Genomic DNA, 72089 nt, shown 5'->3' with positions numbered 1-72089 from the left:
AAGATTAGTCAACAAATACCTTAGTTTACCACAAAATAAAATAATATTACTAGTTTCTCACTCTGTAAAAAGTGACGGTGAAAAACAAATTACCATGAATGCATCACCAGCCAAGACAGCAAACATGGAGGGTGAGGCATCAACCTTGAACCACTCTCCATCCTTCAATTGAATTTCTAAGCCATTTAATCTTTGATTCAATATAGTTAGGAAGCCTGAATCTGTATGAGGACGCACTCCTAAGTTGGTCTCATCCACCTTTGGTGTTCTGTATTTGTAGCATCTGAGAATATAATCGGTTGATTCAAGCAAAGACTCACATTTCTGATTCTCCAATCCATAGCTCTCAAACACCATTTTCTTAACAACATAATCCAGTTCTGCCACTTTCTTTGCATAGGAATTCACACTTTCACTAAAAAGGTAAACACAACACATACATAAACATGAAAAGTGTGATAAACAGCTTAATTAAGCATTTTTTTAATAACCATAAAGTTTATTCATTAATAAAAACTAACTTATACATAAATTAAAAATAATATTTTGAAAAAATTAATAAAATAAAGCTTTTACAAATTAGTTTATGTATAAGTTAAATGAAAAAAATTTATCTTTTCATACTTTTCTTTTATTTTAGAAGTATTTTTGGAGAAATTAATCATGACACACTCTATTAATTACCTGAAACGGTCATTCCCTTGTGGCCACATGGTAGTTGTGTAGTTGTGACAATCTTTAGCATTCAATGGATTGTCTATGGCCATGGATTCATACAAAGGAATATCAGGGCGTTGCCCTGCATAGCTATAGATAGGTTTATCAGTGGTGTGTTGCATTTTTGTTTCCAATGGAAGATCAAAGAGTTGTTCCATTGCAGAGAAGACAGAGTCATAGAGCAATGGATCAACCTTATCATAGAGTGCTAGGAATCCACCATGATCCTCTAATGCACCCCTCACAACATCACAAGTGGAAACCCATGTGTCAGTGCCAGGTTTAAGGTTTTCATCACTGAAATCAATGACAGGTAGAGAAAGATGAGACTCTCTTTCTGATCCCATGATTGATTCTTCACAACTTTTGGAACACTTGTGTGTTATTTATATTTGATTTGAATCCTATCTTAAATTAAAACCTGAACGATTTGGCTGGTATTGGTGACAATGGACAAGGCTTATTATTGAATTATAACTACAATTCCTTTTTCTATTTGCCGTACAACCAATATATAAAATTTTCATACTGTTTTCCAATGTCACGGTTAAACATATATCTTCACAAAAGAAATTCGAATATTCTTGTTAATTTTATGGCAGTCATGACAATATTTTTCTTTTTTAACAAAGAGAAATTCGTAGCATTTCATTCATAATAAATAAGTCAATACAAGTGAAAATCAAATCGAAAACATGAAGACTAGCATGAGAAAATACTTAAGAATAAGAAAATTAATAAATTAATATATGAAATAATTCTTTTATGTACATACATGAAGGATCATAATATATATAGAGATAGACCCGCACATAATGAATGTTCGTATGCACGTATTCTGCTGGTAAATTAATAATAAATACAAATAATAATAAATTTTTTGACAAATTATGGGTAAGAACAAATATTTTGTTCTGGGCGTTTTTCGAAATACAAGTTTATTCATAGATGATTTTCTGTCTGGTTTGGTATGGTTGGATGCTGCTATGGATTGTGGTTTTGTTTGAGAAATGACAACAGACAATAGTTAAATACTTCAACTTGTAAACATCTTATCAACTTGTAAACATCTTATCAGGCTTAATTACTACTTAAATATAAGGCTTACATGTTTTTAATTAGTCACTTATGAGATAAATTTATTTTTATTTTTTAAATTTAAAATAAATATATTTAGTCTCTATAATTTAAAAAAAAAACCATTTTTTTAATCTAAATGTAGTTAATGAATCTATTAACCAAAATCTACATACTACAAAATTTGTCACACAAAACTCACTTTAGAGTACATTTATGAGTGAAAACATCAATTTAATTAATTCAATTTGTCTTTGTCGTGGTCTTAAAAGACTAAAATAATTTATTTTCAAATTAAAGAGATTAAGAATATTATTTTTAAAAGTATAAAAAAAATTATCTTAAATTTAAAAAAAAAATTAAACTTTGTAATAATGAATCTGTTTGTTTTTTTTTCTTAAAAATAATATTTTTGATAAAATAAGAAATTTTTGTTTTTTTATTGTGTTTATTTAAATTGATTATTTTAAAAATAAGCAATTTTAATTATTTTAAGAAGAAAATCTTAAAAAACATTTTTTATAAAAAAAATTTAAAGAAGCTGTCTGATATGTTGTGGTGGATTATAGTGTTGTTTTGGTTTTGGTGAACCAATGGACTGTATACAAAGTAATCCCTATGTTTTATATTTGGGAGATGATAAACACACCTCCACTCTCATATAAACACACCCTTTTTAAAAAAAATATATAAAAAATGTCTAAATTACCCTTAAAAAAATAAAATTTCTAAATTTGCACCCCGCACTCCCTTACTCGCACCCCACACCCCCTTCCCCACGATATTACTTCTCACCTAACCTTCTCTTCCTCCGCCCGCCATGACCTTCCACAAGATCACCGTCGCCAACCCCATCGTCGAGATGGACGGTCCGTTTCTTCCCTCTCCGATCTGATCTCTTCTCCTTCCATTTCTTCACTTTCTTATTACTTTTTTTCTTTCACATTTCATCTCTTATCATTTCTCTAATTTTTATCTTTCTGTTTGTTGTGTCTTGTCTCTTGATTTCCTCCAATCAGATATTTTTCTCATCATATTATTATTTGGTGGACCACTCTCTTTCCTTCATTATTCCAAACGTTACGCCGTAATAGATTTTTTTTTCTTCCACTCATTTATTTCTATTTTCATTCGTGTGCGTTTGTTGAGGTCTCAGTCTCGGGACTTCGAATTATTTTTAGTTGTTATTATTGCATGCATTTGATCTGTTTTCTTCTTGTGAAAAATAGTGCGTGGTGGAGTTTTGTTCATTTTTTTTCTTTTTGAAAACGTTGACATGAATTTTTGATGAAAGAAACAAAATCAAATTATGGAAAATAAAGAGTAGGCTTTATATTGTGCTGTTCCCAGGAAACGCATTATCATCGGATTTACCGAAGTAGTGAACATTGATGGGAAATGATTTTTGGAAAAGTAGATGCGATGACAGCTGTAGCTTGTTTGTATTGGAGTAATGATATTCATCCACTCAAAATTGGGAGTGGAAATAACAGACAGAGAGAAAGGAGAGAGGGTAGAGAGAGAAAGTAATAGAACCTGTGATTGATGTGATAGAAAAAGAAGAGATATTGGAAAAAAGGGGTAGAAGTGAGATCGAAGAGAGAAGAAAGTAGGGGTATGATGAGGATCTATTTTCCTTAACGAGGCTGCGGGGTGCGGGAAGGAGGTGCGGGGTGCGGGGATGGGAAAGGGGAAGGAAAAGGGGGTGTAAATTTAGAAATTTTATTTTTTTTTAAGAGTAATTTAGATATTTTATATATTTTTTTTTAAAAAGGAGGTGTGTTTATATGAGAGTGGAGGTGTGTTTATCATCTGCCTTTATATTTTTATTTCCGGAGCAGTAGAAATTTCAGCCCTGTTTCCTGTTTACCCAGAATTGGGTTTAAAACCGTACTTTCAAGCCCATGGGCCCAAGAGTATACCTCGGCCTATATAATGATTTTTTTAAAGGCCCAACTCATTGGTTTCCTCTCACACCCCGCCACCAAATTGGCTCGGCCTACATGCTAAATATTTATTTATAATAATAAATTATATATATAAACAAAATATTATATTTAAATATATAAATTAATTTATAAATTGAATAAGATAAGAAATTAAAAAATTCTTATAAACCATCACATTAAAAAAAATCTAAAAATATTCTTATATAAGATAAATATTCATGTTTAATATAAAATAATTGATATATAAATTATATTTAAAATTAATATAAATAAATATTTTTAAAAATATAAATAATATTTTATATTTATAATAAATAATTTTTATTATAAAAAAAATTATTTTTATTTATTGATAATTTAATTATAAATATTTTATTTCTCCGATTGTTTTACATTCATATATATATATAGAGATAGATATAGATATATAAACTAATATATATATCTAAGTGATGTAAATATATTAATATAATTGTAGTTATTTTTTTCTTACTAATTATTTAAATTTTTTAAGAATAAAGACTATTACGGATTATTATATATTATATTTATATTGAAATTGCATGTAATTAATAAAATTAATGTTGTAAAAAATAATATTTTATCATGTTGTTAAAATTTAAATTTTCTATAATTAATTTTTTTTCTTGAATTTATGCTATAATTTTTTATACTTGAAATGTTTTTTACGTGAGTTTTGTGAAAGAAAATTTAGCATAATTTTTTATTTTTATATTATATAAATATATATATATATATATATATACATATATATATATATATGTTAATTTGTTTACAATTTTTTATGCGTGAAATATTCTTTACGAAAATTTTGTGAATTGAAATTTTAGCATAATTTTATTATTTATACTCATTTTAAAATATTTACAATTAATAATTAATATTTTATTATGTCATTACAATTTTAATTTGCTGTAATTAATATTTTTTTGTGCAAAAAATCTTGAAAGGAAATAATATTAAGAAGAGGAATTATTGCATGTAAATGATATAGAAAAAAAATTTATTATATAAAGAATTTATGAAATTGTTCGCTTTATTACTAGTTAGATAAAATAAAGTAGATTGGTTGATGTTTTAACAATAAAAATAAATTGTATTAATTGATGTTTTGAATTTTTAATATTTTTTTTCATTTATGTCCCCCAAAAAAATGTTATTATTTTTTTGGTACTTAATAATACATTTATAAAAAAAATTAACAAAAGAGAACATGGCTATTTTAGTGAAAATGTTCCACTAATTATGTTATTTACTGGTTTCTTTACTTATGAGAAAAAAATCTTAAACATTAATCAATTCGAAATTGAGGGGTAGCAAACATTGGATAGGGCTCTATGCGTTGAATTTTCAACTGCATGAATCCCAACCATTAAAATTTTTATAAATTAAATTATAATGTTAGAAGAAAATTTGAATATACAAATTATGTATGATAACTTTGAAAGAAAAATTATAATTTATTAAGTATAGCTCTTTTATATATTAACTTTGGTCTTATATATAAGGAATTATTTAAATTAGGTTAAATTAACACAGATAAATAAACTAAATAATTAATTAAACTTATTATTTTCTATCTAATTGATTGATGCGTGTTTTAAGAAAGTAATTAATGCAGCAGATAGTTTAAATTAAAGTCTTATAAAAAATCAAGAACTATTCATACAAATATTCACAAACTTTTAACATCAAGTTTTATAAAATTTAAAATTAACTTATTTATATAATCAAATCTAAGTTTGACTAACCCCAAGCGTGTGGTTCAGCGGTAGGGGTTAATCTACGCTTAAGCAGGGCCAGCTGTCGGCGGTAGATACTCCAACGAACCTGGAAAAAAAAATCTAAGTTTGACTTTTATTTATTAAAACTATAAATTTAATCACGTTTTTAGCAAGTTGAGTTCCCAAATAACTCAAGTTAATTATGTTCTTAATTAAGATTAAAAAAATCAATCCAATACATCATCACATCAATATTTTCAAATCTGACGAGATTACTGTCATGATCACAAATACGTATTAAATTTTAGATTAATAAAAAATTTATAGGCATTTGATATAGTTAATATTTAAAATTTACATATACTTTTTTTTAAGTATTAGTCAACCTTAAGGGTAATATATATCCATAAGTTCGAATCTTAATAATGTGTTTAGATAAAATATTTTAGAATTTTAAAGATTTTAATTTTTGAAAAATTTAAATTATTTTAATTTTAATTTTTATTAGTATTTAAATATTTTATTTGAATAAATCAATTTAAATTTTTAATTTTTAAATTATTTGTTTGAATGTGATAATTTGATTTCTACTATGAGTAAAATTGATTTTATATATATATTGAGATTTTAAAATTAAAATTTATAAAAATAAATAGTTTTAATGGAGAAAATACAAAATAAAAAGAGAGGGATTAAAAGAAAAGTGAAATAGGAGGGAGAGAGAGGAGAAAGAAAAGAAATAAAAATTAGAGAGAGAAGAAAGAAAAGAAATTGGGAGAGAGAGAAAAGAGAAAATAAAACATGAGAGATGGAAAAAAAAATAGGTAAAAAGAAACATAAAATAAGAAAGATAAGATATGAGAGAGATAAAAAGATATATAGACAAATAAGAAAGAAAAAATATAAAAAAATAAATTCTTACTTTTTAAAAAGAATTTGAAATCCGCTATTTTAAAAAACTTTACAAATACTTAAAATTCAAATTTTTTGAAAAAAATTTATCTAAATAAGGTATTTTACTTCAAAATATTTAAAAATTTTCCAAAAAAAAAAAAAAAGAATTGTTCTATTTAAATTAATTTCTCATCCAAACACATCTAATAAAACTTATTTTTTTATTCATAAAAATTACAGTAACGACAACATAATTAGAACTGAAGACTCTAAACGTATTACTCCAATATCTCTATTACTATGCTGCCCTTCGGATATAATGAATATATAACTAAACAAAAAATCAATTAATTTAAAAATTTTATAAACTTAATATAGTGTTCCAATAATATATACTAGAGTCTTTGAGTGTATTTTGCAAATACATTGACATTTAACTAGAAGCCATTTAAAAGATCTATGAAAAGATTCCCATCATTTTCACATAAACATCATTGTTAACTATTATTAATATGTATAATAAAAAAAACTCAGTTATGTACCAATATTACATATGATCTTATTGGTTATTTCTCTTGTTTTCTATTTTAAGGATGTAAAGAAACAAACATATTAGAACATAGAAAGAGAAGCGTTTGTGTTAAAAAAGAATATAGGAATGATTAACTTGTGGTTTGAATCCTACCAATTGTCTACCTCTAAGCCACAATTTCGGGCATCCAAAAACCGTTGACATCAAAACAAAACCGGTTCTTGGCGGAATGAAAATAAAATAAAATAAAATAAAATAGGGTATATTCTATTCTGCAATCGAAATTTAAAATAGGGGCTGCTACTAAGGGACGGTTACACTTGTCTCAAATTGACCACAAATTTCGATTCTATCATTTTTTTTTAAATTTGTCTATTATATTTGAATAAATTTCATAATCAATTGTTCTGATACCAATAAATTGGTAGTTTGAATAATAATAGATTCGATCGTCCAAAATAAGACTTCATATTCAAATCTTATTTTCTCTATATAATAGTGTTTAGTTTCATACAATGGAAGTCTTGGTGTTATGTGGAGGGTTTCATTGTTGACATTAAAATCGACTTGTTTCTTGTTTCGGCTCAACAATTTTCTCATGTTATACTACACATAATCATTTATGTCAAAATTTGATGGTGGTGGTGATTGAAAATTTATCTAGCTGTTGAAGTTGGGTGCAAAGAACTACTGGGATACGATGCAATGCCAAACACAACACATGATACGTGCGCATGTCATGTTGGCTTGTGCACATGTCCATTGTGATTATAATTCTTATGTGAATCCATTGTATAAGCTCACAAAATTAATGAGTGTGTATAATGAATCATTCTATGTAAGGAGGAGTCAAACATATTAGCTAAAATATCATGGTAAATTGATCATCGTGACGAACATATGGAAAGATAAAAATCAAGTCATTTACAATTCATCCACATTCTTATAAAAAGGCATCAGAAAAAATAAAAGGTCAAACATAGAAATATGATCAAATTATAGGTTGCAAAGTCACATAAAATAAATATATATATTCTAACATGGTCAAAGTTCAAGACAACATAAGTAATTTTCTTTTAACTTCTTCTTTGAACATTTTTACATTAAACTTATTTTATTTATTAATGTTTGAAATTTAAAATTATTTAACATTAGTTAGCCCATAAGTTAATTTATATCATTGCACTAATTAACCATAAAATTAATCTATTTGTACATTTTATGTTTATTAATTTGTAGTTTTAATTAAATTAGTAATCTATCACTAATTAAGTCATTAAAAGTATAATTAACTAGTAGGAGAAAAAGACAATTAGTATCTTTGTATATTTATTTTTAAAGAGTTTTTGAGAGAAAATGATTGTTAAAATGTGTAGTATGAATTTAAGAATAAAAGTGTCTCATGAAAAAGTAAAAATTAAAAGGATAATTATCAAATTTTACTCCCTTTATAATAGATATAAATTCTAATTTACTTTTTAAAATTTTTAAATATTTTATACTTATTTATTCATAACTTAAGAAAAAAACTTGTTAAGAAGTCGGATTAACAAGACTTGACTTCTTAAGAAGTTGAGTAAATAATTGTGAAAAGTGTGGTGGGAAGTTAATTCGGGAGAGGGAGAACTCTGAAGAAGAAAAAATGATGCCATTTAGGCAAATATTTCAAGAGACAAGGGGAGTGATATTTTGAAAAATATTTATTTTTTCCGTACTATAGAAATAAAAAAAATATGACAACAATAGGCATAGATATTTTTATTTAAATATTATTAAAAAAACTTTATTTCCCCCAAATACCATCCCTTTACTTTAACATTATTTACCCAATTTTCACTCTCTTTTTTTTTAAAACTTGTTCGGGTTACCCAAACCTGACTTATCAATGATTTTTTTTTCTTTTTTCTTTTTTTTTTATTTCATATTTCAAATAATTAATTATATACTTATTTAGTTAATCTTTTAATTGAATAATTAATTATAAAATCAAATATTTAATAATAAAAAAATTCAAATTGATAACACACACGCATAATTCAAGATTCAAACTAAAGAAATAATAGAAGTGCATATTTGCATAATCACTATATCATGTAATTACAGATTCAAAGCAAGCACATAATTTTTTTTTCTAGTACGAAATTTATATCATCATATATAACTACATACTTTCACAAAGAAAAATGTGTCTAAAGATGTAGAGTTCACAATTTAAGGGAAAAAAGTAGGCTAGGATCATCACTAAATTGGATGAGTCCTACATGTGCATCAGTGGTGGTGTCCCAAAATCATAAAAAGTTTGACTCATCAATTATATGTGAAATCATCGTGCCAGTAATATATGGTAATTAAGACCCATCCAGGTAGTGTTATTTACACATGTGCAAAATATGTTTCATATTAGTAAGACTTTATTTCTATATTAAATGTTAATATCATTTCTATCATAATTATAAATAACATAAGATAAATCATAAAAAAAATTAATATATTTATTTTAATCAATTATACTATAAATTCAAGTTATTTCAAATATATCATTTACTTTAAGTAGGTGTTATATTTCATGTTAGTTACAATATAGAAAATATAGTTAACAATAAATAAAGGTATGAAAAAAATTAGACATAAATAACTTTAAAAAATAATTATTGTTGCTTATAATTAGACCCAAAGAAAAATTTAATTCATTAGTCATAATTAGGATTAGACGTAATAAAAGAAATAAATATTTTTAATTAAAACTTATAACATTGTATGATACTCTCTCCATTCCTCTTTATTTGTTGATATTTTAAGTGATTTTTTTATTATTTATTTTTCATTTTCAAATTTTAAATTTACATTAATTATTTTTTTTATCAATTATTACTCTACATCTCACCTAACTTTTAATTGACAAGTATTTTAGTATGTACTAGACCAAATATTTATTATATATAACTAAAATTTATAATACATTATATATATATAAATAATACTATATTTAAATATATAAATTTTATTTAAAATCATCTAGATACTTTTAAATATATAAATTATATTTTAGATTTAAGATAAATATATTATTTTTATCAACAAAAAATATTATTTTTAATTATTGATAACTATTTTAAAATATTGAAATATAATTAATAAATAAATATGATAAATAAAAAAATAGAATTAGATGGAAAATCAAAAGAATATCATAAAACATTCTCATTAAAAAACAATTCCTAAAAATATTATCATGCAAAATAATCATTCACATTTAATATATAAGGATTGATTTACACACAATAACTGATATGTATTTATTATAAAAAAAATGAAATAAGATATAATAAGAAAGTATTATTTTAACTTATGCAATGTCCAAACTAAATATTTAGTATATATAAGTAAAATTTATAATAAATTATATGTACAAATAAATACTATATTTAAAAATATAAAATATACTTAAAATTTGTATAAATAAATATTTAAAAATATATTTTATATTTTATATTTATAATAAATAATTTATATTATAGTAAAAAATTATTTTTATTTATTGACAATTTATTTTTAAGATATTAAAATTTAATTTAAAGAAATTGTTAAAAACTCACTCATTGAAAAGAAAAGGTCTATAAAATATTATTATATAAAATAATTATTCATATTTAACATATAAAAGTTTATATTAAAATCTTGCTATGAAAAATAAAATAGTTAATTATATTTCTGAGTTTGGTTTTGCTTCACGAAATCTCACCTCTCAATCTCAAAACAACCTCCTCCCACCCACCTTAGTTACTCTGTTTCAGTTTAAACATCCATTTTATTTCATTTTTTTAATTAGGGAACTATCACTCATAAACAAGGGTAGGCTGCAACTGTAATTGAAAACATCGCTAAATGGCAGGCAAGTAACAAAGAAATCAGGAAAAAGTACATTAACAGCTTCCCCTTCTCCAAGAAAACGTCCTTCATTCCCAAGTCACTAAACATAAATTAATTATAAATTATATGATAAGAATCACCTAATAATTTATAATTTCCATTTCCTTTTCCCTCTATAAATACCAAACCTAAGCCAACTACTTCCCCTAAACCAAACCTACTCTTCACCTTCTCTCTCTTTGGGATCAAAGCAAGATTCACTTCATGGCTGGCCTTCAACAATACAACTTCTTCCCCACCGATCTCTTGTACCCTCGTCCAACACCACAACAACCTTCTACTAAGCCCACTGTGCTTCCTCTTCAAACCCCAAATGTTCAGGATCACAATCAGCACCAACAACCACCTACGACCAATGCCACACCTTCTACTTCTTCTCTTCTTTTTACTCACAACACAAACTCTCTTACCGCCGTTGATACCAACAACAAGGCTTCCCAATTCTCATCCGACCCACTTTCTTGGATGCTTTCGATCTCTCAAGATGAAGACAATACCTCCCTCTCCTTTTGAATTCTCCTCCAAAGGAATTAAATAAATATCATCTTTTCATGTTTAGGAGTTAGGATCATGTAAATTATTATTCTCTTTACATGCTCTTTCTATACTCTTTAAGCCTTTCATCAATTCCCATCTTTTTTCACCCTTTTTTTTTTATTGGTTTTCATCAACATTTGAGTTACTTTACACTGTAAAACCTGAATGATCCTACTTACAGGAGATGAAAATCAATAAATTAAATTCAAGCTTGTACTATGTATAGTTCTTCATTTCTCTGCCTCCCAAGGATTTTAGTATTGGCGAATTGGGTTTTGCATAACGTGAAAAATAATAAATTTCCTATCGACAAAACCGAAGCTTGTGAAATTGTTCAATTCTGTGCTTGCTTGGAAGTCTCAATCATGTTTCATTATTCACAAAAAGAAAAAGAAAATCAAACGAGCTTTCCAGAAATTTGGGTACAACGAATGTGCTCAAAGTCAACATATTGTGTAGAATTAATTTTTAAAGGGTAAAGTCAATATTGGTTGCTTTAGCCATCTTCGTTCTGAAAATGTACATCACATCAAATTATTTTAATTCCAATTTCCAACAATTGAAGGGTCAAGGGTGACCTATGATATGACTATGAGAATAGAAAACACAGAGTGATGAGAAAATAAGGAATAAAACAAAACAAAAATCAACATGTGAGAACATGCCAACCTTTCGGCGTGCAACATACGCAGAGGGCCACTTCTGGAACAGAGTTTGAATATTCCACGAATATGCCTCTATCAATTTAATATTTTATGTTTACATAGTAACTAATTAGTTATGCACGTGTTAATCAAACCCCAAACCAACCAATATTGTTTTGGCTCTTTCTGAAACTAAACCAATTTGGAAAAGCCTTGGGAGAGTGAGATTCTTTACTTTTTTCAAATAAATAAATAAAACGAGAGAGAGGTTCCTCTCTAGCAACAGAAATTAGCATCTAATATAATATACCGCCAATATTCTTATAAAGAATATGCTTCTTTGCTAAATTAAAAATATGCTTTTCTAGAAGACATGTATATATAATCAAGTTGGCTTATCAAAATTTATTATATTATTTTTTCATTAATCAACTTATTGGCCAGAACTTGTTACATGAGAAACAAATTAATTTTTTTTAATCATGATATTGTTACAAAATTTTTATTGTCAAATTTTATTGAAAATTATGAGTTTATATAAAATAAATATTTCATTTCTCACATAATCTATTCTATTTATTTTATATATACAAGGTGACAAAGATGATTTCTAATAAAGTGATATTGTGTAAAAAAAATTAGTATATATTAAAATTAAACTCAAAGTATTACATTAATTTTATAATGTTTAGCGACCAATTGTATATAATACCTAATTATTATATATGTATTAATGCTTAGAGAAAACAATTATCTTGAGTGTGTAGGGCGTGTAAGAGTAGTAATTGATTATTATTTCTAAAGTAGGAAAAGGAATATTGTGGTTAATAATCATCTTAATCGACAAAGTCGGTCCAAAGTAATAAAATGTCGAAAGTGTGTGATTCAAGCATGGTTTGATCCTGAAACAAAAAGTAAAAAAAAAAACATAAAATGAATGAACGAGGACCATGAGTTATGCTAAAAGATCTTGCATGTGTTTAATGACATGATCATGCATGGGTTGTTGGCAATTAGCAACACTAAGCAGTAGAGTGGCACCTAACAAAACAAAGTTATGGAAAGGTGCACCTACCTTTCCAATTTCCATGGTGTCTGTCTACTTATCATGCATAAATTAACTGGTCAAGACAGTTTGCGTTCTAATGACGCAGGTTCTGGGACCTCACCTACCATTTCTGCTACAATATTCAAACAGGTAATAACTACGATTGATTGTGTGTTAAAAATTGTACATTTATATTCTGTTTTTTTATTGCATATTAAATTGTATAAGAAAAATATTTATTATAAACGCAGTTAGCATGTGATATCAACCTCAGCTTTAAAATGACAGTAGCGACTCTTTTTTGCGTTTGAGAGACTAAACCCTATAATTAAAACATATTTATCATACTACGTTAAATTTTTTTTATTTTATTTTATAAGTGTTAAATATTTTTTAAAATGAAAATATTAAATGATTTTTATGTGATAAGTTTATAAGATTTCTTAACCTCCACCGGTACCTTATTGCACAAAAACAAAGAAGTAATGTTATATCTACAATAAAAATTGTATAACATCAACTTTATATCTATATTTTTTTTATTATAGAAAGAAATATATATTATTAGTGATAGAGAGATAAAAGTGACGTTGTATAATAATTTTTTTTTTGTATATGTAGTATTACTGAAAAAAAAATGTACCCTTCGACTAGAGATGGCAAAAATACCCGCACCCGCGAGTATTTGCGGGTAAAACCCACTACGGATAATAAATGGATAAGCTAATTGGGTACCCGCGAATAATGGGGACGGATAATTTTTTACCCATTTATAAACGGGGCGGGGGCGGGTATGATGATATCCATACCCGTGAATACCCGTTGAATAATATTTCTTAAATATCCTAATTATCCTTGTACCACATAACCCTAAAACTACACTCTCTCGTCTTATTTTCTTACAAAAGTGAGGTTGATGAAGTTACCAACATGTGTTAAGCATGTTATAGAATTATGTTGGATGTAATTTGATTAATTTTCTATCTTTGATTGGGCCAATAAGATTTATGTATTTTTAGTTGTTTACTTTCATTTGGAATTATGAGATTGAATAATTGTAGCTATGTAACATGAGACTTTCACTTACTTATGAGATTGATGTATTTTAAGTTATTGATTATCTTGCATTTTTATTATTATTTTAATAAAATTAACGTTAAATACAAGTTCAAAATTAACATTGAATTTTTTTAAATATTTCAATGACATTAAATATAAACAAAATTATTTGTAATATAATTTTTTTAATTTTTTTAAAAATTTATAAATATCCATGGATATCCGTAGGTATTCAAGAAATTCATGGATACTCGCTTAATGGATAACCGCGCGGATATGGAGTGGGTATGGGGCCAATTTTTATCTAGCGGGGCAGGGACGGGTTTATTATTACCCGCTCCCATGGGGCCCCATTGCCATCCCTACCTTCGACACAGGTAAATAAAACTCCTTTTTTTTTAAGCATAAAAAATTCCTTATTTTAAACGTGTAGTTTTCAGAATTCTCTTAACTAAAGTGTTTATTTTTTCCTCTTTTGGCTACTTCAAAAACAAATTATCGTATTCTGGTGTAGACTGAAAGTGTCGAAAATCACAAATAGAGTTCTATGATTTACATAGTTGCAAGAGATGGATCATAGATGCGTAAGGCAGAATTAGTTGTTGGATTTTGGAGGTGTTTATGGTGAAATTAGTTTTACGGATTCTTTTTAGTCGAACTAGCACAACAGTGTTTCAATTTAGGTATTTCAAAGCGTTGGCGTTGTTAAGAATAGGAGTAGACGACAAAGATCACCAAAAGTTGGTTTCCAAATCTTCATGAACTATAATTAAACAATAATTTGCATGTATGTAAATACTTAAACGAACAGTATAACTAAAACATACATTGGCAATACAAATCATCGTTCAATTTGCATAATGATCACGTTTACGATTACAATGTTAAAGTTTAACCAATCTATAACTAGGAAAAGAGAAGAAGACTACACTAATCCTAATCTTAAAAGCAGAAAATAAAAGTGGCCGAGAAGTGGTCATACCCAGAAATAATTCCTTGCACGAAAGTCATATGCGCAGGCGGTGAGTGTTTGAGAGTTCAAGTATGAGTTTTCCGACCCCCGTAAATCAATACCTTCCTCATATTTATAGGGCCAATCGAGGGCGGTTAATATATGCATGTGCATTATCAGAGCATAACCGCTATCCACTAAGCTTGTTACGTGGGTTATAACTTCCGTAACCGTACATCCCACGTGTTTTTTTTATCTCTTTGATTCAAACTTTCGTAACTGCCTTGTGTAACTGCTTAACTGCTCCGATAAAAGGTAACTGCTCGAAGGACCTTCCCCCTCTTACGTCTTTCGGCTAATTCTCGAGTTCATATACCTAGGGCTTCTAATAATACCCTCTTGGTAGGTACCAATTTCTGTCTTTCCTTCGAGCAGATGGATGTAACTTCCGAGCGAGTGAGCTTTCAAGAGGTCTTAACAGGAGGAAATAGAAATTATTAACGAGTATTGTGCATAATTTTGTATTTTTTTCATAAAGTTCTATTTTATATAACACTCTCTTTGATGTTTGATATTTATTATAAGATACAATTTAAAGAAAATAGTGATACTTTTATAAAACACTTTACAGTTTTTATAAAGTATTAGTTTTATTTTTCATCTTTTATCTCTATTAAAAATTATGAGATTATGTTTTTCTTGTTGTTGGATAATAAAAAGAGAAATTGAGAAATACATTTTTTTTTCTCACCTCTTAAACTCTTCAGTTATTATTTATCAATTTTATTGATATCAGTACATATATTTTGATATGGAATAATATCTCTTCTCTCTTATGAAAATTCAATGATAGAAAAGAAGGGTAATAGATACATTATAATTTTGCTATATAAACTTAGAATTTGTTTGAATATAAGTTTAGAAATATTTTTGAAAGCTCTTCTATGAAAAATATTTTTTATTTTTAGTAGAGAAATTCTAAAAAATGTTTCTAATTTTTATCTTACAAATAACGTTTTATAGCATCAAAACTTATAACTTATACATGTCAAAATCATAATAATTTCAGGTTGATGGACTATTATAATATTAGTACAAGAAATATTATATATAATGACATAAAATATATATCACTATAGATAAAATATATGTAAATATAAATATATTTATCGTATACCTACCCACAATTTTAGTATTGATTAATATGAATGATATTCAACAACATATATTATGTATCACATAATATATATATATATATATATATATATATATATATATATATATATATATACTTTTTTAACAATTATTATGATTAGTACTTTGTTTTTACGTGACTAACGATATTCTCTAACCAATAGTCTTTTAAAGGAAGCCTTTCACATAAAAAGTTTCTTAGCATATACCAATGCTAACATATAACATAGTAATATTTAAATTTTCATAACCAGAAGACACTATTTGCATTGTGTGTCTTCCTTGTGCTTAGCATACCTTTTTCTAGGAAGGAATTTGACTACAAGTTCAATGCGAGAAGTGTTCTGTCTTTTTCGCTAAGGCAGAATATGAAAGCACACAGAGGCAAACATGATTAAATTAAGGTAATCTCGTACGTAAAATACATACATGAAGTGGTCAAAGGCATAGGAGACTTAAAGGGATTTATTTGAATAAATTTTTCGAGAAATACTTATATCAGAGAAAAATTGAAAAGAAAAATAAAATTATTTTTTCTATAAATTAAGATTGACTCATGTACAAACTAATTTGCACAAACTTTTTCTTATTAACTTCTCCAAAATTTCATTTTTAACTTATGCATAAGTTTCTTTTAATTTGTAAAAAAAATAAAATTACTCCGATATATCTAAAAGTTCTACATCCCTTAAGAATTAAGGTCAATGATATTTTATAAACATTTTTATCCCTTAACTCACTAACAACGTTTTTAAGAACAAAATTGTGACAATTCAACGAATGTCTAAGTGGACAATGTTTTGGATATTATGACTCTAACGATGTCAATAAACTTACAATCGGAACATTAACGTTAGAAGATGGACTCAGGCCACTTTACTTAGGAGTCGAGACCAATGATAATTTATAAATATTCTTCCCTTCTTATCTCAAATACGAATAAATATTAAAATAAACAATACCTCAAATACGGTAATCCTAACATACTTATAATAGAGACAAAATTTATTTTAATTTTTTTTTCTATTTTTTCTTTGTAGAAGTTCTTCTAAAAAACATTATCAAACAAACCCTTAACAGATTCCATCAAGATCGGCTTAATGATAAGACATGATAAGAGATTTAGGTAGTTTACATGATATCATAACTTAAAATCTTATGTTATTGTTGTTGTACAAAAAAAAAAAAAAGACTTAATAGGTAAAGTTAGAAGTTTTCAGGGGCACTTGGGTCCTCCCCTTTTGGTCTTCCAATTGTTGTAGCAAGGGCAAACTTGCTTGTTACCATAAGTACCAGGAGGCACACATAAGCACTTGGCACAACACTTTTTGCAGAAGAACAAGCACGGTTTCTTGTACTGTGTCTTTGAACATCTAGTTGTGCAACGTGGCCCGCATTCTACAATTAATTTTATGCATTCACCAACATGTACCAATATTAATTTCATTTACTTAAGAATAATGTTATAAATGACAACTAGTGAATTAACTAGCATAACCAATTAAGGCTGATTTCACTAACAATTTATCACTTGAGTTTCAGCATCTTTATATGGTTCGATTTGTAAGGATTTAAAATATAAACCTTTTTTTTGCTTATATTAGTTCTTTAGTTGTAAATTGTGATGAAAGCTATTTTGAACAGATAGCATGTCCTCTATTATTATTACCTTGTGGTTGAAGACTGCCTTCGGTGATGCCACGCTGAAACACAGGAAAACAAACCTCAATTTAGCATAAAAACAAGTTCACAAACTTGTTGGAATAACATTCAACATGGCTCACACATATAATATTCAAATGTGCAGTCATTTTCTTTATAATCATATTATTAGTATAAAATATTTAACAATTTCGTTTATAATTATTTTTTATTGAAAAATCTGGTAGGGTGTTTTCAAAGAAAAATTTCTTTTTAATCACATTTTTTCCATTCACGAAATTGACTATTCTTTATTCATCTATTTTAGAATTGAAGTTTTAAAATTTAAAGGTATAATTATAATGAAAATTAGTGCATGTGTTCTAGAAGACAGTGATTTTTAATTTGATGAGAGACTTAAATTACAAATTGTTGGATCCACTCGACATTATGGGACTCGAAACGTTGGATTGATAGCGCTGCCCGAAAAATAAAGGTCAAGTTAACACATGCGGAGAACCTGACAAACCCCACGTGGGTGTGCTCGAGATAGAGTCGAATAAGAAAGAAGGATTACTCGAGAATAATTGAAGTGTTGAAACTCTCCCAGAACCAGTAGGTAATTAAGCCAGAGCGGTTACCAAAAATTCAATCGAAGAAACAAAAGACACGTGGGAAGAGCGGTTAAAGGAAGTTACAATTCATGACCACGTAACAAGCATAATGGATAGCAGTTATGAGTTAGAGGCGTACATGCACAAAAGTAACCACTCTTGATTGGTCTATAAATACAAGGAGTACGGACCTTTACGAAGGTCGGAAAAACTCATACTTGAATTAACTTCTGAAGCACTCTCTGCCTACACACACATATGGCTTTCGTGCACAAGATCGTTTTTGGGTATGACTGACTCTCGGCCACTTTTCTTTTGCTTTTTAGGAGTAGAATTAGCATAGTTCTCTTAGTTATTTCTTTTAATCACGTAGTTATATTACTTTGATATTGTAACTCTGGAACATGATGCAAGTTGAACCATGATTTGTATTGCAAGTATCTTAATTATTCATTCTGTTCATCTTAGTATTTATATGTATGAAAATTATTGCTTGTTAATTATGGAAGAATCTTTGGAAACAAGTAATTACTAAAGTTGTTCACTCCTTTTCCTGTTCTTAAATCAAAAATCCTAAATTGAAACCATTTACGTGCTAGTTCGAGTAAAAAGAACCCTTAAACGTGTTTTCACCGTAAACACAAATATAAAAAAAAAAAATTAATTAGGTTTATAAATAAGGGACAATGTCCCAGATTGTATGTCATAAAGAAGTCTGTTTTCCTCCAGAACATTTAGAAAACTTCAATCATCGTCAATTTGGAAAACAAACATCTTAACTATATAATAATTCAACAATAACGGATTCATGTACGTTTCCATTTTTAATTATCGATAATTTAACAACATAATAGTACTCAATTGAGAAAAGAGTAATCAACCATTCTAATTTTTTTATTATTTATAAATAGATATCATAAACTTTTATTTTACCATAATCAACCCTTAATCTTTACCTGATTTATAAATAGGTATTATAAACTTTAATTTTATTTCAATTAATCCTTAAGTTTTACTCTTTTTATAAATAAATACCTTCAACTTTAATTTCATTCTAATTGATTTTAGTATTTAATAATTTATTATTTTTACAAGATTTTTATATTATTAATTTAGAGTTAAATTATTTATCTTAAAATATCAATCATTCATTAATATTTTTTTATGTTAAAATTATTTATTTTTCAAAACAAAATAAAAATACGTGTTTAGAAATTTTTTTAAAAATGATAAAAATAATTATAAAAAAAGCCTTTATTTGATTTTTTTCTTCTTCTAAATTATATTATATTTTAATATATATGAAAATAAAATTAATATATATGTACAAAAAAAATTAATAAATAAGTGTAACTTAAAATAAATAAATGATTAATATTTTTTTATCTTAGTAATTTAATCTCAATGTAATATAATAGACTTAAAAAAATTAATAAAGATAAAATTGCAATCAAGATATTTATTTGTAGAAATGGTAAAGTTTAAGGGTAAATTATAATAAAAATAAAATTTATAGTATCTATTTACTAACAAGACAAAGTTTAAACATCAATTAGAATAAACTTAAAATTTATGGTGTTTATTTATAAAAATGATAAAATTTAAGGACACTAAATACTTTTTTTCCTACTTTATTTGATAATGTTTATCATGTTTGATCCAGTCAAAAGAAAGCATGTTTAATATCTCCCAATTTCTAAAAACTTACAAAGTCGACATCTAAGAACAAATCAAATTGCAAAGTATGATATATATATTGCCGTAACGAAAAACAGAATTCTCAGAAATTCTCACGTTGTACCAAAAAAAAAAAAAAAACTCACACTGGGAAAATGAGTGGCGTTTTTGCTAGGCTGCGGAGCTGGAGCCTCAACGGTGGACACAACAATCTCAGCCTGAAAGCATAATTATCAATGTTACATAAACATAATGAACATTCTCTATAGTGTTAAATACAACGGTTACACCAACAACAACAACAACAAAATTGTTTAACTATATATACTAAAAAATGGCATTGGAAACAAGTCATTTATCAACTCTTTTAAACAATGTCTCAATTCAAATCTTGTAAATGGAAAAAATATATATATGTTTGGATGAAAAAACTCTACTAAAATTGATCATCATTTAGGTTCTCCTGGAAAAATCAATCATTGATAAAATAAAAAAAAATGAATACTTTACGAAAATAATACGGTTATCAGAATAATCACACTAACTTCAACTTGAAACCATGATGATATGAAGGGATCTCTTGTGACAAAAAGTATATATATAAGAGAATGAATTTCCAGTGGAAGCAACAATGCAGAGCTTAATTAGGTGTAAGAGAGTACGAATACTAAACTGAGCTTAAAGGTATCAGAAAATGAGAAAGAGAAGCGTATGATTTGTTTTGGCTTACATGGTTTTCAACGAGAAGAAGCAGCATTTGAACAAGGCAGAGTATAATGATGCTTAATTTTCTAGCCATTGCTCAAAATGGAGCTCGCACAAAGAAGCTAAGAAAAGCAGAAGTTGAGAGAAGTTATCTCAAGTGTGGTCTTCAACAACTAACTAGTGGCAGATGAGATTTCAGCCCATTTTATAGATGAAATGTGGCACTAGCTATTGTTTTAGATAGAAACAGTCCAACCTTGGTTTTGCCAAAAAGACAATTACAAACACATCCTTCCCTATGCTTTCCACTCCATTTGCTATAAGAATTATTTATCAGTGGCCATATAGGTGTTATGTTATGATTTCAAGCTTCTTAATGTGGATTATCAAGCCCATTTAACTTCTCAAATGAATGTACCACTAGGCAACATCATAGAGTTGAAACTTGAAAAAGCTAGCAAATCTATTACATTAAGGGAATGATCAGAACACATGCAAAAATTGGATTATTTTAATAATTAATTATATTTATAATTCATTATAATTGGAATCAATGTATTTAAATAAGTTTATTAAAAAGTAATTTTAAGATAATTAATTATATTTGGATACAGCCACAAAAAATCAGTTATTACATAGTAAATAATGAAATAAAGTATATATGTAAGCAAAACACCTCATTACCACTCTTAATTTCTTTATATATCTCTTTTTACATGTTATACATATTATCAATCATATCAATCATTTATATATTCTTTTCTTAACTTTATATGGGTGTAGATATCTCTTGTGTATTTAAAAATCTTTTTTCTTCTCGTCATTTCTAAGTTGAATAATTGTTATGAAATGTTAGCCGAAAATGGGGATGAACTCGTGACAAATGAGGAAAAGGGGAAAGACATCAACGGACTACCTTTATAATGCTGGTGACTCTAATAAATACAAAGTGAAGTCGAGCACTATAAAGCTTGTATGTATAGAAGAAATATTAATTAAGAGAGGTTAAAACAATTAAATGGATCATAAACTCAAAGATTAGTCTCTCCTCTCAAAAAAAAAAAAAGAGTGAAGACAAAGCAATGGTTATGACAAGGGAATTAAAAGACAAAAAAATGGCACATGATTGCTGAGTGTTACTACAAGTTAAAACTAGGGGCTGATGGAGTTGTTTTGTTTCATGTGAATTGTTGTTAGTGTGAAAAGGAAAGGTTGCCATCTAACATGTGCATTCCCATGTGACTTCCCGATACACCCTTAGGCCTCAGGGCTCAGACTAACTAACTCAGACCGTGACACAAGAAGAACTAGGAAACACCCTCCCTCCCTTGTCTTTTATATAGACCTGCACTATATATCAGAATCCTTTTCAGTAATCAATACCATTAGATTCCCGTGAACTAATTTTTGCACTTACTCATTTCTACTTTTTACCCTTTAATCTTGTAGTGTAACACCATTATTAGTGTTCTTTTTTTATATATATGTATAAATGCTTAGGTGACCTCTGCTTATTGGAATTAGGATAGCATCAAGACTACAGAAAAACACCGTTTAAAGAGATACTCATAAATTACTCAATGACATTATCATATAAACATTTAGAATTGTACTCACTTTTTATAATATGAATATGAAGCTTATTAACTTATTTTTAGTCGTGTATTTTCTAATTTATTAGGTTAAAGACTATTCTCATTTATAATATTATGATGATTGTTGTTGAACTAGCAAATTTTCACATGATAAAAATTAAACATAATTTTTCTACTAAAATAGATCTAGTCCCCATTACTTTAGCTATTTATATGAAAAGCGACCTTCACATTTTACAGCAATCCCTTTCAACTTTCAAGGGTGGGAATCACACATCAAACAAACCATGTGAAAATCAAACATTTTTTTTGTTTTAGGTAGATACTTTATTCTTAGTATGGCATGGACTGTGTAGGGCTTCTCAACTGAATTAGGTGAATTAACATATTGGTGAATTTGATTGTTTTATGAATTATCCCATTCCGTTTGCTGCCATATTCACCTTTCCTTTATTCTGTTTTAGAATGGAGTGCCTTTTTTTATGCATAGAAAAATATGGGAAAAGTTAACCGTCCATCTCAACCAGTGAGAGAATGAGCGAGGGTTAGGTATTCAGTTTATTTCTGTTGGATTGCTCTCGTGAAGTAACATTTGTCCCTATTCAGCACAATTTAAGAGGTTTTGACTCAAACCCACAATTTCTGCCTCTTATCAATCATCCCACTGAACCGCATCAAAATGTGTCAGACTTGTCAAAACCTAAAAGCATTCCATTGCTAAGATCACGAGATTATTATTATTGCTTAAAAATAATGCAATCAGAAGTAGAGAACGTAACCTAAATTAATCCTCCAATATTACGTGTTTACATTGAAAATGCTACACGTCCCATAAACTAACAAATTTAACTACGTTAATCAAATAATATATTAGTCTTTAATTTTCAACTTTGATACATAAACTGTGTCTATACGCTTTTTTTTTTTAAAACAAAACAAAAACAAAATTACACTGTAGTCATTGACACATTGCGCACAATGCATGCTTTGTTTAGTCACATTGTTGTTTGAGGGAGATAGTGACTGCACCTGTTTACAATGAGAAACAACACAGAACAATAGATATCGCTGAAGAGATAAACAGATATGAATTGATTGAAAAGAAACTATCAGTGATATACTGATGGCACCGACCCACCATCCTTCAAGAATCGAGCAATGTGGTTCACACATGTCGAATTTTGCGGATAGCCTCACATGTTGTACATCCAATAATTTTATCACGATCAGACAAACAGTTGCAACAACAGTCACAGGACGTTTACTGTTTATGCATGAACCAAACCTATCAAATTCAACCCAAATACTTCCATTCGCGATTTTAGATCGACCTAATCCTATGTATTTTTCTTCGTGTTGGGTAATGAATTTAAATGTTGAAAATTCATCCTAATCCATAGACAAATTTTAAATTTTTATTATATGAGGAAAACTGGTGACAGTCACAATACATTTGAGTTTAAATAATCAATCACACATTTGTTTCTTTTTCCTATCTAGGATACTTTTCTTCATTTCCTTTATTGATATAGCTCACGAATTGTTCACACAATTTTTTATTTGTTGATAGGCAATGTTGTCAAATGAAACTTAACATAAGTTCATTGCTCGTTACATCTATAATGTTAATTATATAGGTTGCTGAATTTTTTATTTTTTACTTTTACTTTTTATTAAAAAAAAATAGATTGAAACAAGATAGGACTCCATATAAAATCAAAACTAATCATCAACATTTTAAAAAATTTTCAATAAAATTATGAATCACTTATCCCATCTTCATCTTCAACACATTCATATGAAAAAATTCAAGGATCGTTGGTTGCTCAGTGCTTATTGTTTGAAAACAAAAGCTTCATAACGATATTCATAAAATGTGAAATTCTATTAGTTCTTGAAATATACGAAATTGATTTGTGAAATATCAACAAATATCAAAATGTATATGATCATATTTTAATAAAAAAAATAACTTGAAAAAAGAAAAGTCATGTACAACATAACAATTTGAAAGGGAAAAAAACTGCATATATAACACAGCTATATATATATATATATATATATATATATATATATATATATATATATATATATATATATATATATATATATATATATATATTAAAAAAAATTAAAATTACTTTTAATATTATATACCTAATGACCCAACCAAAACCAAAACCAATATATTGATCGTGATTTAATTCAAATTACACAAATTTAACTCAATTCAAACTACTTTAATCAGTTCAGAAAATTAGTTTGTCATAATTCAATCCATAAAGTTATCAGGTTATATATTATTAAGCTTACTCTTGAAATAACTAAATCTCTTCCTAGTTCCTATGCATATACCGGTCCCAAAATAATTTGGACAACAAAACATCACTTGGATGCAGGATCCAGACCAGCGACTTTTCTCCAGTTCACAGTAGCAGTAATAACACTGATTTTCAATTTTCCAACCCACAATAATAAAAACAAATAATGAAACATATATGCGCCCAAGAATAAGTTAAATAATATATTTACCAGATTAGTAATAAATGTTACTTTTATAGAGCACTCATCATTCTCAGCAAGAGAAAAGCGGGAAAGAAAAAAGCCCGCTGTACCATGCTTATAAGAGAAAGAACACTGAACTACGGAAGAACAATTGTAAAGCATTCTCGATGTTACCCATTGAAAAGAGAAAAAACCACGAACACGAGAGAAGAGCATGTTGGATGAAAACTGTGTCAATGAATCCGCGAGCAAATAATATGAATAATAAAACCTGAGCCAAAGCCGTTATCTTCTGAAGCATGCAATAAGCGAATCATGGCAAAGGCGCCAATACTCTTTGTAAGGCAGGGTCGTCCATGGCAATGGTGAAGGTAGAAGGGTGCCACGCGTATATGGCATTCTGGTCAAGGAGAGAGTAAAAAGCAAAAATATAAACAAACAAAATGGAAAAAAGTGTTATACTGAACAAAGAATCAGAGAAAGTCATCAAATCATAAAACCCATAAGAGCATTTAGCACCAGGATATCACACCTTTGCCCAATGAGGATTCCGTGAGCCACTGTGGAGATGGATGACCCAGAAACTCCCAAAAATACATTTTTATAGTGAGGCAATATAATTTTTCCTGAAATTTAATCCATTTAAGTTAGTACATAATGTTTGTCCATGCAAAAATATAACAGCGGCATATAATGCAAATTGTAACCGCTCCCAGGTCACAGCTATCAAAATCATGAATGGGGGAAAAGTCTGATATCACAAAAGAAATTTCAATCAAGTTTCCATAAACATTTCTTGAAAAATGTTCTATAATGTCTGGATCTATGTTATGTTGCTTTAATCAGGATAAGCTAACAGGACAAAAAGAACTTACCACAACAAAACTAAAGACAGATCATCATTGCTAGATTTACTATAATACACATCACAGACAATTCACAATATATATCCAATATCTTCGTGTAAAAGCCCCAGACATACATAGAGCAAGTCTACACATTTTTCACAAAGCAAAGCTACACATTGAACACATGACATATTCAATTTTCCTATTAATCCACGGAGACATATTTCGACAACCGAATAGAAGCATCAGTCTGAACCCACAAGTAATAGCTTCAGGCCTCACCTATGCTCAAGTAGTTGCTGTGGAGAACTGAAACTAGAATACTAGATTTTTCTCTATTGAAATCCTTTACATGTAATGACTCCTTGGATGAGGTCATTTCATCAGCAAAATCAGTACTTGGAGAAACAGTACTACTAATCTGACAACCAATGATTTCAAGCCATATTCCAGAAGGGAATCTTCCAGGTCTCACCAACCAAAGAAACATCTTGGTATAAGGGGTAGCATGAATTACCGAAATAGTGACTTCAATCAGTAGACAGACAAGGTTAATGGTTGTGTCCACGATACTAAAGAATATATAGAAAACGGAAGTAGTTGGTAAAAGAAGTAAAAGTGGTGTGAATAAAAGAGATCCAACAATATGTTGCTTCACGGTATAGTCAAAGCTATCCAACCTTTGCCGAAGAGGATTCCATTTCCGACCCCTGCCAAAATAGCCAGCAACTTCATGAAAATATACAAGAAAGAAGAGCACATATGTATGCAAAATATTTGTGTATCTATCAATGTTTTAAATCCTGGAAAGCCGTATGCAGCAGTCAGCCCCAAAAATGCTATAGGGAGATAGCAATAGCAGGATAGCCACTATTCTGAATTTTTTTTTTTACAGTTTATATATATGCACATAAAAATCCTAAAAGATGATGAAAATTACTCAAAATAAATGACATTCATAATTAACAATAAAAAGACATAGGAATCATCAATCATTATCATCTTCTAAATCCAAGTCTTCTTTATAAATTATAGATTTATTTTTTTGGAGATTAAAATACCAATATTAGACCGCCAAAAAGCCCTAATGTCTCTGCTTAGGACTTTTTTAGCATCAACACAACACCACTATAGTGCCCGGCACTATTCAGCCCGCTATGGCCACTATGCTGAACCGCTCCATTCCGCAACCACTGTAGCAGACAATGGCCACTCCGCACCATTACACCACTGTAGCGGCACTACAGCGTGCTATTTAAAACCCTGGTATCTATAACAATTATTCTTCTGAAGGATACTGAAGCACAAAGATGGGGAGCAAGTATGACGGCTTTCAGAAAATACAAGTGACTCTTGTGATCTCCACTTTTATGATATCATAAGTTATCGTCAAATTTACTAAAGCTTCAACTTCTAGACAGCTCACTATAATTGGCTCTTACTCCTTAAACTCATTGCCAATGTTTTCAGAGATATTATAGCTAACGTGTGAAGGATTATCTACATGTAAAAGTATAGTTCACCACAAGAAAAAGGAAAATTTTGACAGATGAGATCATCACACTAGCATCTATTTGGTGAGTCTATCTGTGTTATTGTTAAAAAAAATTGTCAATTTTCTTGCAGACAAAGACCTCATTTTGTGTGCGAATAACTAATTGAATTTTCAAAACCTAATTACAATGAAAGTTCCATTTATAAAACAAATACCAAATTAGATGTTCAATTCTCATGCAAATCACTTCCTTACTCATGCAATCATCTAAATGAAACCAGAATTTGCTACCTGAAAAGCCGCCATAAGGCTGCTAATGCCTGTATCTGTGATGAATATACAAGTGAAATGAACCAATGAAGAGTTGAAACGTGCAAAGTTGCCAGTGCAATCATGTCTATTACCAGAGCAGCAGGTACAGTGAATCCAAAAAGGATTCCTAAAACAGAAAGCCCTTGAATAATATAATTGAAGATGAAACCTACGGAGATCCAGAGTGTTGACCATATTTGGACTGCATTCAAAGAAACCATGCCAAGTACTCCAGCCAGCTCAGCATTTAATTTGAAGCCTGCAGGGTTTCCCATTAACCACACACACCCAGAGCGCAAAAATGTGGAAAAGCCATGCATTAAGCTCAAAACTGAGCAAATGGATTCTGCATGATATAATAATGCCCAGCCAACCAAGTTTCCTAAGAGAATATCAACAACCAAAGTTGACCACATAGAATGCCTATGCATTGCAGCTTTCTCTACATATTCAACACATGATTGTGACCTTGCACACAAAATATTGGTGTTAAACACGGAAAAAACATAAAATCAATATCAAAAGTTACATAAGATTAAGAATCGTAAATAATTGCCTCAAAAAGAAAAGGTAAAAATTTAATTTTAGAAAACAAATTTAAGTTACATTTACCAGAAAATATCACCAAGAGCAATGGGCAATATAATATAATCTATGAGAAAAAAATGAAGATATAAACACAATTCTGCCTATAATGTTTTCTATTTCAACCAAAGAAAATTTGATTCAGACTAAACCTTATACTGCATTAAAAATCAGGGTGTTACCGATCATGTTCAGTTTGATACATCATTTTAGCCTTAAGACTTGAGTACAGACTAAACCATTTTTCCCAACTCAATTAAAAAACAAAACCAAACAATGAGTTCTCAAGGAATTACATAAATCAAGACAATGTTCTAGGATGGTTTCAGTTTCAAACCATAGTTTGTTGTGTCTCAGATAATAAGATTATAAGAATAACCTGCAAATTTTTAATACACTAAAAAGCTACTGTCCAATGGTGAGAATAATTTTAAACAACAATAAACATGTCATGAACCAACTATCCAAAAGCTTAAGCAGTTAGGTGAAGACACGTGAATGGTTTTACATTACATTTCCAACACATTCCCTCATACAAGAGCCCTTTGGGTATGAAGCATGGTCACACACACACAAGTTCAACAATCTTGAGCTGAAATTGCAGTTCTTATAATAGAACAGAGGTGGAAAGGATCGAACTCTAGACTACTTGGCCTTAGAAGCTCTAATATCATATCATTAATGGACTGGGTACTCCGCCATAAAAACTAACTCACAAGAGGAAGATTGCCCAAGTCTTATAAGGAGTATTCTGGTCATATTCCTAATCAATGTGAGACATCTTAACAAAAGATAAATGCAACATCCAATGTAAATAAGCTACATATTGCTAAAAACTCTTAGTATCTTTGTAATTGTAATATAAATAAAATCCTGTATGTAAATATATTGATGTTGAAATATTAAGGGATGGGAAGGGAAAATCAGAGTAGAAAAAAGAAGGAATAGGCATGGAGGGAGGAAACAGCACAGTGATACTCAATTCAATCACAAATTCAAGTCAATAAGTCTCCAAGTATACAGATATCCCAAAGTAAGTAAGCCCAAGTTGATAAACAATTGACCATGTAACCTAAATTACTAAAAACCCCAAATAACCCAATTTTATTATATTTAAATAAAAATAAATAAATTTAAAAAAAAAAACTCAACCTGAAAAATACAATAAATTCTAAATTTTTAATTCTATAGTCTAACCAAAATATTGTATGTTCTATGTTCAGTTATTCCAATCCCATGCTCCCATCACATCTGTATATACAATATGATTGAGTTATCTAACCTCCAAAATTGTGTGCAAACTGTACAGTAAAAAAACAATGGGTGAGCCTTGTGGTCAGGAGGTTCAAATCCTGGAAACGGTGTACCCACTTACAGAGGTAAGGCTACATAACTCTATCCTCCCTAAACCCCACTTGATGGGAGCCTTATAGCCTGGGTCACCTATTTGTACTGTAAAGAAACTGAACTGAATCACAGTTTGATATGGTTTATGTAGTTTAGTTGGGTTTGGTTTCTTTTACAGACCCACCAAAACTTGTCATTCAAAAGAAACTAAATTACATGGACTTTATCAATTACATCTCCAAATTTTGAAACCTGCTACAAATCAGACAAAGTAACATATTTTACCTAAAATTTCATATTACCTGAGGTCCTTCTGCTGAAGAAAGATTGGCCAATATAATATCTGACAACAACGGTATTGCATATTTGTCCAAGCAGTCTTCATGAATACATTTGCTGATGTCACATACATCCATGATTCTGATTCATAATTAAAATGTGTTTGAAAAAACTGAAGAACAATATAGAACATGGTGGAGAATGAAGCCAATAATTTGGAAAATAGATGCCCCATGACCACAAAAAGCCTGAAAAGTCACTACAGATCATCAGAGCTTGAAGATCAACTGAGCAAAAGATGGTGCGTCAATAGTTAAAGTGTGTACATGGAAAATATGGGAAGCTGACTCAAGGATCTTCTTGGGACCAGGTGTGTCTCAAAAATTCTTTTAGCAGCAGCTGTGCAATTAATTGCAAGAATAACAGTATCCTGGGGTGAAATTTTGAAAAGGCAGATTAGCAACTAGGAAAAAAACTCTGTATACACAAATATGAATAAGGTAAATTCCATTACCAATTCATTGAATTGCTGCTTTTTATGAAGCTCATCGACCCATTTAGGATTTTTAATGGAAGCTTTAGCTTGCTCATTTGAACCCAAATGGCATAAGGAGAAATGATGAGCACCATAAGAGGGTGTTTCATAAATTATAACCTACAAGTGGTTAAATATGATATATATCTGTTCAAGAGATGGATAAAAGTCCTGAGAAATCACAAGTACTTGCAGAAAGGCAAGTAAGAAATAATGACTTACATACGTGAACATCATATTGTGACACAATTAGTCCATTCCAATGAATGTGATGCAATTTTGGAAGCCTTTGTATTCCTACATCATTCTGTTCAGGAGAATCAAACATGAGCAGGACCCGATTACTATTTCCAAGAATATATTGGCTACTTTTCCTCAATGAACCATCTAACTGGAAGCAACGGCAACTCCTACAGTTATTCTTTCTATCTGTACTTTCCTCTTCCAAAGCATTGCCATACTCAGAGAACTTCTTTTTGTCATCTTCAATCTCATTCATCAAACTATTACTAGTAGTAGGGTCAGTAACACACAGACCAAGTACAGAGAACTTGGACTTATCTTCAAGAAATGAAGGCATGATCCCACATGTGTCATGAATGATCCCCTAATAGAGAGTGTAAGTTCATAATGTCAATTATCCTCATTAGAATGGACCATTCCAGAAACCACCTAAGACAACTTGTATGAAAGAATCATTGAAAGATTAACAGTGGGATTTTTCCAACCACAGTCGTACTGTCATATAACCAAGATTTTCACAACGAACGCAAACAAAGTAGTTATGCACCATTCAAGTGTGAATAAATATCCATCCAAATCAATTTTTTCCCATTATACTTCATATATTTTTTCTGCAAATGTATCAATATCCTGAAATAAATTTTATACACATGGACCTAATATTTAGGTTAAACTCAATCAAGATACTAATACCTTACTGAATATTCTAAGAGGCAAAATGGAAAATGTTCATTTCCATTTAAACTTAACAAGTCTTGCAGGAATTTGAATACAACAAAAAAAATTTAATATCACAAAAAAGGAAACCCAAAACTTCTGCAACTAATAGTTGTAACAAACATATAACCAATAAATTCATTGCTGCTATTGTTATTTCATTTGCTTCAATCCAAACTGCAAGCAAGGAAAAGGGACTATGAACTCAAATTCAGTTTTATACCTCAATGCCAGGACTAGAACTAGGAAGCAAGACTTCATTGCAAGTAAAGGCTACAATAATGTCAAGGGATGATGGTGAGCAGGTGACAAACCACCCTAGTAAAATACTAGAGGATGATTCTTGATTTGATAAAAGTTGCTTTGGCCACCAAAGCCTACAATGTCTTCTCATCTTCCTCTTATAATCTTCACATAGACTAAGTTACTATTCATGAAGTCCCTGCAATGGACAGAGACAAGCATGTGTTTACTCCATTAAAAATTCTCAGATTAAGAAAAAGATGCAAATTAAAAATCAATTTATGTAATAAATTAATAAAAACATGGAGAAGATTTAGATGGAAGTATAGGACATATTATGTGTTGTACTTTACTCTTTTACTTTATAAAGGAACATTACACCAGGAATTACACCTCAGTATATCAAGAAATAGCGTCAATCAACAGAGAAACTATCTCTGAAATCTATTGGACTGGACACAGTGAGTTTCTCAATATAAAAAGACTGCATAAATTTAACATTGAAGATCCAAATTTTACAGAGCAATACTTCTTATTAAGAACATTTAATATGCAAAACAAGATACAACAATAGAATTCTACTCTCATCATAGGAAGAGCCACAGGTCATCAACAGATAGGGTTAAAAATAGATAAGCAATCCATCCATAGTTTTGTAGAATCTCCCAATTATGTTGTACTTACATAGTATCTACACTCCATAATTTTACTTCTAAAACTGTTATCAACTTAATTTGTTGGATGTGATAATTAGATATCTGAGTTTATATTTGAATCCAAAAAATTATCTAAATTATTTTTATATCATATAGTATAATCTCTTTTAACCATATTGTTGACTTAAGCCCACTTGCGAATATGTACAAGGTCTCCATAATGAGAAGAGCTGAATTGGAGACCAGCTTGGATTGAGAAAAGGACAACTAAAGGGGTGAAAGCCAGATCACCGAACAATTAGAACAAGAGTTTGTTTTAAAGAAGGGACACATGTCAGGTGATCCAAACGTCCAAGGAAAATGCTAAGTGAACTCTCAGCTGAGAGATTTCATTGAAGTGAGCGGTAATATAATATCTAGGAAGTGAATGGAGGGTTCAAATTCTGTAATCCTTTTCCCAAGTCTCTTCCTTTCTAGAACTTGTCATCAGTCTTTCTCCTGATCTTATTCTTCTTGTCTTTAGTTTTTTACCCCCTGGATACTAGAAATAGTGACTTGTGCTAAATGCCCAGTCCAGGTAAAGTAATTGACTCTGAATAGTCCAAACAAACAATGATTGAGGTGGAATTCAGCATATACAAACCACAGACACTAGCTTTCCATTTTTGGTTGCAGGTCTAACCAACCCGCTATTAAAGATATAGTTAAAAGAAATAATAGAAAAAGAACTCAAGTATAAAGATTCCCATTAGGACAGAAACCGAAACAAAGATATTATAGCCACCTTTGATTGTAAAGATGTGTTTGTAGCTAGCTTTCCATTTTGGTTGCAGGTTTAACTGACCAGCTATTAAAGATATAGTCAAAAGAAATAATAGAAAAAAGGCTCAAGTATAAAGATTCCCATTAGGATGGAAACCTACACAAAGATATTATAGCCATCTCTGATTGTAAAGATGTGTTTGAAGCTAGCTTTCCATTTTTGTTGCAGGTATAACTGATCTGCTATTAAAGATATAGTTAAAAGAAATAACAGAAAAAGAGCACAAGTATAAAGATTCCCATTATGACAGAAACCTACACAAAGATGTTATAGCCATCTCTGATCATAAAGATGGGTTTGAATTTCCGTTTAAAACAATGTTCAACATGAATCCATTCTTTTTGCTCAGTCACGTTCAATTGCCCTGGAACGTGTGTAAACTTAAAAGCAAACACACTTAAGTTGTGTTTGGATATCCATTGAGACTCAAACGGAAGACTCAAATCCATACTCTCACATGCTATTACATTAAACAGACTTTGAATGTGCGGAAAACAATAAACCAAACACGCATTTGCAGGGTCCACAACAGAAAAGTACGTGTCTAGTTTAAATGAGTTGAACGGACATTTGAACATTTTTAACGTCAAAACAAGCATCCTTAAGAGAACCAGTTGAATAATTCAAAGTACATAATTTAGGTGTTGCTTTGCTCGAGTTCCTTATATATTGATATTGGTACCTTCATTAAGAGATGGTCATAAATTTTGTTATTTGAAAACATATTCAGAAAACACAGTTACCAAAGCTTCCAACGCTATCCGGTAGCTTATTTACGCAAATAAACACTCGCGCGTTAACCTAACAGCCAATAAACACACACACAAACACAATAGTCTTAAACCTAACAATTGATAATTAAATTATAGTTAATTAAATGCTGCAATCAAAATTCTTCTCTCTTCTTTATTTAAAAAAAAATTGAATACAAATTTTTGACAACATTACGCAAACGTCTAATCAAGAGAAGCCGGATAATTGAATGGCACTAGAGCAATTACTGAAGCTGCGTGAGTCAACACTGAACAAAGGATCTGCGATTGCTCTAAGTAGGGTTTGGAGGTTCCAAATTGTGGTTGCTACTAGCGAGGTTAAAAGCATTGCAAGAAAAAGCAGAGACATAAAGGTAATTTAAACTGCACGATCTCTATAAATGTAACTGCAGAGAGAGAGAGAAGAGAGACCTGAGCTTCGATGAAGCACCACCGTAGAGGGCGGTGAAACGATGGCCAGCGAGACGGCGCGGAGTAGCAGACACTGCGAGGCCGAGTGAGAGCGAAAAAGCTACAGACAAATAAATTGAACTTGCCCTATGGAAATGAACATTCAGAACGGAACAGTGAAAATTATTTATTTTAGAAAATAAATTATTTGTAAATAAATTATGTATTTGTAATAATAGATGAAATTTATTAAAAAATGAAAAAACAATAAGTTTATGGTTATTTAGAATGATTTTTTCTACTTAAAGTTAATTTATTACGTAAAAATTATTTTTAATTTAACTTAAAATTGTTTTTAATAAATTTATTAAAACAAAAATTATTCTAATAATAATTGATTATGTTTATAAGGAATTGTTAAAATAATCTAATTTTTATATTTTGTCTCAACTAATTCAATAATTTACATTCTTTATGAAAAACATGACTTGGTTTTAATTTTAACTCATACGTTAATTCAAATAGACTATTGTGATTCAATAAATAACATTTATAAAATTGAGTAGTTGGGCAATAATTTTCCGACAAAAAAGTGAAATATTTTATATTTTTCGTAAAACTTAAATAAATGAAAAATAAAAATAAATCAATTTAATCCAATTTCACTTTACAAATCCATAAATCACACGGTTACAAGTAGGGATGGTAAATATACTCGTATCCGCGGGTAATACTCGAACCCGTCCCGACTTTGACGGGGAATACCCGGTTTAACCGGCTACGAGTACGTGTACGGATAAAACCCGATATATTAAATCGGGTACGGATACGGGTACGTGTATGTACTTACCTGCCCCGTACCCGTCCCCGTTCTCATTTTTAATTTAATATTCACTTTCAATTTAATTATATTAAAAAAAATTAATATTTTTTATGTGTGATTATTTATTATAATATGAGATAAAGAAATAACCTAAGTATAATTATAATATAATAAAAAAATAATTTAAAAATATCATTTTTTTTACAAAAAATAAAAAAAAAAAAAAATTGACTGGTATGCGTATACCCAATACCCGACGGGGACGGGGATGGGGATGAAAATTTATACCCGAAGAGTATGGGGACGGGGATGGGGATGAGTTTAACTTGCAGGGACGAGGCGGGTATCATGAAACCCGTACCCGCCCCGCCCCGTTGCCATCCCTAATTACAAGATAAGTGACTTATAAAAAATATAGATCAAGTGACACCAACCTACTTACGCTAATTATTTTAAATAAATCAATTTTACAACTTTAAGTAGAATAATTTGGTCATTAAAAATCTTTCATTTTTTTTATTATTTCTAATTATTCTGAAAATTTATATAGTTTAAATATATTTTTAATTTTTAAATTTATTATAAATTTGTTTTAAATTTTTTATTTAAAATTATTATTTTTAATTAATAATTTTAAAAAAAATATTTTAATACCTCAGATCATAAATAACATATTTGAAATAAACTGTTATATACTTATTTTTACTAATAAGGACACTAGTAAGTTTGAGTATAAGAATTAAAATAATTTTTTAAAAAATTTATAGGAATTAAAAAAGTCAGTCTTAAAATTAAGAGATTAAAAATAAATTTATTTTAAATTTGATAGATTAAAAACATATGTAAGTCAATTTATATTTACATATAAATGGAGAACGAGTAAATCAATCATTATATCAACCATTAGATATTAAATATTGACTATTATATTGTGTGAAAGTATTTTTAAGAGATATTCTTTAATGAGAGTAGTTTTAGAGATTATTGTAACCTCTTACCTAATTCATTTTTTTTTAATTATCATATCAGTGAATGAAATAAATTTTAATATTTTTTAAATACATTATCATTAATCAAAAATAATCTAATGTCACAATATAAATTATTTATTTTAAATAAAAGTATAATTTACGTGTTTGAAAAAACTACTTATACAAATTAATTTAAATATTTAAAATATAATATTATTTGTATATGTTATTTATTATAAAATTTAATTATGTAATAAATATTTAACATATATGATATATGATGTTTTGTTGGATTGAAATTTAAAATATATATATATATATATATATATATATTTTTTATTTTATTTTTGTCATAAGAAAATTGTAAATTTTTAAAAACTATATAAGAATATAATGACTTATAAAGAAGAGAGAGAAAAAAGTAAATAAAATATTTTAAAAAGTAAAAGTTATTCATGAATTAGATTTTTTATACTTTAAATAAATTTGATGAATTGAATTTTTATGTGATTTTTAATGGGTGTAAATGAATTAATAACTTATTTTTATCCGATCCATTATGATCCGTCTAAAATATTATCAGATCCATCCATTTATCATTCCCAATTAAAAGAATCTCTAAAAACTCTCTCATTAAAAAAAATTCCTAAAAATACTTTTATGCAATATAGTCATTCGTGTTTTATATATAGTGATTGATGGTTGAGACGTGTATTATTATTTTAACAAATCATGTATTACATTTTTATTTTTTTCATTCAAAATTTAGAATATATATCAATGATTTAATTAATTTGTTCGATTATCTGACCTAACCTGGCCCGCTTACACCCTAACAACAACAAACAATTATGAAAAAAGGAGCAGGGTAATAGGTTGCATTTGCGTGGAAGTGTGAGTCCCTAAATTTGTCCTATGGTGTGAGGTTTCGTTCTCCTTGTTGGGTCTCTTCTTTCTCTTTATCTTTTTAGGCTAGGAGGAAATGTGTGACTATGTTTTGATTATTGGGTCATTGATTTGACTAAAAAATGTCACTTAAATATACAAAGTAATAAACATACAAGATAATTATTTTTTGTGGAATTTGATTCCGAAAATCGAATACAAAAAAATTTTAAAGTATGATTTGAAATCTTCCAAGACTGTGTGGATTTTTTTATTCAAACTAGCAATCTATTGGTTTTCAACTTGAAATAAAATAGAGAGAGAGGGAGATTTTGCATAAATGTAAAATAGTAAGAGGTTGGAGAAGAAATTGAGATAAAAAAGTGAAAATGTTAAGTTTGGAGAAGAATTGGAGATTGAGAAGTGTAAAGTTAGGTTTAAAGAAGAATGAGTAGGGAGAAAGAGATTGAAAACAAATCTAAATCACTATAAAGGAAATTATGGTTGGTAACATTGTAGTAACTTATTGATTTATGAATGTTACTAGAATTTAAGATACATAAGGTATTTATAAGTTTGAACTCTTACTATATGATGCAACCTAATATTTATAGAAAACAAGTTGTAGCTACCCCTAACTACCAACAAAGTTTGATTATTGATAACTTGTGTCTTCAGTCTCCATCGTTGATAATAGTTATGGTGTTGATTCTCCAAATGATCGAATTTCTATTGTAGCCTTGTCATGGTGAGATTAATTGGAATATAATCTTATAACTTTTAGTTAAAACAATACACAAACAACATGATCCAACACTTTTGTCAAGATGCTCTTAAAAATTTATTTTTTTATATTATCAAAAAATTATAATTATAATAAAAGCTCCCTAGTCAAAAGATAAATAAAAAAATTTATTTTTGAGCACAATTAATCCAACATCAATATTGAATTTTACCTAACCAAACTTTGGTTCACCCATTTTGAAAGATTAGTTTTTGATACTATTAAAAAATTGTGATATTAACAAAACTTATTTTTCTTAAAATACCATTTTTTGTACTATAAAAATTATGATATCAATAGAAAATCCCAGTATTTATCTTTTGATTAAATAAAAAAAAATACTATAATTTCTTTTAAAGTAGAATCAATCCAACATTAGTATTGGATTTTTGATTTTGCCAAACCTTTTTAGTTTCAATTAAGATAACACCAACAATCAATTTTTTTTCGTCTCGAATGTCTCAATAAAACATGTTTCAATTAATCCGATACTGGTATTGATTTTTTTTGCTTTGATTAACACAACATTAAAAATCAAATATTTTTTTCTTATTAATACTTCGATCAAAACATTAATTTTCAATTAATCCAACATTAGTATTGGACTTCTTGATCCAACTAAACATTGATTTATTAATTTTCTTGGCATAATTGTATAAAGAAAGTAATTGGACTAAAGATCAAGTATTGTAACATTTCACAACGAGCAATGTAAGTACTTCAAAAGTTTTAAGCAAAAAATTATAGTATTTATCTTTTTTCAATCTAGTCAAAAGATAAATACCAGGGGCATTCTGTTGTCACCAATATTAAAAAAATGGTATTTAATTTTTTTTTTTGACTAAGTGCTAGAAGATACTATTTGTGTATTATTTTGATTAAGTGTTAGAATATTATCTTCTAATTAATCACACTATGACTAGGCTACAATAAAAATCCAATCATTTGGAAAATCAATACTATTTGGAGGATCAAGACCATAAATATCATCAACAATGAAGATCAAGACAAAAATTATCAATGATCAAGATTTGTTGATAGTTAAGTGTAGTTATAACTTATTTATTTATAAATATTAGTTTGCATCGTGTAATAAGGGTTAAAATTTATAAACACTTAATATATCTTAATTTCCAATGATACTCGCAAACTAACAAGCTCCTACAATATTGCTAACCATCATTTCCTTTCTAGTAATTTTATATTTGTTTAAACTTTTATTCATTTGTTCTTTTCCAAACTTAACTTTTTACTTCTTAATTTTCATTTATTCTTCGAACTTAATCTTAATTTATTTTCTAAACTTTTACTAGTTTACGTTTTTGTATAATTTCTCTCACTATTCTATTTCAAACTGAAAATTAATAGGTCATTGGTTCAAATAAAAAAAAATTTATACACGATTTTAAAAGATTTTGTGTCCTACTTAAAAATTTATTTGCGTTTGATTATCAAAATCAAATTTCATAAAAAATAATAATATAAAAATATAAGTTAATGATTAGATGAATATAATTTATTTTTAATATAAATTATGGGTGTTATTTCTTTCCGAGATACAATCGACAAGAATGATATTGTATGATTATGATTTATGTATATATTTTTTTTGGCCGGAGCGGCTTTTAGTGGTGTATAATTGCTTTTACATGTCCTCTAACCAATCTTTCATTCGGCCACGCGAAGCAAGCCATGTGCGTTTAATTAATTATTGGGCTCTATCCCTTTTTATTCACAAAAAAAATTAAATTATTGGAAGATTTTTCATCGATGCTTCCTGGTTGCTCCCACGTCACCAGACATGGAATTGAACATTCATGAATCAAATAGAATTGCAAGATGACAAATAATAATGCCTTTCAATAATTATCAAGCACACGGTATCTCTCTTTTTAAAAAAAGCATTCAAGATGCAATCATGCTGAAAAAAGAGCTCATGTTATATCCAGCATATGATTCTAAATGTTTAATCAAAACTTTAATTTGTGATTTCAATTTTAATTTTAGTCAATATTTTTACCAACTGATTTTAGTTTTTGGTAAACGATGGGCCTAGAGCACAAGGAAGAGAAAATAGAGGTCCATAGAACCCATCATTCACTGGTTGGATGATAAGATGTGACAAATTTTCAATTGGTTTGAAGAAAGGAGATCTCTAATTTTCTCATGGTATGTGCGACGTACCATTTATCGAGCAGTGATAATATTTTCATAAATACTACGATTGGGTACAAAAGCTCGTCTGACAGGGAGAAATAGTCCCAGAGATGATTGGTTTCAATATATTATATCATCATTCACTTCGATAATTATTTTAAAACTAACATTGCATAAGGAGAAAAGCCTTAGCTGGTTTAGAAATTGTTGTAAACTTTTGAGATAAGACAAACAACACATGTTAGACTTAGTGTTACTGCCAAACTTGTCTCACAAGCGCTTTAAGCCATGGTATAGAAAGGAGTAGGATAGCCACGAGGAATGATTTAGGTATTTAACTAATAAAATATCCTCCACCCAACATGCTTGCATAAAAGAATTAATTAAAATATCTGTGAAACACTTTTAGTAAATAAAGCAATTATGTCAACCATAAGCATGTTACACAATGCAAAGGGTGCAAGCTCTAAGTTTTTTCACATTTTTTGGATAATTTCATGAATATTAGCCTTATTTATTTAATTTTCACGACTACATTGCGTGGCATTCACTGGTATCGTTCCGCGTATTTTGGTTGACTAGCGAGCGCAAGTTTCCTCTGCTAAAATTGCGTGCGTTAAATTTGGATGGTTACTTATGGCACCGTAACAAAGCGTAAAAGCATTATTAACCGCAGAAGTAAAAAAACGAAACATAAAAGAACAACGCTATTAAACACGTCAAAGGGTCAACAAATACGGGCAGGATTACGCGCACAGTTGAGTTGACATTCACCTCTGCACCGTTGCGTCCGAACCAAGACGCACACTGGACGGGGCCTTCACCAAACCTACCTCCGTGGGTCCCACTCTTTTTTCCCGAACCGCAGCTTCGGACTGATCCTTTCGTTTCGCCCCCTCTAAATTGCGCATTCGCGACTCGCCTCCACGCGTGACTCGTCCTCAGCGAATTTTCTTAGGTATTTCTCTTCTCTCATCTACCATCTTTGATATCTTCTCCGCGATTTCTAGGGTTTTCTCTTTTCGATTTCGTTTTTCCTTTCTTTCCGTTTGTCTTTCGTGCCTGAAGGAGAGGAAAAAATGTAAAATCTCGTGCGATCGGTTTTCGCTGCCGCTCTTTGTTTGCAATTGCGCGAAATTCGTGTTTTGTTGAATCATCTGCTTGATCGGTGGCCGCTGATCGGAAACCTATGGATTTGTTTCTTCCGTGTTTTGATTTCTAGGTTTTGTAATTTCAATTAGGCGACGTTTCTTTTTCTCCGTTTGTTGTTTGAATAATTTATTTTATTACGTATGAAAATAAATAGATCTTACTCACAGAGTCAAAACAGAAATGATTTTCAGTTTTTTATTTGAGATCTGACTTTCTTTTTTTTTTTTTAACGTATGATTCGATTTCTGCTGTTCCGTGGAAAATATTTCGGAGAATAACCAATCCTAAACAAAAACATAGCTACAAATATCTTCAGATGGTGAATCAGGATTAGATCACCACATTTTATTTCCGCACCGTCCATAATTTTACCGAAATTTTTTCGAAAGAAAAATCTTGTACATTTGTGAATTCAACAATTCAATTAAATAATGATATCACCTAACGTAGATTTTTGAATTTAATGTGATTTGGTGATGATCCGTGTTTATGCTCGAAATTGTGATAATTTGGTGTTTGGTAGGTTGTTTATAATACTCATTCGTTGCTGACAGTTTTGTTGAATTGCTTTTGAGGTAGAAGAACAAGGATCAGAATCGTTGAATCAAGTTTAAGGAAGATGGCTTTAGTTTCTGGAGGAGGATCGACACTGAACCCTAATGCCCCTCTTTTCGTTCCAGCTGCATTCCGCCAAGTGGAGGATTTTTCTCCGGAATGGTGGCAGCTGGTGACGACGCTGACATGGTACCATGACTTCTGGCTCAGCCAGCAACAGGATGTTGGTGACAACTATTATAGCAACGGTTCTGAAGATGATGGGTTTGTAGGCCATGATGTGGTTGAATTGCTTCCTGATTCCTTTGATCTTGTTGGAGCTGTTGAAGAAGATCCTGCTGTTTATGAAGAACAGCTTGAAGACTTCATGCGATTTTCTCGTGAAGCCCATGGTAAATTAAGGGGTTGAATTCAAAATTCAAATTTACAATTATTATGCATGTTAATGTTAATGATGCAAATATGCAGTTGGTTTTGTTTCACTAACTGGGGGCTTTAATTTCTTATGTAGAAGAAGCTTATTACAAACTAACTGCATGAGCCAGAGATGAACCTTCTGATTTCAACTGCATCTACCACCTTAGAGGCTGAATGCCACAGCCTTAGCTTGCGGTCATTTAGCTACTGCTGTACCATGTTATTCCATAGCTTCAACTTTCTGTTAACTCTTGTATAGCAAGGTTTCGACCTTCAATCTATCCTTCTCTTGCTTCACCAAAATATGTGGTGTGAATAAGGGAGGAGAAAGATGAAAAAAAGAATGTGAATCTTTCATTTACTCATGTTTAAGAGCTGCTACAAGTATTCAGATTACAAAATTGAAAAATTAGAAGAAAAAGAAACTTCTTTGTTGGGATTTGTTTCCTCAAGGCTTTCGCTTTACTTTAAAATAAAATGGACACATTCTCTTGTCTCTGATAAAAATAAATAAACAACATAATATGACGCTTTCAACTGCGTAATTGCCAAATTTAAAGTAGCGTTCGACACGCCGGCTGTAATTTTATAAACTTGTTGACGTAAAATTCAAAGTAGTGACCATTTAGTTTATAGTTGTATAAAATTGATTTTCAATTGTTGAAAGTGATTGGGTTACGAGCCTAAATCAAATCTGAATCATATATTTTATCGAAACATGTATTTTTCATCATAAAGTATGAGGACTGATTTCACTAATCTGTAGAGATGTAAGACTTTCATTTCAGCTAAAACACGACAAGACCATGTCCAAGAATAATCAACACAAATAAAAAATTGCAATTTCCGACACATTTCTTTTGAAGTGCAAAGGTAATCAATACGCAAAATTTGAAAGACTACCTCCTATATTGCATGTATTTACCTTTTTATGTACATCAAAGAAGCAGATCCGGAGTTGTATTTATCTGTATTTGTTGGTTGGGGGTTATCACAGCAACTAGTTGAGAGAAACGAGTGGAAAAGCTTGAGTTGTAAACATGTCATTGCCTCTACAACACGTTAGTTCTGTTACATTGCATTCTCAATGAAAGGCAAAATTCTTTTCATGCAGACAGCTCTGCCCCTGCCCCCACGTATTAAGTATCCTCATCTTCAAGTTGTTTCTTTCTTTGATCTTCAAGTTTAGTTTGGTAGTCAATAGCTTCAGAGGTGGCTTTTGGTAACCAAAATCCTAGCTTCTCAAGGAACGGTGCCCGGTCAAACACCAAAGGTTCTCTCAAACTTACTTCAATTCCATCAAAGCTCCACAATTTCGTGGTTGCTTCACCTTTCAGACCCAATGAGAACCAACCTAAACCCGCTATTTATACGTCTATGCCGTTGACATCCCAGCTAGATCCAGACACTTTCACTTACCTTTCTTCCCATGTTCCTAATTCTGTAGCACGGTCGTTGCCAATGGGAGGCTTCAATAAGAATAAAATGAAATATAAATTAGTGAAAACATATATAAAAGGACATTCGAAGAAGTTTATGTTCATTAGTGATTTAAATTTGTAACAATTAATATATGACCTTTATTCATAGGCTGTAACCTATAATAAATAAATAGTTTGGGCCGTATCTTATTGGTATACTCTTTGAGGCAGAACATTAGACATAATGAGCTAGTACCCTTGAGGCCACAAGCGTCTGTGGACCTAATCTCAGAACATTAGGCATAAAAGTGTTTAAAGGGATCCCGACCCTTTGCAAATGGTTGGCTTTTGTAACGATCAAATTTCTCATAATTTCTGACCCAATAAGCCAATAAGTTTTCACCAAAATCACAATATTTAGGATTTGTTTAGATAATTTTTTCTAAGAATACTTACAGGAGAAAAAATTAAGAAAGAAAAATGAAATGAGTTTCTTTGTAAATTAATTTATAAAAATTTTCTTATTAGCTTTTTTAAAATCTTATTTTTAATTTATGCATGAGTTAATTTTAACATATTTTTTTTAAATTTTTTTCCTTAAAATACTTTTAGAAAAATTAATTTATCTATTTGAGTCACTCATCCTATCAATGACTGCTCAAGATAATCTACGGCAAACTCATTTCTCAAGACAATGTTAAGCTCCTTCAATTCAAATATCTACTCAATATTAATCCAAGTGTGATAGTTTTTTCTTCTTCTTTTTTTTGTTAATTTGGATTTGACAAAAGGTGTTGTTTGAGTATAACAATTAACGGATCTCACTCAACGAGTCAAAACAGAAATGATTTTGATTTTTATTTATTTATTTGAGATCTGACTTTTTTTCTTTTAACTTTTACGTATGATTATTTTCGCCTTCATGGAAGAAAGAGTTGGGAGAATTACCAATTAAACAAAAAAAAATTGCCACAGATATTTAGTGAATCAGGATCACTACATTTTATTTTTACACCTTACATAATTTAACCAAAAATAATTAAGAATTAATTTATATTTATTGTACATATTATTTATTTATTTATTTTAATGAATTTTTAAACATACGGTTTAATAAGTTAAAAATCAACACCTATACATTAAATACAAACAACTATTTTATATCAAAACACTTTTAAAGAAGATTTTTAAGATTCTTTTTTTAAAATTTTTATCTAATTTGATATTTATTTATTATAATTAATTATAAATTAAATATTAATATTTTAAATTTTTTTATTAATAAATAAAAATAATTTTTTTATTACGGATATATCATAAATCTAAAATATAATTATATGTTTAAAAACATTTATTTATATAAATTCTAAATACAATTTATATCTTTAAATATAATATTTATTTATATATATAATTTATTTTAATTTTAATCATATTTTCTAATTATTAATTAATCTGTACATTACTTGATAAAATATTAGTATATTTTTAAATAAGCTGATCAAAAGAAACAATGAATTGAATTATTGAAAGAATAGAAACATTTAAAATTAAAATAAAAACCTTAAAATTTAGAGTGACACGTAAATAATTTAACAGAAACTCCTTGTCTTGCCTTAACCTCTTCCCAGTTCTCAGCATTCGCGCTTTGTTTATCTCTCACACTTCACACTTCACACTTCACACTTCACACTTCACACTTCACACTTCACAGCCATGGCTATGTTGTTGCCTACAATCATTGTTCCTTCTACCAAGCTCGTAACCTTCCCCAACAACACGCAAGACCGTGCACTTCCAACTTTTCGTCATTTCACAGGTAAGCCCTTTCATCAATCAATCCTATCCTTTTCGCTCGTGTCAATTTGTGTTACTATCCTCTTCCATTTTCCGATACCCATTTGCGTTTTACGTGTCTCGAGTGTAGATACTAGCAAGCGCTTCGAGAAAGTGTCGTCCTTTATTGCTTTTGCGGTGAACGGTGACTCCACTCCCGCTAAAGCCACACCAAGGAGAGATAGTAGAAACCCCTTATTGAGTGAAGGGAGAGATGAGGATGAAGCTAGAGGACCCATTTGCCCTGGTTGTGGAGTCTTCATGCAAGATAAGGATCCTAACCTTTTGGGGTTTTACCAACCAAGGAAGGTCAAAGTGGAAGAGTTTGAAGAGGATGAGGATGATGATGATGATGATGATGATTATGATGATGTTGATGATATAGAAGAAGATGATGAAGAAGTGAGGTTTTTGAATGGAAGTGAGAATAAGCTTGGAGAAGAGAGTGAGGGTTTAATAGACGAGTTTGATTGGGATTCTGATGATTTGGAAGCTAAGTTACTGGGTGAAGATGATGAGAATTTGGATTTAGATGGGTTTGCACCTGCAGGAGTTGGGTATGGTAACATTACTGAGGAGTACTTGGAGAAGGTAAAGAAGAAGAAGGTGACCAAAGCTCAGAAGAAGAGGATGGCCAAGGAGGCTGACAAGGAGAAAGAGGAGGTTACCGTTTGTGCTAGGTGCCACTCCTTGAGAAACTATGGCCAGGTGAAAAACCAGACGGCGGAGAATTTAATACCTGATTTTGATTTCGATAGGTTGATTTCAACGCGGTTGATGAACCCTTCTGGGAGTGGCAGTTCCACTGTTGTTGTCATGGTTGTGGATTGTGTTGATTTCGACGGCTCATTCCCTAGAACTGCGGTTAAATCGTTGTTTCAAGCGTTGGAAGGAATACAGGATAACTCAAAGCGGGCCAAGAAGATGCCAAAGCTTGTTCTTGTGGCAACCAAGGTTGATCTTCTTCCGTCGCAGGTTTCTCCAGCGAGGTTAGATAGATGGGTTCGAAACCGTGCAAGATCCGGAGGAGCGCCTAAGCTGAATGGGGTTTATATGGTCAGTGCAAGGAAGGATTTAGGTGTAAGGAATTTGTTGTCGTTCATAAAGAATTTGGCTGGTCCCCGTGGGAATGTTTGGGTAATCGGAGCTCAAAATGCAGGGAAGTCTACCCTGATCAATGCATTTGCAAAGAAACAAGGAGCTAAAGTTACGAAACTCACAGAAGCTCCAATTCCAGGAACAACACTTGGGATCTTGAGAATTGCGGGAGTTTTGCCGGCTAAGACTAAGATGTTTGACACTCCAGGGCTTTTGCACCCATATTTAATGTCAATGAGATTGAACCGGGATGAGCAAAAGATTGTTGAGATGCGGAAGGAACTTCGGCCTCGGTCATATAGAATTAAGGCAAGTTACTTATTGCTATTGTCAGGGGTGCTTTTGTTTTCTTGCTTGGATTTTACTTGTGCTTTGTGCATGACCATAAGTTAAGAATTGAAAGCTAACAGAAATGGTTAAAGTTCTTGTTTAAGTGTTATGTTTGAATTTACTACTACATAACAGTTATGGCCTCTAGTTGGTATTTGAAGATTCTGAACTATAAATATGCTTACTGAATCAATACTACAGGGTTTTTTATGCACATTAGTATGTATTTTTCATGCTGGTTTTAATATACAGGTAGGACAGGCTATACACATTGGTGGCTTGACAAGACTTGACCTTGTTGAAGCCTCTGTTGAAACAATATATGTCACAGTTTGGGCATCACCAAATGTTTCTCTTCACATGGGGAAAATAGAAAATGCTGATGAGGTTTGGAGAAATCATGTTGGTATCAGGCTGCAGGTAAGCTTTTCCCTGTTCTCCTACCAGCCTAAATATGTCTATATTTTTTGTTTTACTGAGGAGGTTGAAAGCTGTATTTTTCCATAGCTTGGCCATTTTTATTTCATTTTGGTCATCTTTTCTGAGATAGAGTTATTTTAAAATCCCTAGTGGACTCAAGGGTACTAGGTCATTATGCCAAATGTTCTGCATCAAAGAGTATACAAATAAGATACGGCCCAAACTTTTTCTTTATTATAGGTTACAGCCTATGAATAAACGTCATATATTAGTTGTTACTAATTTAAATTACTAATGAACATCAACTTCTTCGAATGTCCTTTTATGCATACTTCAATGAGACAAAGATACTCAATGTGAGGAATGTAGGCTTGGCAAAATTGTTCTCTATTAGTGTTTCTTGTTAAGTGCTTGTTATCTATGTTTTCACTAATTTATATTTCATTTTATTCTTATTGAAGCCTCCCATTGGCAACGACCGTGCTACAGAATTAGGAACATGGGAAGAAAGGGAAGTGAAAGTGTCTGGATCTAGTTGGGATGTCAACAGCGTAGACATAACAATAGCGGGTTTGGGTTGGTTCTCATTGGGTTTGAAAGGTGAAGCAACCACGAAATTGTGGAGCTTTGATGGAATTGAAGTAAGTTTGAGAGAACCTTTGGTGCTTGACCGGGCACCATTCCTTGAGAAGCCAGGATTTTGGTTACCGAAAGCCATCTCTGAAGCTATTGGCAACCAAACTAAACTTGAAGCTCAAAGAAGGAAACAACTTGAAGATGAGGATACCGAATACGTGGGGGCAGGGGCAGAGCTATCTGCATGAAAGAATTTTGCCTTTCATTGAAGATGTTATGTAACAGAACTAACGTGTTGCAGAGGCAATGACATGTTTACAACTCAAGCTTTTACGCTCGTTTCTCTCTACTAGTTGGTGTGATAATCCCCCACCAACAAATTCAGATAAATACAACTCCTCGCAGAATAGGTGTCGTGTCTCAGTTGGTGATTTTGTAATTTTTTACTATTGAGATGAGTCGTAAGACCTGCTTCTTTGATGTATATAAAAAGGTATAATATATGCATTATAGGAGGTAGTTTTTCAAAATTTGCATATTGATTACCTTTGCACCTTAAAAGAAAAGTGTCGGAATTTGTAATTTTTTAATTGTGATGATTATTCTTGGACACGACCTTGTCATATTTTAGCTGAAATGAAAGTCTTGCATCTCTTAAGGAAGGGTGAAATCAGTCCTCATTCTTTATGATAAAAAATACGTGTTCAATAAAATATATGATTCAGATTGATTTAGGTTTTCATCTCAATCACTTTCAACAATTTAAAATCAATTTTATAAAACTATAAACTAAATAAACACTATTTTGAATTTTACGTCAAGAAGTTTATAAAATTACAGCTGGTGTGTCGAAAGACAATTTATATTTCTAAAGCATATAGTATATTTCTAAAATTACAAATTATAGTAAAGCATGTGTCAATTTCTTGAGATTCTGAAGTCTGTTTGTATACAACATATAGTAGAGCATGTATATATTTGTAAAGGTAATTTATCAATTTTAACATATAATAGTCTGTTGTATTGGTAATTAAATTACAGAATATATTGATTGATCATTGATGGAATATTTGGTTCTATAAGCAAGTTGATTGAATTTTGCCTATACTCTCCCTTTTCATCTTAGAAACCATCGGGCTTAGAAATAAAAGGAAAAAATGCTTCTTACGATTTGAGCTATACAACAAAGCTTAGCAGTGTTAATTAGAGAACTGTAGTAGTGTATGTATAATTACAGCTTAAATTATGATTAACTTATGTTTCGCAGGTTAGCTGCAATTACATGCTAAATCATACCTGCAGATACAGAATATGAAGAGATCCCACTAGCAGCTGTGGATGCATAGGTTAATGGTGCATGGCTGTATCACCTAACTTCATACTTTAAATTGATACTTCATAGATGTATCACCTAATATAATGCTTTATGCCAGAATTTTGGCTTTTATACTATGTTCATGTTGTAGATATAAGCAATTTGTATATGATTCTTATGAGTCTTTAAATCATTCTCCATAATTTTTTTCAATGGGGTGAATGGTTGATGAAAATTGTAGTAAAATTCATATATTTATTAATAATTTTGACATTCATGTCGGTTTAGATTTAAAATATAAGTGAGTAGAATTGAAAGTGTGTTTTAAGAGTGAAGTTCTACTATTTCTCACCGATATATATATATATATATATATATATATATATAACACTTACAAGTTTCCTTTTTAATAAGATAAGTTGAGATAAAATAGTTTTCCTTTACTATATGATAAAACTATTGTCTTATATAGAGATAATATCAACCTTTGAATTATCTTCTCCTTGTTAGAGACATTAATCTTCTAATGATTTATTGTCATCTTGAACCTTTAGATTTAGAATTAGATTATTCATTTACATTCAAAAGGATTGATTGAACTTTGTTGAATGTGAACTAGAGCTAAGTTAAATCTATAATAATATAAATTATTTGATTAAAAAAAATAAAAAAATATTATTAGATAATAATATAAAAAATTACATATTAATATGAATAACTTTTTTATGTATATCATTTTACTTTTTAACGAAATTTTTTTAAATAATATATATATATATATATATATATATATATATATATATTAGTTGACTCATTTGATGTATGAAGTTATTGGGTTTCCAAAAGGTATAGTTTTATTTTTTTTATGAAAAAAATAGATTCAAATTATGTAGTTTTGAGTATGAAGATTTGAAGTAGACTATTTTATCTTTAATAATACAGATATGCAGTTATAAATATATATATATATATACCTTTTGAATTTAACATGTATAATTACATTTATCTCATTAAAAGTGTGGGAAAAAAATTGAAAACTATCTTGAATTTAGTAGTATTAAAATATAAAGAAAAATAATTAGAAAGATATACAATTACCACACTTTAGGAGCCAAATTTCCCAATAATTTGTTTTTCCTTTAAATACTTATTTAGTTCATATATATTTTTTTTCCTGAAATTGCAATTAAATTTTAAATAACATTGCTTTCATGTTTCGCTTTGACAAAAATACCCCTGCAATTTGAGCACATTCTCGGCGCGCAAAGTCCCTTCAGCTTCTATATAAAGCACTCACCTCTCTGAAGTTTCTTGGCGAACGAAAACTCGAAAACTCGAAAACAGAAGAACGCATGGCGCCAAAACGAAAACCTTCGTCTCCAATCTCCATCGGTGATTCTTCAAACCCTAGAATACAATGTTTTGATTCCAGCGCTCACTCATAACTTCGTTTTCCACCTTCTCACTACGCAGGTAACTGCCAGATTACGGTCGAGGCCAACCGTTTCACCTGCAGCTCCGATGCAAACGGCGTCGTAATCTCTCTTACGCGAAGCGGAAGGATCAAAGTATCTGGTATTACTCGAATCATAAAAAACGCAATGCCGTTTACGTTTGATTGATTTGATTAACGATTTTACTATTGTTTTCTCAAACAGCAGTGGCTGCAGAACACGGGAACGCTTCTGAGGATTTTAGGTCCGAAGATAAAGGTAAAATATCACGTTTACGCGTGGTTCGTTGCAGCAGTAATCTTATTTCATTATGTAATTAATAGTATCTCGTAAATACTCATTAACGTGTTATATTTTCACAGGACACGAGTTTGTGCTAGTTAATCCTAAAGATGTTGATGGTATTAACAAATCTTACCTTCAGGTGATACCCTCTCTCCACGCATATTTATGTTTGATTGGGTAAATAGCTTAATTAAGTACTTGTTGAATAAGTTATTGTCCTTATTGGGTATAGAACTTAATCAAGTACCAATTGAATAAGTGCTTCGTAGTTTATATAAGTTGTAAGCTATTCTCATTGGTTATCCTAGAGGGCTCATTGAAATACGCTGAAAAACAATACAAGCTATTTTCATAAATTATCCCAAACGCCCTCACAAGTGCTCATGTCATAAGATAACAAATTTGCTGGGAATAAGCTATTCAAAGTGCGTTATTCATTTTTTTTATAATCTAAATTGAGGGAAAAAATAACCTTCCCATTCTCACCGTCTGAATTGTCTGTGAATGGGTTTGCAGGAAGTATTTCAGTTGTATACGACAGAGCTACCTGGAATGAATTATGCTGCGAATACGGGAAAACAATCGAAGTTTCTCGAGAGATGTGTGAATAAGGGGTATTAACTACATCTCATTCTCCTTCTCCTTTTTTCTCTTGCATGTGTATAATGTAACCATGCCATGTTTGTATTGCTGCTAGTTCATCAACTATGATTATTTTAACAGAATATTTTTTTCATAGGTTTGTTTATTTGATTTTGTCGACTTATTTTTACCTGGTTAAATTGTGGGTTTTTTCTTTGACTTCTTGAAAGTTTAAGAAGCTTTCATTTATCATTTGTATATTTTGCAGGAAATATCGAACACTAATTATGAAATCAACTTCTGTTGGAAATTCAGGAAAGGTATCTATATTTGCTAGACCACTTTACTTCAGTTAAAAATTGGAGCACGTTTTCTATCAGTGTTATATTTCTAAGCCTATATATTTTTGGTATTTTAGGGAACAACTATAAGTAACGTATGTTGCACTATCCTATCTTATAAATTAAATTTCAGGAAAATGCTTTTGGTCATAGCATGTTTACAAATTATAGTAAAGCATGTGTCAATTTCTTGAGATTCAGTAGTCTGTAATGTATACAGCATAACATATAGTAGAGCATGTGTACATTTCTTAATGACAAAATTTATCAATTTTAGCTCCAAGATTCTGTGGAGTCTGTTGGATTGGTAATCAAATTACAGTATATATTGACTGGTCATTGATGGAATATTTGGTTCTATAAGAAGTTGATTGATTTTGCCTATACTCTCCCTTTTCACCATAGAAACCATCAGACTTAGAAATAAAAGCAAAAAATGCTTCGTACTATCTTCTAATGCGAGCTATACAACAAAGCTTAGCAGTGTAAATTAGAGAACTGTAGTAGTGTATGCATAATTACATCTTAAATTATGATTAACTTATGTTTTGCAGGTTATAGCTGCAATTACATACCAAATCATCGCTGCAGATACAGAATATGCCGAGATCCCACTAGCAGCTGTCAATGCAATCTATCAACGGAAGGTCTTTCCTAATTTTCACATTTTTCTTCATCATTTCAGTTTCAAGTAATTTTTTCCTTTCCTTTTGAAATTTCGCATCTGGTGTCAGTTTCATGAAATAAACTTGCGATGGTTAATTGCAGAAACATTCTTTTGGTTTTTGTTACAGGATTATATGAAGCTTTAGTTCCAATTGTATTTTGCTTGTTTTTCACTTTTCTATCTTATATGAGTAGACAACTTCATGAGAGTTATTCTTAGTGAAAAAGATTAGTACAAACTAAAGAGTAAAAATTAACGTGATCATCTTGTTTATAGGGCTTCGATGTTTTGGAACTTCTCTGAATTTTCACGTTGAAGGCAAGATAATGCTTCTTAAAGAAGTTTCATGGCATACTGTATTTGGATGTTGTTTCTTCTCATTTATGTGCATCTCAGTTATATTGAACTGTGGCAACAAATATGGCATGTTAAACCTTTTTCTAATTCTCTTGCTCATATTATTCGTTCTGTGTTTACATGGTTTGATGCTCATGGTAATTATGGGTGCAAATATGGTTTCTATCTCATTTAAATAATAGTAATATCCTGCAGGGTTTTGGTCATCTGTTGTTTATAGAGCTACGGAACAGACTTCAAAGTGTTGGCATTCGTTCTATTTTCTGCTGGGGTGACAAAGAATCGGAAGGATTTTGGCTTAAACAGGTAATTTATAAATGAAATTCTATGGAAGCTTGAGCAGATCATATTGTACTCATTTTTTATTTATTGTATTAAATTATTAATGATTGTTATTTCATCCGAGTGTAGAATACTTGATAGATATGTGATCACCCTAGTATTCCATTTTTTTTTTGGCTTTTCAGTTACATATTTATGTATTGTAGAAAAAAAAAAAAGTTGACATTTATGCGAGGAAGCCAGTTTATATGGTTAAATAAATTGGCAATGGTATCATAATCATAATTTTGGATCGTGTAAAATATGCGCCCTTAGTTCTGATGTTACGCATGTTTCCCTTTTTGAATTGTAACTGCAGGGTTTTACAGAAATAGCACAGGTGGATGCCAAAGGAAGGGCCCGCAGGCTACCCGTAAAAGCTGATATTAGAAAATCTTTATGCTTCCCTGGTGGTTCAACTCTCATGGTTTGCCATCTAAGGAAAGAATTCTTAGCTGATAATGCTAACGCAGTGAAGCATTCCCCTTCACAGCTTCATCAGAATTCCGTTACATCTGCCATTGCTGGAGACGAGCAGCCTGAATTTTCAGGAAAATTACACGTAGATTTGAAATTTTCAGATAAATCTTCCCATAGAACAGAATCAGGTAAAAGTCAAGATGAAACTTTGGTGAAAGATGAATCGTCAATAGAATATGGCAAACTCAATGGTAGGGCGTCAATCTGTTTGTCTCCCATGCTTCCAGATGTGAATATTTTGTAATTTATAATTTAAACGATTTACTTTTTGGTAATCCGAAAGAAAAAGTAGTAAACGAAATATCTTTTATATGGACTATTTGATGTTTTTATGTACACCTTATACTGTAATCTCTTACTCTTCGAATAGGATTTGCCAGAGTAAATGACGATCGACAGGCCACTGGTGCAGAAAGTTCACAGAATGGAAATGATGCTAACGTGAAGTGTTGTTCTCAATCTACAAAAGGGGCAAAGAGGGCCTGGGAAGCCTCTTTGTCCTCATTGAAATCAAAAAGAGTGAAGGGAAGCCAGTTGGTTGACTATCAATCAGATTCTAGCTGCGGTTTTATCTTAGAGACTGATAAGGCCAATCCTTGTTTTGAAGAAGTCCCTCGTGATCCTTTGATTAAAAATAGTTCTGAAAAATGTGTTAGGGATAATTTGCATTTAGAGGCTCCAATCAACATAGAATTGCCATCAACTAAACAATGTTTTAGAATTATGTTGATGAATATTGCTGATGATGCTAAGAAAACACAGCTTACAAAGGTATGTTCAATTACCCAAACTTTTATAAATTCTTTGGTAAACTTAAACTGACGAGTAACACTTCTTTTTACCGTCCTTTAGAGACCTGGTCTTTTCCTTTTGAATGTATTGGCATTCTCTTTTAACTGATTACTTTTTGCTGCTGGCCGGAAAAAAGGCTTATTTGAAGCTTTCTATTTTTTTCTTCTAGTAATGGGATAGAACCTGGAAGTTAACTCAAATGCTGAGGTCTAGATATCCTTTTTTTCTTTTTACTTAACCATTATACATTTGTTATATATAGGTGATTGAAGACCTTGGTGGAACTATATCCTATGATGGAAGAATGACCACACACGTTGTCACAGGACAAGTGAGGAAGACTCTGAACTTCTGTACCGCCCTCTGTTCAGGGTGGGTTCAAAATAATATTGTCAAATTTCTGGGACTATATTTTGTTCAAAATAGCTTATAATCAAAACATGCCGTTAATGTTTCTATAGTCTACTACATTTTAGTATGTATTAATTTTGTTGATTATTTATAACCAAGTGATATTGTTGACTACACAGTGCTTGGGTGATCTCATCAAGTTGGTTAAAAGAAAGTTGTCGTGAAGGCAGATTTGTTGGTAAAGTGGAACAAGCTTTCTTATCTATAATTATTATTATTATTCCTGTTGCATTCATTCATTTTTTAAAATGAATTTGCAGATGAATTGCCTCACATACTGAATGATACGGATTATCTGCTGAAGTACAAATCTGATTTAAAAAGTGCAGTTTTCCGGGCAAAAGCTAGTCCCCATGCTTTGTTAAAGGGTTATAATATATGTATTGCAGCTCATGTTCAAACTCCCGCTAAAACACTGTCTGCAATTGTCAAGTCCGCAGGTGGTAATGTAAGTCATATTCTTTTTTTTTTTCTTTCTGAAACTTAAATTTAAGCAGACCTTAAACAGTGCTGCATCGGGCATTTCCTTCATTTAGACATGCTTAAAAGGATAAAGCATCTGAACATGAGTAATTATAGTCACGCGGTGTCAATGCTTTTAAAAAGGCCTATCTTTCATACATAAATATTCTTTAGGCTTTCTAATTTGGAGTTACTATGGATAAATCAGAAAATACAGATTTCACTTATTCTGGTGGTCCACCTTGGTTATTTTCAAAACACTTGTTTTGGCAAAGAAAAAGACTGTTGAAAAAATGAATTTAGTCAACCTAGTTTCAGGAATTAGCTCAGGAAGTTTATTAATCAAGGTAATGTCTGACAGTATATATTTATTTTGTCTTCTAGTTTTTTCTAACTTCATGTTTGATTATCTATACCCAATACAAAAGCTACGCAAGACTGGCTTCTGCTAGAATTGGATTTGGAAATATATTCCCGTTTGAAGTATTAGTCCCAACATTTTTCAAAACATGCATAAAGTTTACGAAAGCCCTTTGAAAGTTGTCAAAACGGGAGTTTAGTTACGTAGTGTGTTTGTTTTATTGTTAAAATTTGACAAACAGAAAAGATAGAAATAGTTATTTTATTTTGGTGTTTTGGAAAGCGTGTTTTTACGTTTTTGTTATAAAAACGATTTTCCAAACAACCACAAAAATCGACCTTGGTATTATACTTGCTATTTAACATGCGGATTTAAACTATTTATCTGAACTAATTACATCCGCTATCATTTTATTCACATAATATATCTATTTAAATTGTTATTCTGAAGCTCGATTGTTATCAAATTCCACTTATTTTTGTAATAGGTTATTAATGGACTCGAAAGGATAGACGAAACATCAAGAACAATCTTTGTGACGTGCGAAGAAGACACGGAAGAAGCAATGATAGCTGCAAAGAAAGGTATACGGACTTTCAGTAGCGAGTGGTTTATGAACTGTGTCATGAGACAAGAGCTTGACTTGGAGGCCTCCCAGTTTGCAGAGTCCTTATAAAAGGATGCGTAAGATCTGTGATCCATATGGTTTGGTACATAAGTATTTCCCCCTAGAGTTTCATCTATATAAATATTAAGATTATGACTAGATTTTTTTTTTATAAATAGCTGGTTAACAAATTTGTTCTCCGCAAGGGTGACTTGCCGGAATACTGCATCTCAAATTAGGTTTCGACGGATACTGTAAATAACCAAATAAGGCACGCATTGCCATGATATTTTATTTTGGATTTTGGTTGGGCCATTTTTCCAATCGTTTGCTCGGGCCATTTCTTAATTCTTTCTTTTTTATTTACAAAATATTGTTTTACCACGAATATCACTCTGATGTCCTTATTTATAAAGATAAAGTCTTATTAGATATAAGTTATAAATGTTTTTATAATTTATTAAAAATAAAAATATTTTTAAATATTTTTTTTCTTCAAAAGTTTATAAGAACTGAATGCTAGTTACCTCTGCAATCTGAAATGTACAAAATCTCAAGCCAACTGCTGTGAAAGGGTAATAGCAACCTGGAATTTAAGATTTAATCGAAACACTAGGAGTACTGCATGTGTATAAAGAAGATAGATTCCTGGTCTAATGACATGCAGTCGAAATAATTTTGTATAGATTCTAATTCATATACATAAGTTGGAAAATTATAAAACTTAGGGGTTTGTTTTAAGGTATTATATGAATTTTTAGGAATTATATTTTTAGTAATATTTTAACTGAAATGTTTTTGGATAAATTTAAAAAATGTGTATGGTTATTTTTGGAATATTTTTAAATTTTAAAATAATTAAAAAAAATTATAATTGTGCAAAAATATAACTTTTCATTTTCTGATGAGAATACTTTCTCATCTTTTAACATGGGAATAAAAGTTCATTCACTATTATATTTTTTAAGAAGTTACAAGTGCCAGAACAAATGTTATATTGCGTACTTTTCATACTTTTCTTGTCAATTATATCATCTGTCGATCAAATATAATTTTAGTTTAACTAATGTTTATGATTTTCATTCAGCAAGAAAATGCATGCATTTCACGGGTTATTACACTAGTACGTGTGTACAAATTTATATTAAAATATACTTGTTATTAGTATAAATGCAAAACTATTTTTTTAGATATAAAATTGGGTTAATGATGTTTTAGGTCAAAATGAATTGTATCTTGTGGAAGAGTTTTTTTTATAAAAAAATAGTTACATGGTAAAAATTATAAAATGCCATTTTAACTAGTTTATGTATTACTATGAGTGTGTTTGTTTTATTATTAAAATTGCCCAAACGTACGAAACAGAAAAGATAGAAATAATTACTTTATATTTTACCGCTTTGAAAAATATGTTTTTACATTTTCGTTAAAAAAGTAATTTTTTAAACACGCTAGAAAATGATTCAGTTTAGTTAAATAGAGCTCTAATAATGATAAGGAGATTAACCTTCGCATAAAAAAAATGTTGAAAAACTAGATAGTGTTTTTTATTATTTTAAATCCTCATGTTTAATATTTATCTATTGGTAAAAGTGTTTTCATTAGTCACCATTTTAATTGGTGGCTTGGGAGATTGGAGTTATTAATCTTTATATATTAAATATGAGTGTTTTTTTTAATCTTTTACGAGAGTATTTTTAAAGATTTTTTTTAAATAAAACAGTTTGTAAAGTTTTTTTAAACTTTTTATTTAATTTAATTATTTATTAATTAAATATTAATAGTTTAAGATAAATTATTAATAATTAAAAATAATTTTTGTTAAAATACAAGTTTTAGGTACTTTTTTTCTCTCGAAAAAGAGAGTTTATTTTTTTAAAAATAAACTTCTTATTTAATTTAGATTTTAATTATCATAATTATTTATAAATTAAAATTTATTATTTTAAAATAAATTATCAACAAATAAAATAATATTGTACTATAATATAAACTATTAATTATAAATTTAAAATATAATTTATATGTTTAAAAATATTTATTTATACAAAATTTAAATATTATTTATATATTTAAATATAATATTTATATTTATATATAATTTATTATAAATTTTAATCATATTTAATAAATATTTGATTTGTGCATTACACAGACTAAATACTAATATGTATAAAGTCTTAGATTTTAATTTTATTGTCATCGTTGTAACTAATAAAAATTATAATATTTTCTTTTTAAATTGAGATATGTATAAGGAAATATTAACCAAAATATGTTTTATAACTAAATACATCGTTAAATATAATATATTTTTATACAACATTTATTGAATAGATTATAATCATTATTTTTATTGTTATTCATATAAAATAAATTATATTTTAAGTGTATAAAATAATTTATTTTTATCACATAAATTAGTTGATATAGAATTGCTATATTAACTAGTAATTTCGAATCCTAAGTATATATGTACTAATGTGTGAACCTGTACCATGCATGAGATAAAATAATGATCAACACAAAATATTTTCACTATAAAATTTTATAATAATAAAGAATGATATTAAACAATAGAAATGTCATAATCTAAAACCTAAAACATAATTATAATTGGTATTTGACTGAAGAAAATAAAAGCGAATAGAAAATAGGCATGCAAGTGCAAGAATACATCAAATGTTACCCTTAACATCATTGGAAAGGTTGGTGTTACACTTTTTCCTATCTTATATCTGGGGATGATGAATATGTTTGTATAAGTAGCATGATAGACTTTCTTATGTGAACCATTTTAAGTTGGTTGAAATACATTATGTCTTTTAACATTTTCTGTACTTTAATCATGTCATCACTTTAACTAATTACTTTTTCTTGTCCTTCTTTACATAAGTTCCAAATTATTCAAGTTGTAGTCACTTACATGTAGATTAAAGAGATATTCTATTAGAAATAGTAAATTTTATACATAACGATAATGACTTAATATTTTAGTCGATTAAAAAAAAGACATTGATTATTAAAATTACAAAAGAAGTAACGATCATTATGATATGACAATGATACATTAAGATTAGAAGTTGAAAGATAGAGTGTAAAACGCTTCATTGCACACAACATGTGTAGTTGAGGAATAGGTTTTACTTGCATCATCCAGAATAAGAATTCTAATACCTTTTATTGATTTTACTTTAAATATTGTAATATACAATTGACTGTGAGTGAAAAAGAATCTTGGTAAGTGCAGTCTAACCATTAAAATAGATCATCCTTGACTTTTTATTCAAAGTCATTGCAAAATACACGGACAATGAAAATTTTCTTCTTTAAAACCTACGAGGGATTTATAGATTGGATGATATCAAATTCATTTTTATAATGTCAATTTTATGTCCAATGTTTTTCCAATTATTACAACCTATAGCAGTTTTACCAATTCATTCACCAACAATTTTGTACCACTACACAATTCATTAGTTTGTCAAGATTTTTAATATGAATGATTGGAACTTTAATATTTAGCTACAATCTATGATTTGGTATTTCCTTAAATCCTAAATCCTAAATTTTAAATTCTTTAAATATCATATAGATTTGATATGTCATTAAACGCATATTAAATATTACTCAAGAAATATTTTAGTTGATTAATCAAAATAATAATCAATTGAGTGGATGCTCATTGCTTTTTAGAAAGGAAAATTAGTTGATTACATTTTTGAATTAATCAATTAAAATTTCTTCAACATAATGAAACTTTAATAGATTATGATTCTTTTGAATTGATTAAAGTTATTCTAAACATTTTTTTTCCTATTTCCACGGGTTGCAAAGATAAAAAATAATGAAATTCATCATCTTTTTATTTATTAATTTATTTTTTCACCTTAATTCACTTATACCAAACACAAACTTATTTGGGGACATTCCAACTCTTTGAATTTATTTTGCCGATTCTACCTATAAGTGGTTATTGCATGAGTATTCCATTCGTTCTTCACCAAAGCCTCCCCACTAGCCAATTCTGCTATAAACATCATGCTTGTGTTTGATCCTTTTTGTTGTAGGTGTGGACTAGAGGAGGAAACAATCACTTGTTTGTTGTGTGATTGTGCCAAGGTGAGACAAATTTGGTCCAAACTTAGATTAGATGAAGGGTTCAACTTCTATACAATGACAAGAGATTTATGGATTGAAGCAAAGTTGAAACAACTTCTATACAATTGTGCTTATTGGTTTATTTGGAAGTCACAAAATATTTATCCATTTTTGTCGCGTTAATTCATCATACACGAACTAAATAAATTAACAAAGACATGATTTAGGATCAAGCTTAATAATCACTACTTTGGAAAGTCCTAGCTGCTCAATCCGTCAATCCCTGTATGATTTTGAGTTAGGGAAGTTAGAAAAATAATTTAAAAAATAAGATTCTCTCTAAAACAAACAAAAAAAAATGCTTATTCTTAAATTACAATGAATTAAACTTAAGGTATAATTTAAATTAAATAAAATTTAAGCATACTCTTATTTAATTAGATATTAAAATAAATTACACAATGTTCACTATTAACATTGTTGCTGATGGAAAATATGAGTTAGCAGACTCATATTACTAATTTGCTGATGGATCGATTAACTGTTAATTAAATTATGGGCCCAGTTTTAATTACTCACTGTAGGTTCCGCCTCGGCCCACAAGTAACTAAATCGTTTGATTATAAAAGAAGGGATTGAAGCTTCGTTTTATGTGTATGAACAAAATTGTAAAATTTTGTGTGCTTGATTTTCTTTTGGAGTCCGATTTTAATGCTGATTAAGTGATTATTACTGAATTAGCAATCATGTTTTTATTGTAATTTTTTTTCTATACAAAACATGGGTACAATTTCATAAGTCATAGATGCTTTTAGTGTTCAACATTAATTTTGTTTTTTTACACCAACATCAAAATTTCAATCTTAAAAAGTTGACAAAATATATTATTAATTAATTTGATTCTATAATTAATTCTGTAGAACGAAACACTCAATAATTTTGCCACTTTATTTTTTCTCCTTGAGAGTACCATTTTCTTTCCTTTAATTGTTCGATGATTTGCAAGTGGCACTTCTAACCTCTTTTTTACGGCATAAAATAAGATTATTTTATATTATTTTTTTATTAGTTTTATGACTGAGTAACCTTAACCTCTATAAAAAAAATAATAAATTTTTCATTTCAATCACGTTTTATACTTATTAAGAAAACATGTAATAAACATTATTGCAGCTCAAAATTTTATATTATTTTTTTAGCCTCGAAAAACATAAAATAAGATTTTTTTATGCTAATAAAATAGGATTTTGAGTAATAATGCTTATTTCACATCCTTGCAACCGGTATAAAATAGATGAAAATAAATAAATAAATAAATAATATGATAAATAATATATGAAAAGAAAGAAAAAAAATAAGATATGTACTGACTCATATTATCATATGCGTAAATAAATATATTACCTTTGATAGTAATTATTTTTAAATTATATTAAAAATTAAAAATAAATGTAAAAGAAAAAGAGTGTGAAAAAAAAAAAAAAGAGTCAAAAGCCAGTGCTCTATGGCATTTCAATTCAACTGCATCCTTCAATATTGTTTATGACTCTTCTCGAAGTCATGGGTGCTCAAAAATTGTGTGCGCAAGTAAGTTGTGACGGCAAATTGATTTCAAGTCTTTTTTTTAATCTATAACAGAAGACATATGTGAATTCAAAAAGTTATATGGGATGGGTATATTTGTTTATTTTTTTATTTTACAAAAGTTTTTTTTAATAACATAATTTTTTTTACTTTTTAATATATTGTCTAATTTTTTATTTTTTAAAATAAGTAATTTTTTTTAGAAGCATCTCCTATCTATTTATTAAAAAGTTGTTTCTTTTAAAATTATTTATTTTTAAGTTTAAATAAATATAACTTATATATTTTTCATCATTGATGTAAGTAGTTATTAAAAATTTAAATATAACATATATTTTTAAGTTAAAGTGGAAATTTAATAGTTTTTCTTGAAGGAAAACATGACAACAACACTGAGTTTGTTTATTTTTTTTTAAAATAAATAAATTTAACCCTCTTAAAAATATATAGAATAAATTACATGTAATTCAAAATTAAAGAAAAAAAAGTATAATTAAGCTATTTTATAACAATGATTTGAAATATTTTTCTTTTATAATTTTTTATTTGAACCAGATGTTGCAATATAGAGCACAGGAGAATTATGCTCTGGCTTCATACATGCACACAAACTATTAAATTTCAGAGGAGTCATACAAATTGAATTATAGATACATAATTCATTAAATATCCATTCTAATCTATTTTCATCCTCAAAACTTAAATAATATAGTTTTGGTCTGCCTCATTTGGGTAGCAGCAAAACTTTGCAATTACTTTTGCATTCTATGTGCTGTCCATTTGTCCAAACAAGAATGGTCACCAAATATGGATGCATTTCTATTTTTGGCCCTCCACTGAAGGAGCATTTCCTAATGCTGACAACGAGGGAGGAAAAAGACACAAAAAAGTTGACATCATAATCTACATGGACTATCTATGGTCTTTTAAATATTGTTCTGTCCTATTTTAATTTCTCTAAAACTTTTCGATTTTAATATTTTAATTAGTATTCTGTTTTAATCTTTGTCGTTAATTTTATTTAATTTAATACTATAATAATTAATAAAATATAAAATATTGATTAAAATAACTAAAGTAACAAATAATACTTAAAAAGTTAAGATAATTAAATTATTTTTACACGCATAATTTAATTAAGTAATGTATTTATTATTTGATATAAATAAGATAATTACAGATAATTTTATTTTATAAATTATTTTTAATTTTTCTGGAGAATTAAGATCTTGAATGAGTGGGGATAATTTATTTTAAAAAAATATTATATGTATGAAAGCAAAAGCATAAGTATTATATGGAAAAAGGGAAATTTTTGTTAGGAATGAAAAGTGTGATACCCTCTATCTCGCATGTCATATTATATAAATAGTAAACATTGAATAACATAATACTTTATAAATAAAACCAAATGTGTTCAAGTGAAAAGTATCATATTTTTAACTTAAATAAATTAACATAACCAAATGAAACTACAAGGAATTAAAACTAATATTTTCAAAATAAATCATAAGAAACTACATCCTAACTAAGTCTAACTATATTCCGATGTCACATCCTATCAGAGCATAATCTACTATTGAGGATTAAGCATCATTACCAACATCCTTAACCTCATGCTAATGATCACTTGCATAACAACATAAAAATAACACAAAACAAAAAGAGTGAGAACCATCTCGCTTTAACTCATGGTTGAGGTACAAGCGGATAATCAAACACAAATAAGACATATAAGCAACACAACATATTAATTATAATAATAACAACATATTTCATTCATTTATACATCATACTTAAATTCCACATAACTTTAGGATGCATATGCATTGTACATTGACTACATATTGTCATACACGTGACAATAGTAAAAATATCACATGGTATATTGTCTTTAGCAACACACATATAATAGTCTAGGAGTACATGTCAGGTCATAAACAAGATAGATGAGTCGTGTAAGATACATTCCATGCCCACAGAGGACAAAATTAAGACTTTCAACCAAGTTATCCCCAAGGATCGATCCGTAAACTTTTACACAAAGGAGTTTTTCTTGGCGATGTATTCTATATTGCACCCTTAAAAACACTTTTTATATATATGATGCATGTCAAACAAACTTTATGTATAACAATTCATATGATCTTAATTCATGTATTACATGTCTTATCATATCTCGACCTTCATCAATCACTCGTATACATACACATATAGATTCATACACATCTTAACTCCATAACACAAGAATGACATAATGTAATCTAGGGAACCTCATACTAAACTCGTAGATGGAACAATGCTCGACGACACACGTCCCACGCTTGACGCGATACCTCTAGAGGACCATGTTGGTCTCTGTTTGAACTATGCCTAATGTGGTCGAGTTCATGTTTAACAAAAACACAACAAGGAAGCCTTGGAGTGTCCATGCTGTTGAGATTTCCGTTGAAGTACTTTTGTTATAATTGAAATTTAGTTTAATTCTATCAACGGTCTCAAACACGGCAAGTATACCGGCCGTTCAAGTAGTAAAAATATCGTATCCACAGGGATTAGAAGGTAATATAAGCATTTATTGACTATTCGTGACTAAAGAATAATTCCAATTTCATAGTTTGTGCAGTGAATTCAAAGTTGTGACTATTGGAATGAAAGCTGTAAATAAATATTGTTTTGTGAGTGGAAAAGGTAAGGAATGGTATTGTGGTATTGTGAGGTTGTGGGGGTCAGATTTCACCAAACGTAACACTAATGTATCCTTAATCTCTTGTTGAATTCATTGCTTAGTCAACCCAAGAGTTTACTCAAACCTAATCCCTTAGAGAAAGAGCCTAGGTGCGGATATTGAATATCAATCCCTTGAGTACCCAATATCTACACCCGCATTACGGGCTAGGGTTTAAGACTACTAATGGGTCAAGCTCTATCCCTAGATACAATCACCACTAGGCATATGTTTCAGAACTAGTTTCAAAGGTTATTTTCCAATACCCATGGAACCTTAAATCATGCAAAGGGTGATCAATCCAAAGCAAGCATTAAGAATAGAAACAAACACAACAAAGAATAAAACAACATGTATATATATCATTAAAACCGTAAAGATTACAATAGAGTACGTTGGTTACATCTAACCCCACAAAATGGGTGAAACCACTCAACAAAGAGGGCAAATACAAAATAGAGATGGAAGAGGAAGTGAAGAACCGAAGGAAAGATCCGCACACGGACGATCCCAAGCCCTGGGAATCCCTTCCGCAGCTCCTGGAGGCGCCCAATGTGAGAATGGGGGTTTCTCCCCCGAAAATGGCTTCAAATACGAGCTTGGGGAGTCAGATTAGGGTTTCGCGCCCGGCGCATAAGTCTTCGCGCCCGGCGCGGGGCCTTCCAGATACTCTCTGCCTCAAGACAAGCCCGGCGCAATTCACATTACGCCCGGCGCAATGGCTCCCAGAGGTGAGATACTCTGTTTTGCTCGCCTGGCGCGGATCACCTTGCGCCCGGCGCAGAACCTCTTCTCTGCTCCTTAGCTTCTTAGATTTCCAATCCTAAGAGTCTTCAACTTTCCACTCTTCCTCAATACCTGCGCAAAAAATGAGGTGGATTAAGGTATTGTTAGATGAATTTGGGTTAGTTATATCTGCACACAAAATGAACCAAAAAGAGAACAATTATATTGCAATGGTTCAAAGGATGAGTGGAATTTGTTCAATAAGTCTCATCCAAAAAGAGGTAAAATTGAGATTTAACAACTCCCCCAAACTTAGAACCTTGCTTGTCCTCAAGCAAAAGGTAATTAATCTAGCAGATAACAAGTAATGCAAGTGAGTCAATTTCTACATCCTAGTTCACTTGTATCTTCTTTTCGCAAGCATGAACCTCAGATGAATTTCCAATCACAATTATTGCAATAGAACATGACAAGGTGCAAACAAAGGTTTCAAAAGAGATCAAAGAGCTGAGAAGAGTAATGACTATCTGTGTATGCATCCTCACTAGGAAAATGTTTCTCTCTATGCACACTAGTGTATCAGGGTGAGTGTTTCTCTCTAGTCTACTACTCACGCCACATAATTCAACTTTGCTCTTCGTTTCCAAATGAAACCAGTGGTAAAACAAATGCAGACACTTATCACAAGGTCTTTATTAGGGCAATCTGGGTCAAGCAGGGTCAAGCGGTAGCAGTTTTATGGTTTTTCAAGGATTGAAGGTGCTATAGCTTAAGAGAGCAAATAAGATTTTTCAATGATGTCCCTCTCCATACCCCATTACAACAATTAAGCACATGCCCCTAACCGGATCCAAGCCATTAGCCTTTATGAGATGCATATTTACATTTTTGCATCTTAATATTTTTGTTTTTGTTTTGCTTTGTTTTTCTCTTTTTTTTTTTTTTCTCTTTTTTTTATTTATTTATTTTGTTTTGTAATGGCTGACCACATACTTTCTTCTTCCCAAAATTTCCCATTCTTCAACTCCCCCAAACTTATTTGATGTCATCAGTTTGCTCTCTTAACCAAAGCAAGGGTTATGGTTAATTTTTCATGGTTTGGGACAAGTGGAAGGTGTGGTGTTTAGGCTTAGAAAGGTATGGGTCAAGTGAAGAGTGGAGATGGCTTTTTGGCTTAGATGGTTAACAAAAGATGGAAATGTGCATGCCTTGATCATATAAGTGCACAACATAAGCACACCACCAGGGAAACTCAAGCAAAGTCTATCATGCAACCTAAGCGTAGTTCACTCATAGGTATTTAGGCTCAAACCTCACCCGGCTATGCATCCACAAACTATCAAACTCAGCTCAGTTCTATGATCAACATTGAAACCCGTATGCAACTAGTCATGAACTAAAGATCTAATGTGATTTGAAAATGTCTAAGGTACACACACCATAAACATCAAAAGAGATAGATATAAAAATAGTTAAAATACTGAAAATAAAAGACAGAAAAATAAATTGCAAGAAACAAAGGCAAACTAAGGTGAGCTCCATCTGCTTCCATCTATGGGGTCTGGTCATCATCATCTTTAGGGGCTGCTCCACCATCAACGGCTCCGTCTGCATCAGCAGCTCCACTCCCCCAAACTTAGGAGCCTGGTCCCCAGGCCAACCAGTATATGCCTGAAAGTCCTAGAAACCAAGAGTGGTCGCGGAGTATAAGCATGAAAAAGAATGGTGAGCACAAAAATGTATACATAGTGATGACCAAGCGACTATAACACAATGGAGAATATCCTTAGACCAAAATTAAGCACAAAATGCATGTACATAGAAATGGACTAAGACAATGCAACACAAACAGAATACAAAGAAACATGAATGAAAAATAGTTAAATACAAGGTATCAGGAATGCTTTTGCGCCGGGCGCAAAACAGATGCGCCGGGCTTCATATCAGTAAAACTCAACGAGGTCCAAAATCTGATATCGCGCCGGGCATGCATTAAACGCGCCCGGCGTGGTGGTTCCAGAGACCAAAAATTGAGTACTAGGCCGGGCGCAAAAGAGTCACGCCCGGCGCGTAGTCACTTTAAAAGGTCAATTTGCCCAGGTTTTAAATTAGGATCAGGCCTTATTTCCACCTAGACACAGAATTGCCTCATTCCTCACATTCCAAACAAAATGTACCCTATATTTACCCATTCAAACATGATTCTAACAACTAACACATAACACAAACAACATATACCACAAAACATATAACACAAAACACAACACAAAACAATCATGCATAACAAACATTAACACTAAAATCTACAACAGAATGAAAGGACAAACACATAAACAAAGTCAGATCTCTGGGTTGCCTCCCAGGAAGCGCTTGTTTACTGTCCCGAGCCTGACGGTGACCAACTTGAAGTGCTCTGATTCTCCTTCTCCTCTTGTTGCTCTTGTTCCTTTTTGCCCCGTGTGCAATCTCATGATTGCTCAACAATGACTCAGAAGGATTGGTGAATCCAATTTGAGCAGTACCTTGCATACAAGAGAAAGCTGAAGACTAGAGTACACAGGTTAGCTCCAACAATTCATTGCTAACAAAGAATAACAAAAACAGTAAAGGATTAAATCACAAATAGCTATAAATACTAAATTGCCATTCTAATCCCCGGCAACGGCGCCAAAAACTTGTTGAGATTTCCGTTGAAGTACTTTTGTTATAATTGAAATTTAGTTTAATTCTATCAACGGTCTCAAACACGGCAAGTATACCGGCCGTTCAAGTAGTAAAAATATCGTATCCACAGGGATTAGAAGGTAATATAAGCATTTATTGACTATTCGTGACTAAAGAATAATTCCAATTTCATAGTTTGTGCAGTGAATTCAAAGTTGTGACTATTGGAATGAAAGCTGTAAATAAATATTGTTTTGTGAGTGGAAAAGGTAAGGAATGGTATTGTGGTATTGTGAGGTTGTGGGGGTCAGATTTCACCAAACGTAACACTAATGTATCCTTAATCTCTTGTTGAATTCATTGCTTAGTCAACCCAAGAGTTTACTCAAACCTAATCCCTTAGAGAAAGAGCCTAGGTGCGGATATTGAATATCAATCCCTTGAGTACCCAATATCTACACCCGCATTACGGGCTAGGGTTTAAGACTACTAATGGGTCAAGCTCTATCCCTAGATACAATCACCACTAGGCATATGTTTCAGAACTAGTTTCAAAGGTTATTTTCCAATACCCATGGAACCTTAAATCATGCAAAGGGTGATCAATCCAAAGCAAGCATTAAGAATAGAAACAAACACAACAAAGAATAAAACAACATGTATATATATCATTAAAACCGTAAAGATTACAATAGAGTACGTTGGTTACATCTAACCCCACAAAATGGGTGAAACCACTCAACAAAGAGGGCAAATACAAAATAGAGATGGAAGAGGAAGTGAAGAACCGAAGGAAAGATCCGCACACGGACGATCCCAAGCCCTGGGAATCCCTTCCGCAGCTCCTGGAGGCGCCCAATGTGAGAATGGGGGTTTCTCCCCCGAAAATGGCTTCAAATACGAGCTTGGGGAGTCAGATTAGGGTTTCGCGCCCGGCGCATAAGTCTTCGCGCCCGGCGCGGGGCCTTCCAGATACTCTCTGCCTCAGGACAAGCCCGGCGCAATTCACATTACGCCCGGCGCAATGGCTCCCAGAGGTGAGATACTCTGTTTTGCTCGCCTGGCGCGGATCACCTTGCGCCCGGCGCAGAACCTCTTCTCTGCTCCTTAGCTTCTTAGATTTCCAATCCTAAGAGTCTTCAACTTTCCACTCTTCCTCAATACCTGCGCAAAAAATGAGGTGGATTAAGGTATTGTTAGATGAATTTGGGTTAGTTATATCTGCACACAAAATGAACCAAAAAGAGAACAATTATATTGCAATGGTTCAAAGGATGAGTGGAATTTGTTCAATAAGTCTCATCCAAAAAGAGGTAAAATTGAGACTTAACACATGCCCAACGAGTGTTAGCTCACACTTGGAGGAAGCATCACAATAAATTCTTGGAGCTTTTGCGCTTGGCAAGGGTTCTCCCAAGCCCAATGTGAGAGACCCCTAGAGCAATCTTTGCTCTCGGTCTTGATGGTGTTCGACAAGTCCGAAGTGGCTTTCGACGTTGTATTAGAAACATCACATTCTTTATAATTGTAAAGTTAAGAACAAAGAGGTAAACACCCAAAATCTTACTACAATAATAAAAATATTCCAAAACATGTAATGATCATTCTAAACAATATAATTTATGCATACAAATATATGTTCAAGCAATCTCCCCACATAACTACCAATCATTTCTTTAGGGTTTCCTACGAGAATCCATAAGAACACCAAAACATACAATTTCAAGTCAAACTCAAAAATTATCAACACATACATATAATTTACATCAATTAGACCATACAAAGAGAAATAAAGAAGATAAAGACATATTTGGGGAAAACTCATCATACATAGACATACAATAGAAACATGATTGAGGTTAATCTCATTACCTAACATATAATCCCACTCCTAGAGCAAAGTTTCTCATTCTCTCTTACCTTAATAAGCATTAGACAATGAATGTAAGACTCTGGAGGTGATTTTCTTCTTCTTCATGTTCTTTGAGCTCTAAAACACCAACATGTACATGAAAGTAAAAGAAATGTAAAAAACTAATTGGGAGAAAAATGCTCTTTTGAAAAGTAACCTCTTAGTTAAAAACATCAACCATAGAAAATCCCTTCCTTTAATAAATAAATAAACAATATAATCTTTAATTATAAAAACTTCACAATATATTTATATAAAAATAATTACAAATAATTATTAAAACCAACATATTTAATTATAACAAAGTATAATAATTAATAATAAAAATAAGTATTTTTAATAAGAAAACACTAAGTGTTACAAAAAGTGAGTCGAAAAGAGATCAAAATGAAAAAAAAGAACTAGCTAATAAGGACAAAAATTTTGATAAAAATAGACAAATTTGGAGCACTAGGTTTAAATTAACAATAGAAGGGGGCAAAAAAAATAAAATAATATAACCCATGGTGTTGTATACACTATTGTGTTTTAAATGTTGTTGCTTTTATATTAGGTTGTTGTTTATGTGTAAGTTGCATGGATAATGTCCTAGACATGAGAGCATGTTGAGTTTAGCTTGAGGATAATGGCATGAAGCTATTGGAGATGGTTGAAGTCCCCAAATTTTAATTAAGAAAATTTAGTCTTTTAAATATTATAATTATACAATTTTAATTTTTTAAATATCACAATTATACAATTTTTGATCTATTTAAATTACTTATATTGTAATTTTTATTAATGTATTAAATAATACATAATTATTATTATTAAAATTACTAATATATGTAACTTTAATGAATAAAAATTTATATAATTATAGTATTTGATAAATTAAAACTGTTCAATTAAAATTTAAAAGATTAAAATTACATTACTGTTATACTTCGTTAATTAAAAACGAATTCATACCTATATCTTTTATTTAGTTTTAAGTTAAGAAAATTTATGAATTGTAACTACAAGAAATTGTCAATTGTGATAGTTTTTTACGGTCATAATTGTCAAGATAACCACAACAATTCATAAATTGGACTAATTTGAAACGAATGAAAAGATAAATGATTAAAACGAAACAAAATAGAAAAACAAACTAAAAATAGAAAATAAGTTAGAGAATCAAAAATTAAATATGCCTAATAATTACATGAATCCTCCCGTCCTTTTTTTTTTTTTAATTGTCATTTTCCCTCTCTTATTACAAGCACATAGTAAATTGGAAAGTTATGTATATTATTTGGTCAACGTGGTTATTAAAGAGAAGAAAAAAAAAATCCTTCTCATTTTAAATTTATCACCATCTTCAGCACATTTCATTGCCATGTAGCCGGCAGCATCTTACCAATGGCATAACCAAAGAAAATAAGAGGGGAAAAGAAAAATCCTCACAAGATTTTCCAAATCCAAATTTTTTTAAATCTTAAGTTTAAACCGCGATTTTTTTTTTTAATTTTAAAAAGCTGTATAGAAAATGTTGGATTAATTCCAAATATAAAAAACAGACAAAAGCTTTTAACAAGGTAGATGAAAGAGTTGCTAATATGGTTTTTACTAAAGGCATAATCAAAGGAAATACGAGGGGAAAAAACCTTACTAGATTTAGCAAATCCAAATTCTTCGAAATAATATGTTTAAACTGTATTTTTCTTAAAGTGGTACAGGAAATGTTGGATTAATTCCAAATAAAAAAAAAAAAACACACACACACAGAAAGCTTTTGAAAAGGTAGATGAAAAGAGTTGCTAACATAAAGTTTCATACATGCATTTTAGGTCTCTTGGAATCTCCTAGAAAATCTACCTGTATGGGATGCACCTCGTGCTAAAGACGGAAGGTTCAATAAAGTGACATGTTATCTGATTTTCAATTATTTATTCATTGTCAATTTTGAAGTGTCTGTGGTAGTTACCACATGAGTAAGTATGGGGTTCTTGTACAATAAAGATTGATATCAAATCTTATCAATTATCAATTATGTGATTTAGTGATACTATTTTTTTTTTTTTTGGGTTTAGAAGGCGAAATCTCTTTTTATTTTTGCCCACTAAAAAAATGCAATTATATTTTATTAGTAAAAATACAATAATGATTTTTAATTAACAAAAGAAAAAAACGGAAAGATTCTATTTCCAATTCCAGCAAACCTACTATATTTGATGTTGTTACCCCTATCAAGGACAAGAGGTGCCATTTGCAATACCTCACCTTCTAACC

General features: G+C 30.2%; 6 protein-coding genes and 1 long non-coding RNA gene across 15 annotated transcripts in view; 4 read left to right on the top strand and 3 right to left on the bottom strand.

Moving 5' to 3' along the window:
- LOC109814441 (putative 2-oxoglutarate-dependent dioxygenase AOP1) overlaps nucleotides 1–1141 on the bottom strand; it is a 2116-nt gene extending 975 nt beyond the window's left edge. The window contains exons 1-2 of the mRNA XM_020378870.3: nucleotides 685–1141; nucleotides 94–415 (exon numbers count right to left, since the gene is read on the bottom strand). Coding sequence (XP_020234459.1) covers nucleotides 94–415; nucleotides 685–1064 — 702 coding nt within the window. The 5' untranslated portion in view covers nucleotides 1065–1141. The remainder of the gene's footprint in view (nucleotides 1–93; nucleotides 416–684) is intronic.
- A 1187-nt stretch (nucleotides 1142–2328) lies between these two features.
- LOC145959106 (uncharacterized) lies at nucleotides 2329–3421 on the top strand. Its single transcript, XR_014434728.1, has 2 exons — nucleotides 2329–2663; nucleotides 2814–3421. It is a non-coding gene; the product is annotated as an uncharacterized LOC145959106 (long non-coding RNA).
- Nucleotides 3422–17359: 13938 nt separating this feature from the next.
- On the bottom strand, nucleotides 17360–21254 carry LOC109814460 (gibberellin-regulated protein 13). Its single transcript, XM_020378894.3, has 4 exons — nucleotides 20941–21254; nucleotides 20357–20428; nucleotides 17948–17981; nucleotides 17360–17676 (listed from the first exon to the last, which is right to left on the bottom strand). Exons 1-4 carry the CDS (start codon nucleotides 21007–21009, stop codon nucleotides 17495–17497), a joined length of 357 nt encoding a protein of 118 aa, XP_020234483.1. The 5' UTR covers nucleotides 21010–21254; the 3' UTR covers nucleotides 17360–17494.
- Nucleotides 21255–25009: 3755 nt separating this feature from the next.
- LOC109814452 (N-acetylglucosaminyl transferase component family protein / Gpi1 family protein) lies at nucleotides 25010–34440 on the bottom strand. Of its 2 annotated transcripts, none has more exons than XM_020378883.3 (10): nucleotides 34283–34440; nucleotides 31600–31818; nucleotides 30643–31023; nucleotides 30396–30536; nucleotides 30208–30311; nucleotides 29905–30129; nucleotides 27650–28138; nucleotides 26146–26573; nucleotides 25548–25641; nucleotides 25010–25415 (listed from the first exon to the last, which is right to left on the bottom strand). In XM_020378883.3, exons 2-10 carry the CDS (start codon nucleotides 31768–31770, stop codon nucleotides 25301–25303), a joined length of 2148 nt encoding a protein of 715 aa, XP_020234472.1. In that variant the 5' UTR covers nucleotides 31771–31818; nucleotides 34283–34440; the 3' UTR covers nucleotides 25010–25300. The 2 variants fall into 2 exon arrangements, with proteins under 2 accessions (XP_020234472.1, XP_082933376.1); XM_083077250.1 differs by lacking the exon at nucleotides 34283–34440 and adding an exon at nucleotides 33199–33256.
- Nucleotides 34441–40610: 6170 nt separating this feature from the next.
- Nucleotides 40611–42444, top strand: ERD15 (dehydration-induced protein (ERD15)). 5 transcript variants are annotated; one of them, XM_020378902.3, is made up of 3 exons: nucleotides 40611–40839; nucleotides 41613–41980; nucleotides 42100–42444. In XM_020378902.3, exons 2-3 carry the CDS (start codon nucleotides 41653–41655, stop codon nucleotides 42126–42128), a joined length of 357 nt encoding a protein of 118 aa, XP_020234491.1. In that variant the 5' UTR covers nucleotides 40611–40839; nucleotides 41613–41652; the 3' UTR covers nucleotides 42129–42444. The 5 variants fall into 5 exon arrangements, with proteins under 5 accessions (XP_020234491.1, XP_020234492.1, XP_029130409.1 ...); XM_020378903.3 differs by having other exon boundaries at nucleotides 41609–41980; XM_029274576.2 differs by having other exon boundaries at nucleotides 41588–41980.
- Nucleotides 42445–45038: 2594 nt separating this feature from the next.
- BPG2 (P-loop containing nucleoside triphosphate hydrolases superfamily protein) lies at nucleotides 45039–48348 on the top strand. Of its 2 annotated transcripts, none has more exons than XM_083077248.1 (4): nucleotides 45039–45245; nucleotides 45354–46673; nucleotides 46947–47110; nucleotides 47572–48348. In XM_083077248.1, the coding sequence occupies exons 1-4, from the start codon at nucleotides 45143–45145 to the stop codon at nucleotides 47932–47934; spliced, it is 1950 nt and encodes a 649-aa protein (XP_082933374.1). In that variant the 5' UTR covers nucleotides 45039–45142; the 3' UTR covers nucleotides 47935–48348. The 2 variants fall into 2 exon arrangements, with proteins under 2 accessions (XP_082933374.1, XP_020234478.1); XM_020378889.3 differs by having other exon boundaries at nucleotides 45041–45245; nucleotides 45354–46669; nucleotides 46943–47110.
- Nucleotides 48349–50320: 1972 nt separating this feature from the next.
- Nucleotides 50321–56445, top strand: LOC109814462 (N-acetyltransferase). Of its 3 annotated transcripts, none has more exons than XM_020378898.3 (14): nucleotides 50321–50393; nucleotides 50475–50576; nucleotides 50663–50713; nucleotides 50818–50879; nucleotides 51257–51354; nucleotides 51591–51642; nucleotides 52218–52310; nucleotides 52883–52993; nucleotides 53328–53679; nucleotides 53859–54259; nucleotides 54543–54652; nucleotides 54811–54869; nucleotides 54952–55139; nucleotides 56002–56445. In XM_020378898.3, exons 1-14 carry the CDS (start codon nucleotides 50354–50356, stop codon nucleotides 56188–56190), a joined length of 1908 nt encoding a protein of 635 aa, XP_020234487.1. In that variant the 5' UTR covers nucleotides 50321–50353; the 3' UTR covers nucleotides 56191–56445. The 3 variants fall into 3 exon arrangements, with proteins under 3 accessions (XP_020234487.1, XP_020234488.1, XP_020234486.1); XM_020378899.3 differs by having other exon boundaries at nucleotides 50660–50713; nucleotides 53328–53616; XM_020378897.3 differs by having other exon boundaries at nucleotides 50660–50713.
- Nucleotides 56446–72089: the final 15644 nt, after the last annotated feature.

Source organism: Cajanus cajan, chromosome 6 (genome assembly GCF_000230855.2).
Source record: "Cajanus cajan strain Asha chromosome 6, NIPB_CcT2T_4, whole genome shotgun sequence".
NCBI classification, from domain to species: Eukaryota; Viridiplantae; Streptophyta; class Magnoliopsida; order Fabales; family Fabaceae; genus Cajanus; species Cajanus cajan.
The sequence above is the reverse complement of the archived record's forward strand: the minus strand, read 5'-3'. Positions and strand labels throughout refer to the sequence as shown.

Excerpts from the sequence above, each read along its gene's own strand:
- ERD15 (XM_020378902.3), top strand. The coding sequence starts at position 41,653 with ATGGCTTTAGTTTCTGGAGGAGGATCGACACTGAACCCTAATGCCCCT. Across the intron at positions 41,981-42,099 it reads ATTTTCTCGTGAAGCCCATG|AAGAAGCTTATTACAAACTA; the intron begins GTAAATTAAGGG and ends TTTCTTATGTAG.
- BPG2 (XM_083077248.1), top strand. The coding sequence starts at position 45,143 with ATGGCTATGTTGTTGCCTACAATCATTGTTCCTTCTACCAAGCTCGTA. Across the intron at positions 45,246-45,353 it reads AACTTTTCGTCATTTCACAG|ATACTAGCAAGCGCTTCGAG; the intron begins GTAAGCCCTTTC and ends TCTCGAGTGTAG. Across the intron at positions 46,674-46,946 it reads GTCATATAGAATTAAGGCAA|GACAGGCTATACACATTGGT; the intron begins GTTACTTATTGC and ends ATATACAGGTAG.
- LOC109814462 (XM_020378897.3), top strand. The coding sequence starts at position 50,354 with ATGGCGCCAAAACGAAAACCTTCGTCTCCAATCTCCATCG. Across the intron at positions 50,577-50,659 it reads CGGAAGGATCAAAGTATCTG|CAGTGGCTGCAGAACACGGG; the intron begins GTATTACTCGAA and ends TTTCTCAAACAG. Across the intron at positions 54,260-54,542 it reads AGAAAACACAGCTTACAAAG|GTGATTGAAGACCTTGGTGG; the intron begins GTATGTTCAATT and ends TGTTATATATAG.
- LOC109814452 (XM_020378883.3), bottom strand. The coding sequence starts at position 31,770 with ATGAGAAGACATTGTAGGCTTTGGTGGCCAAAGCAACTTTTATCAAAT. Across the intron at positions 30,537-30,642 it reads TGTCACAATATGATGTTCAC|GTTATAATTTATGAAACACC; the intron begins GTATGTAAGTCA and ends AACCACTTGTAG. Across the intron at positions 25,416-25,547 it reads GGAATCCTCATTGGGCAAAG|AATGCCATATACGCGTGGCA; the intron begins GTGTGATATCCT and ends CTCCTTGACCAG.
- LOC109814460 (XM_020378894.3), bottom strand. The coding sequence starts at position 21,009 with ATGGCTAGAAAATTAAGCATCATTATACTCTGCCTTGTTCAAATGCTG. Across the intron at positions 20,429-20,940 it reads TTCTTCTCGTTGAAAACCAT|GCTGAGATTGTTGTGTCCAC; the intron begins GTAAGCCAAAAC and ends TTATGCTTTCAG. Across the intron at positions 17,677-17,947 it reads AGGCAGTCTTCAACCACAAG|AATGCGGGCCACGTTGCACA; the intron begins GTAATAATAATA and ends AATTAATTGTAG.